The sequence below is a fragment of the Molossus molossus genome, unplaced genomic scaffold (assembly GCF_014108415.1).
Source record: "Molossus molossus isolate mMolMol1 unplaced genomic scaffold, mMolMol1.p scaffold_m16_p_10, whole genome shotgun sequence".
NCBI classification, from domain to species: Eukaryota; Metazoa; Chordata; class Mammalia; order Chiroptera; family Molossidae; genus Molossus; species Molossus molossus.
In genome coordinates, this window is record NW_023425345.1 from 82,275,180 (window position 1) to 82,347,268 (window position 72,089).

A 72,089-nucleotide genomic window follows, 5' to 3' on the forward strand; every position below is an offset into this window, starting at 1 on the left:
CTATATACACATTCTTTTCTTTTCTTTTTTTTAAATCCTCATCCGAGGACATTTTTCCATTTTTTGTACAGACAGAGTGGGAGGGAGAGAGAGGAAGAGAGAGAGAGGGAAACATCGATGTGAAAGGGACACATCGAGTGGCTGCCACCCGCACGACCAACCAGGGCCGGGGACAAACTGCAACTGAGGTACGTGCCCTTAGCAGGAACCGAACCCGGGTCTCTCCGGACCGCAGGCCGACGCTCTAACCGCTGAGCCAAACCGGCCAGGGCTATACACATTATTTTCAAATTTTATTTGCAACTCATCTCTCTCCCCTGAACTGCAAATATATGCATCAAATTTCTTATTCTGCATCTTCACTTGAATGTCTAATAGGCATCTCAGTCTTAACAGGTTCAAAACAGAGTTCCTGGTCTTTTTCTCCCTGTACCTTCTTCACATTCCTCCCCTTGAACATTCCTCTTCCACCCCACTTCTCCTACCCACATGCCCCACCCCCCCACTATCAACCTGCTCTACCCATTGTTGTCCCATTTCAGGATATGGAAACTCCCTCATTCCTTGTGTGATGGCTGTATCACACATCTTACAGAACATCTTGTCTTCCCCAAAGTGTGCTCATAAATACACTACTCTTCATGACCCTCCCACTTCCACCCTGATCTGCTGGGCTCTGCAATTTCCTAATTGAGTCCATATGTCTTTCCTAGTCTATTTTCCACACTGTAATTGGAGTTATTCTTTTAAGTCACAGTTAGATCTCTGCTGAAATTCTTCCATTGGCATTCTGACTCGTTAAAAGTGGAAGTTCCCATAAAATTTATGAACCCTATGTGACTTCTTTGACCTCTTCTCCTATGGCTTTCCACCTGGTTTCCTCTCCTCCTCCAACACTGTCCCTGGACCATGTCGTACATTCTCCCACCGCAGAGTCTATGCACCTGCTGTTTTCTCAGACGAAACAAATATGTATGCATGGCTCACTCACTTCTCTTCTTCAGGTCTTAATTCAACTGCTGTATTTTCAGTGACACTTTTCTAACAACCCAGTCAAACATTCTAATTCTTCTTCACCTCCAGACACTTACTGTATCCCTTTCCTACTTCAGTTTTCCCCTTGAGGCTTATCAACAGTGATCATATACATATTGTATAGATTTATCTTTTTAAAACTTATCACAAAAATATAGAAAATACATAAAGGGTAAAGTTTTAAGAAAATTAATAATTACACTTCAAATAAGAATATTTTTAAGTGACACTAGACACCCTATGGGCCTGGCATTGAAGAGTTCAATGACTGTGAGTACAGTTTTGGGCCACTGCCTTGACTCCTGTTAGGGTACCAGTCTACCACTACTTTTGTACTATCAATACAAGTGTCAATACAAAAAAAAAAAAGACAAGCAATATCTTAAGTGTTAGAAAAATAGCTTTGACTCCATGGATCCTCGGAAAAGTTCTCTGGAAACCATAGGATTCTGTGAACCACACTTTGATAACTGCTATTCTAAGTGCTCTGAAAATTCAGAATAAATATAAGGCCATATAAATGCAAGAAGCTTATAATTATAACTAGGGGGATACAACCAACAAATTGAACGATTACATATTCAAGACAAAATACAATTAAATAATAAACATTTTCAGACGCAAAACTTACCAAAACACAAAATTTCAGAGAATAGAGAACAGAAATTCAGAATATGAAAAACAAAACAAAACAAAACAAAAATCTCTCAACTCATGGAAAATAACAGTTTGGAGATAAAGTTTAGAAATAGTCTTCATGACTTATGCTCATTTAGTTATTGACAGAGCTAAACTTGACTTCTCCCAGTATGCTACACTATTTTGGAAATGACACGAGCCTGAACAGTTCTTGAATTTGTGTGTCTAACTCAGATATTTCCTTAACTCCAGAGTCATATATCTTTCTAACTGTTTCCTGGGCATCTCTGTCAGATTACTTGTCACTATTCATTTTCTGAACACTCTTCTGTCCTATAGATTTCCTGTGGGCAGACACTACATTCTTCCTCTATATAGTAAACATTTGCACAACCCAGCATGTAGGACAAAGGCTGGTGTACAGTAGCTAAGATTTCTGAAATTTTTTTCTTTGTCCTCACTTTAGTAGCAGCTTTTACTTTTCCAATTTCTTTGGATGTGTTCTCATTTATCCCTCACAACAATGCTTTAAGGTAAATATATGGTCTCGCTTTTACAAAATAAATATAAGATGCTCCAAGATAGTAAGAAATTTGGTCAACTTTCCAATACTAATAAGTAGTGGAGTTCAGTTGGGCCCACGCTTAGAGCCAGGATGAAATGTGTAGTAATACTCAACAACTGTTAATGGAATGAATAAATGTTACTATGGAGGGTCTTTGAAAAAATGTGTGAATAAATGTCATTTTGGTGAATATTTAAAGATATGAATAATTTATTTATTGAATTATGAGGAAGCAAATGTTCCTATAAATTATATCAATTATGGCCTTTAAAAAAGTATGATAAAATGTTACCAAGAGAAAAATTAATGTATATGGAATATTTACATTGCTATAAATGTTCTGAGAATATTTATACTCCATTCATTTTTCTTCTATATCTCACATGATATATTTATTGGACATTTGCAAGCAGTAGGGAGGCTTTTCCCTAAAAGTATGATGTTAAAAAATGTTTACAACCCAAATGCTGAGATATAGTAAAATGGAAAGCAAATGGCATTTTGCCCTAAAATAATCAGATTGTTTTTTCCTGGCAAAGAATGAATTATTTTCGCAAGTGTAGAAATGGTTTTCTATGGGTTTCACAATAACAGAAATAGACTTACTAAATTTGTCCTGACTGTGATTCAGGTGGTGTCCACACAAAATTAAATTGGACGCTTGTTTCTCAAATAATTATCATGTTAATAGCACTTCAGGGAGGATACTTTTGAAATTTTATTCGTGTAGAGTCAGGGATTATTTGATTTACTTTCTATCTAGTTATTAGTGTTTATTCTTTTTAGCTTCAGAAAAGATTTTTGACATCCCGTGCCACATGATTTCTTAATTTTGTATACATGCATAATCATTTGTCTCTATGTATGTAATTTTGCTATTTATCATCCTTTGCTGATGATCTTTTTTCTTTATTGATTTTAGAGAGAGCAAGAAAGGGAGAGAGAGAAAAACATCCATAAGAGAGAACATCGACTGGCTGCCTCCTGCATGCCCCCTACTGGGGATTTGGCCCACAACCTGAGCATGTGTCCTGACTGGTAATCGAACCAGTGACCTCTTGGTGCATGGGTCATCACTCAACCACTAAGCCATACCAGCTAGGTTGCTGATGATTTTTGTATGAAATCGAGTTTTGACTTTCACCACTGCATTTGATGAAAGAATCAAAGTGGTCAAACTTCCCTTTTTTCTCGAACGTGCTACCAAATAATAAGTACTTGTGTAGTGGGCTCTGGTTCAAGTCTTTGCTTTGCCTATTATAATTTAGATAATTTAATTTAACATACAGCTATATCTATCTATCATCTATCTATCTATCTATCTATCTATCTATCTATCTATCTATTATATATACAACTTATTACTGGTTATTATTATATTTTATGTAGTTAATATATCATTTGATACATACTATGCCATGTCAAATCATATATCATAGTACACTGTATATTAAAAACTGCCTATTGGCCTGGTTGGTGTGGCTCAGTGGATTGCGCATTGTCCCATGGACTGAGAGGTCCTGGTTCAATTCCCAGTCAGAGCACGTGCCAGGGTTTCTGCCTCCATCCCCAGTAGGGTGAGTGCAGGAGGCAACGAATAGATGATTCTCTCTCACATCAATGTTTCTATCTCTCTCTCTCTCCCTTCCTCTCTATCTAAAAAATTAATTAAAACATGTTTTTTAAAATATTAAAATAAAACATAAAAACTGCCCATTGAATGGTAGGTATGTAAAATATATAAATACTCAAAAAATAACTACCATTAGTTCCAAGGTATAAGATGGGATAGGCATAAGACATTTTTATAGTTTGAATGTGGGTTTGCTACTACAGATTAGCTAGCAACAAAACTAAAGACCTAAAGTCAAAAAAGGCAATTTTTTTAAATCAAATGTTCAATTGTTGACTATAGTTTAACCACAGTTGTGTAATAAACATTACCTGTAATGTGTGGATAATAGCAACACTGTGGCTTTTAATATCTTAGTTTATATAGTTTTTGCTTTGTTTTGTTTTATTTTTTTTAGTTGTGGGTTTTTTTTAATCCTTTAGTAGTTGACAAAGAACATGCCTTCTTTTAACGAGGTTTGGCACCAGTTAAAGCTACCATGATCCTAACATTTATACCAATATAGTCTTTGAGCCACATTTAATTACCTGTACAACATTTCAAAAATTATTTAATCATTTGGGCACTTTGGTTAAATCAATTTTTAAGATCAAGATCAAATCTCTCTGATCTTATAAGATGCCTGTTGCATTGTTAGATTTATATTATAGGGTTAATGTTTATAGCAATAGTTATAAAAGGCTTGTAACATTTTGTTCATAGTTAATAAAAAAGCAAATTTTGAACAGTAACGCTTTTAAAATATTAAATAATGTATGTACCTAGAGATAATTTTAATTTTTTTCTCTTTTTGAAAATAAAAATGATTCATCTTAATTAGTTTCAATTTTGTGAAAATGAATCACTACCCTAAATCGAATTCTCAGATCAAACCAAGAACACGTGTAGCATCTGGCATAGTAATTAGTAAGCAAATAATGAATTGCCAAATTTGCATCAAATGCATTAAAAGGTACACTGCATTCTATTTCACTGAAAGCTTTAGGGATTCTGAGATGACTGCTCAGATCACTTTAAATTTAGACTCTCCAGCAGATGGAGGTTTTGATGACCTGCCCACATCACTGTTCAATTCACAGGCACTGAGAGTCCCAACAGCAAAGTGTTCACTGCAGATGCTCAAAAGTTGAAATCGTTTTCAGTACCTATCCTCAATCAAAGGAGCTGGCTTGTCCAAGTGTATTCCCCCTCTTGGAGATAACCTGCATCCAATAACTTATTGATGCTGCAATGCAATGGCTTGGCTCCATGTCCTCAACTCAAATCAACACTGATGGGTCACCTCGGCTTCAGAGCTCCTCATGTGCAAAAGGAGGCTCTGATGTAATTGCACTGTGGCTCAGCTTGTTCCTCTGCTGAATCCTGCTCCCTCACTTTCCAGGGGGTTTCTGACAGAACTCACAAGCCTTCTGCACACAAGTATTCATCTTGGAATCTGAGTTCTTGGAAACCTGACATAAGGTAACTTGTATCAGGATTGCTCCTAAAGGGCAGGCACAGAAATGGAATTTGGGAGCTAGAGCAGCAGCTGGAAATGAGGACACCATCGCTGATGATAGATAGCTGACAGCTCCCAGCACGCTATTGTGGTGTAATTGCTAAATTTTTTACTGATAACAAACTGGGGTGAGAGACATGCAGAATGGATTGCCCTTGGCTGTTGCAACGCCTCCTGTGACTCTTCGAAAAAACGAAAAGTCGATTCGATGGCTCACATACAGTGAGGTCTACTTACCAGAACTGCTAGGGCAGACAGTGGAGGAGGAATGAGAAAGGTCACAAAAGTGAGCAAATAGGGAGCCAGAACACACGGGGGCCACCCATGTTCTGTGGGAGAACCGGTAGGAGATTAACTAAAGCAATGAGGAATGCCTGCATCGTTGAGAGGGGTTCTCCTGTTGAAGCTGGGACTGATGGTAGTATTAGGCTCCCTGATAGCCATGAAGATGATAAGAACCTAAAATAATAGAGTCAGGTGACAGCTTTTAACTGTCAGAAGCAAAGTGCATGCAGTTACATTATTGTTGGCAAGTAGTATATCAAAGAGGTCTGACCTACAGAGACTGCACAGGTAGTTAGTAGGACACAAAGATACCAAGAGCAAGATATATAGAAGTCCAACAAATGTGGAACTTCATGTATAAACCCAAAGAAATCATCCTGGGTGCTCAGAAGACAGAGGCTACTATCCCAATTAAAATGTAATAATCCGCCCTGGCCAGTTTTGCTCAGCAGTTAGAGCAGCGGCCTGCGGTCCAGAGAGACCCAGGTTCATTCCCGCTGAGGGCAGGTACCTCGGTTGCAGTTTGTCCCCGGCCCTGGTTGGGTCGTGCGGGTGGCAGCCACTCAATGTGTCCCTTTCACATTGATGTTTCTCTTTCTCTCTTCCTCTCTCTCTCTCCCTCTCTGTCTGAACAAAAAATAAACAAATAAATGGGAAAATGTCCTCGGGTGAGGATTAAAAAAAAAAAAAGAAAGTAATAATCACTGGCCTGGTTTCCAGAGTTGAGTTGGGTTCACATACAGAACCCATTATCAAAGGGGAGAGTGTGCAGCCTCTAATACTATTCCAAATGATCACTTATTAGTTCTAAGAGCATTTTATCGATTCTTTGAGATTTTCTATACAGGCAATCACATCATCTGAGAGAATGGATCCTTTTGTTTATTTCCTGTCACTTTCTTATGTCTTTATTTTCTTACTTCACTGGCTAGGATCTTGAGTATGATGTGGAACGAAATAGTATTTTGTTCCTGACCTTGTAGGAAAGCTTTCAGTCTTTAAACGTAAAGTAAGATACTGGCTTTATATATTCCGATAGATGCCATTTTTAAGACTGAGTTAGTTCCCTTCTATTCCTAACTTCCTGAGAGTTTTTTTAAAATTTACTATGGGCAAATTATACCTTAATGTAAAACTCTGAAGTCAAAAATAACAATTGATTGAAAGGTTTTCAAATTATTGAGAATAAGTGCACTACGCAAATGGAAAAGCTACGACACATTCAAATTCACTATTTAGAAGGGAAATCATTTTTGAATACTGTATTAGTGAGCTAGAGCTACAGACGGGGTGGCTTAAATGACAGAAATTTATTTATTTTTCACAACTCTGGAGGTTAGAAGTCTGAGATCAGGGTGTTTGCAGGATTGTTTTTATTCCAAGTACTCTCTCCTTGGCTTATAGATAGTTGCTTTCTCCCTGTATCTTTTTTTTTCTCTTTAATTTAATTAATTAATTTTTGTTACAGATGTTTCTCCTTTTCCCCCCACTGATTCCCCCTTCCCCCTCCCTCCCTGCCCTTTCCCCAGATTGTTGTCCATGTCCACTGTTCATGCATACATGCATATAAGTTCTGTGGTTTATCTCTCCCCCACCAGCCCCCTCTTTAGGGGATTGTCAGTCTGTACCCCACTTCTGCGTCTCTGGGACTACCCCATTCCTCAGACTGTTATGTTCATTATATTCCACAAATAAGCGAGATCATATGAAACTTGTCTTTCTCTGTTTGGCTTGTTTCACTTAGGATGACTCCCTGTATCTTTACATCATCATCTCTCTGTACATTTGTAAGTCCAAAGCTCTTCTCCTTATAAGGCCACTGGTCATATGGGTTACAGTCCCCCAACCCCACCCCATAATGTCCTCATTTTAACAAAATTACCTCTTGAAATACTCTACCTGCATATACACTCACAGACTAAGGTACTGGGAGTTGAGACTTCAACATATGAATTTTGAATGGGCAGAATTCAGCCCATAACGAACATCAGTTTTTCAATGATCTGTATGAAGAGTATTATGCTGTGAGGGAACTCACTTTACATTCAATATGGCTCCAGCAGCAAAGGCACTGGACACTGTTTAATTCTCTGTGACTGTTTAACTGTAGGTTCTGACTTGGCTGACTACTCAGAAAACCAGAATGCTGCCCAAAGATACACAGCCTGTCCCTGGGAATGAGGTTAATGATGTAGAGAGTGTGGATAGGTGCCTGACGTTATCTGTTAATTTAGGAATGCATTGCTCTTTCCGGTGGTCTATGTGACTACCCACCATAGGGTGTTAATATTCACTCCCTATTTGAAGGAGATCCTGTCCTTGAAGGGCATGGGTTTTGTCCCAGTTGGCCACCACTGAAAGCGGTTGCTTTGCCAGTGTATATTTTTCTTCTATTAAAAGTCTTATGAGCCCAGGCGATGTGGCTCAGTGGTTGAGCATCGACCCATGCACCAAAAGGTCACCAGTTCGATTCCTAGTCAGGGCATATGCCCAGATTGTGGGCCCAATCCCCAGTGGGGGGCGTGCAGGAGGAGGCCAATCTATGTTCTCTCTCATCAATGTTTCTGTCTCTCCCTCTCTAACATCGATAAAGAAAAAAAAAATTTTTTTTTAAGTCTTATGAATTTGAATAAGGTTTCATGTCGGTTCTTCAGAACCAATCCTGAATTTAGACTTTTGGGGCTTTCCCTCAACATATGCAAATAACACTAAATATAACTAAAGCTTAAATGAATAAAATATTAACTTATTAATATTTAAATATCCCAATTCAACTGTCAACTTAAATAACTTTATGTATCTGATAATGTATCTGATGATAGTTGCATAAATACATTCAAGCATCTTCCAGGTGACTTAACTTCTCTGCTTCTCTTAAGGATAAGTCACAGAGCAGCTGCTAATTGACATCACCACTGGAACTCCATCATCACAGCTTTCCTCTGTTCCTGAAAGAACACAGGAGTTCATATTTTATCACAAGTTTCTTAAAACTCATTGTTTCTAATATTTTTCCATTTGATTATTACCTCACCATATGCTGAGCTAGTGTGTTAAAGAAAAACATGCACCCTTCACCGTTATTAGGTAAAGCAAGCCACCACCACTGTCCCCTGCGGCTTTTGTTTCTCTGACCCACTGTTTTCCTGCTGCCCACAGCGCTGCTTCTGTGAGTGACACTGCCCACTCCTTCAGAATGAAGGCAACAGGGGACTTCTTTACATCGAATGTTTAGCAAGGAGACCATTGCTTTAAAGTCACGTCTTGTTCTTGCTAGGTGTTTTGAAAGAATACTTGCACATATCTCTCCGTGTTATTATGAGATCCTGCCTAAAACCAGGTAAATGGTGACTCTGATTCTTTGTGTAGATTGCACTCAAAGGTGTGTACATGTGCATTCGCCTTCCTTTTACATTGGATTATTTCCTCACAGTCAAATTATTAAGGTAATTATCAGGTAGAATAATTTTTATAGACTGTTTGGTAAGAACTCTGCCATTTAAATCTATTAAACTGCAAATTGTTGCTTTGTTGATCCCTTGGATGTAAAACCAATTTTCTTTTGAAGTCTGCACAGCTCTCTGGAAACATAAGTAGAACATAATACCAGAGACAAGATCATAAGGAAAGTGATTTATTTCTCTCACTGAATGCAAATGTATTCATGGAGAGAGCGAAATTCGCCGTAGGAAATCGTCGCTGAGACCAGAGCTTCTCCAGTGGGAACATTTTAATGACCATTTAGCTATTCAGAGAATAATCTTTTTCAAAGCCTGATAATATCTGTAGGTATAGAGGCCCTCTCCCTAAAAAAATTACTAAGAATTAAAATGATAAAAATGTGTTTCTTTTCTTTGGATACAATATTACTTAAATCATCTAAATCCGGCTTACTGGACCACAGCATTACTGCCGTCTTGGACTAAATAACTCTTTGTTGGTGGAGGGAGGAGGAATTCCTGTACATTGCAAGGTGTTTACCGGTATCTCTACCTACTAGGTCTTAGTAGCAAATACCCTTTCTCTAGTTGTGACAATCAAAAATATATTTTCTGACATTGCCAAATACCCTGAGGGACAAAACTGTCCCCAGCTGAGAACCACTGATTAAATTATACGTCTGCCGTATTCTGCACACATTATACCAAGGGTGTTTCTTTTCAAACCTTGGTACTACAGTCAAACATTCTCTGAAAGTTTGTAGCACTTTTGGATCCTGAAATGGTGAATGGACTTCAAATAAAGTAATGCAAGTTTTCATTGAAGAAAGTGGCCATTATTAGGCAAAGAGTCTATAGGGACAAAATCATACATTTCTCATTAATAGAAAGGAGAAACCTGAGCTAAGGTTTTGTCTTTTCTGTGCAGACTCGGAGGCTGATTTAGGAACATGAATAGAGTTTACAGTGAGAAAGATTGTAACTGAATAGAATAATTTAATTACTTAGACCTTACTAACATGCTATTTTATTTTTAGTACTTCAGTTATTACTGAAGCTACACATTTTTAACATCTATTGATCATATATTATATGAATTATCAGATTATGTTCTTCATGGTACTATTGTGGATTTTTTTATTTTCTTATTTTGTCAGAGCTTTTTGAACAAAAGGCCTTTAAATTTACCTGCTATATATGGTAGATACATTATTACTATATCTTTAAAATTTCAATTATTTTTGTTATTTTTGATATAGAGCTTTCCTTAAAAATGTATGTTCCTTAAAAATGTATGTTCATTTGTTGCTGTTGTTTCTCCATTTGCTTCTAGGTCTGGTAAGCTCTTTCCCATAATTAGAAATATATATATATATATATATATATATATATATATACACACACACACACACACATACATACATACATTTCTTGAATCTGTTTCTAACTTGTGCAGTAATGTTTATATTCTATCTTTAAATTGTGAAGGACTTCTAGGGCCAGGCTAATGAATCTTGGAACAAAAGGGAAAAGAATATAACTGAATTGTTGGATTGTCAGTTCAGTGAATGCCTTCAGCATGCCTGACATAGTGCTGGGTGTTTTACAGGTGATGTTATAAATGACCGTATTTAATATGCCATCACTATCAACACACTCTCATTATGCACAGTTCCTAGATGAGGAAATCGAAGCCCATGAAGTGTGATAGCTTGATCAATGACACACAGTTGGTAAGTAGTGGGACAAAAATTAGACCAGTTCTGTTTAACCTAAAGGTCATGTTCTTTCTATTACAGCAATATTCTATACGCAATAGGGAGTCTCTCAGACTTCCAAGTGGAAAATGACATGATCACAACTGTGATTTAAGAAAATCAATTTAGCAGTAGCTCACATGGAAAATTCTTTTGAAGGAAAGTCTGGACGCTATTGATGTAGACCAGGTCAAGGATAATGAAATCCGAGTATCTGAATGAAAATGGTAGCAGAAATCGAAGAGTAAAGGATAGAGAAGAGATATGATGGAGAGTTGACAGGACAGGGTAGCTGATTAAATGTTGGCTAAAGAAAATGGATGTGTTAAAAATGACTAGGATTTTTCTGACAATTCAACTTGAAAGAACATATGAATAATTTTTCAAAGATGTAGTTTTTTGAAGGAAGATTATCAGGCCAATATTAGATAACCTGAGGTGCTGCATGCAGACAGAGAGCCCTAGGTCATGGTTTAAAGCACAACTACATCTTGAGACATGAAAAATGGATTCGAAATGAGTTATAGATATGGGGATTCTCTGTATTGCTATAATAGAAACCATGAAATTGCCAAGGATAAGAGTTGAAATGACATGAATCATGGACAGATTCTTGGGAAATCTTTATGTTTAAATGGTGGGAATAGGAAAAGAATAAAAATAAAAATAGGAAAAAAAATAAAAAAGTGAGTAGAGAAGTAAAAAGGGCAACAAAGAGTTCCTATTAAAAAGTACAAATGCTGCAAATATTTTTAATTAGTGTATGACATACACTGTCAGTACCCATAATGCCACACACTCAGCAGACTGGTGCATGGCTGCCCAAATTTCCGTTCCTAGTACCTGCATTATTTTACCTGAGAGCCTTCTCTAGTCAGCAGAACTCCTTGCTCATACCACAGGCTAAGAATGTTGGAAAACACGCCCCAACCCCAGCAGCCCAAAACCAGTTGCTGTGACCTGAGTGGAAGGCCTCCAGCCCAGGGGCCTCGAGCAGGCCAGCTCCCAGGCACATCTTCTGTTCTGGCTCCGCCTGTTTCCCTGCGTTTACCTTTAAGTTATTCTCCGGGGAAACTCGCTTGACAACAAAGCTTTACTTATTGTCTTCTTTCTTATCATTGCCCAAGTAGTGTTTCCTGGAATCATTTACAAAAGATATAAACCTCACTGTGCTCTTAAAGTTACCACAGGATCTATTTCTGGAAAACAACAACAAAAAGAAACAAAAACAAATGAAAGCAGAACATGTCAAATGATAAAAGATACTGGCCAGAGGGACAAAGAAGTCATTGCTGACTTCAGGGACAGCCTTCACAGGGGGGTGTCAGAGTAGCTGGGTGTCAGAAAACTGAAACAGGAGAGTGCTTGGAGTTGGTGGGTAATTGGAGGTAACACAGAGGGAAGTTGAGAGAAGGATTTGATCTTTGTCTGAACATAGAGTGAATTTGGGTCGTTTTCCTGCCTAGAGTGAGGTTAAGTAGGAGGCTGAGGATTGAGAAGAATGGATGAATCTTGGACAACTGCTGAAGATAACATGATAAGCCATCAATCAAAATTTTAAAAATATTTTAAGATACTGTCAGGTAATGAATACATGTACATATGTTTTCAGTCAGAGAGACCTGCCTAGGAATTCTGGCCTTAAACCTCACTAACTGCATGATCGTGGACAGGATATTTAACCTCTCTGACCTCATTTGGTACATCTGTGAAATGGGGATAATAAGATCATCAATCAAGGATTGTGTATTAAATTCAACTTGACACATAATAAATTATAAATGTGAGCGGTTACCCATCTGAGGGACAAAAAGAATGCAGTTAAAATTTGATTGCATGAGTTCAGAGTGGTAATATTTACTTGGTGTCATGTGTCTTTAAAAACAACAGAATGTTTGTCTTTATTACAGGAATCTTGACATAAGAAATACCTATTTGTTCCAAGTTTTTTCTTTCCCAGGGGTTCTAACAAACTCACAGGTCCTATTTTGATAACCTACAACATTTGTCTGGGCATGCACTTAAAAAGGCAGCAAAAATACTAGTTACTTGAGGTTCAGTTTTGTTGATGTTTTACATGGGTATTATTTTTCAGATAATGAATGGTATCTGATTATTCTGGGAAAATCAGACTTGACTTGAAGTTTCCTTTTCAGCTTTTATTTATAGTTAAAAACAATGTGCTCAATAACAAATTGAAAAGAATTTTTCAATCACATTGCGATGGCCCCAAAAGAAGCTACAACCTCAAGTGAACTTCCTTGTTCTTAATACATATTCTCATTTTTTTAAAGTTTTTATCTCTTAAAATTAGATTGCCTTTGCATATTTTAATATTCTTTATATTAGCATTTATTAGACATGCTGTTATAGAAGAAAATGTTATTTTACTATTATTTCTATAGCTAGAAATCCTTTGAATTACCTGTGTGCTGTATTTCCTAAGGAGCAAAGAAGGGAAATACTCAGATGATCATTACACTTCAAAATTTATAGGGGTCAGTTACTCTTTTTTTTTAATTTTTTTTTCTTTATTGATTTTAGAGAGGAAGGGAGAGGGAGAGAGAGATAGATCGATGAGAGAGAGAACATCAATCGGCCACCTCCTGCATGCTCCCTACTGGGGATCGGGCCCACAACCTGGGCATGTGTCCTGACGGGAATCAAACTGGCAACCTCTTTGTTCATGTGTCGACGCTCAACCACTGAGCCACATTGGCTGGGCTAATCAGTTACTCTTGATAGACACTAGCAAGGAGAAAGCAAAATATTTGTGTGTCAGCTGGGATGCTTCTGGCCTTTGAATATGAATGTTCTGGTCTTCTATTTAGAGACTACAAATCTTATTTTTACAAATCCATATTAAAGTATATTTCAATGCAAAAAAATATTTAAAAGGTTATCAGAAATCATTTTGACTGCATTGAATTGCACAAAATTTATGTCAAGAAAACTTTTTGGGGGACATTCATAACAAAGTATGGATTTATACCCTTGTGTTCAGTTAAATTATTCAACATTGGTTGAAACTCACTATTTTCTATGTTTTATATTGGACACAAAAGTCACCAACACCAAACACTCACAGTGCCTTCTCTCAAGAATTGAAACATCCAGAAAGATTATTAACCAGACCCCTTGCCTTTATGAATAGACATTATAAAAATGAGTTTTCCTTAGTCAGGAACTCAGTCAGTGTTTAAAATATTTTTTTCTTCTTCTCTGATTCTATGACTTCCAGAAATTGGAACTAGTCTATTCTGATTTTAGCCACCATCACATGTAAGAAACCTCCTTAGATATCTCCGCTGGAATAATGTAGACATCTTAAACTTAATGTTCTCCACAAAACCTTACCCTGCCCTAGGCTCAAAACTCACGAATCATCCTTTATTCCTTTCTTAGCACTGAAGACATCACCAAGTAGGCTCATTCTCACATCTCATAATTTCTGCCATTTACCTAGTCCAAACACTCTCCTTTCTCCCCTTGTCTAGTACAACAGCTTCACTGCTGATTTATTTACTTTCACTCTTATCCCTATGCCCACTCACACTCCAGAGTAACTTTTAATCATGTAAGTTGGTCATATCCCACAGAATATGACGATCATATGTCATTTACTCAAATCTTCCAAACTTTCAGTTTTCTTTAAATACACACACATATAGATATATTTCTGTAATCAAAGTAAATTGGCTCCAGTGAAAGTGAGAACATAAATTAATTGAAAGAAAAACATTTTAATGTAATAAATAAGAAGATAAATTGTTTTAAGAAATAGAAAATGATAAATAATATTGACACAGTGCTGAGAGGCAAAATTAGACTTCATAATTGTCCAAGTACACATTGTTACATGAGTTTTTACCTGTTTGACTTTCTTTGGACATACCTGCGTTATCTTCATTCAGAGCCTTCTAAGTGAATGTGTGCAATAACTAAATCCAGGAGGCACAAGATAAAAAATTTGTAATAAGCACTGTTTCTGTTAAAATCTCTTCACGGTACAGCCCTGGTCGGTTTGGCTCAGCGGTTAGAGCGTCCGCCTGCGGTCCAGAGAGACCCAGGTTCAGTTCCCGCTAAGGGCATGTACCTCGGTTGCAGTTTGTCCCCGGCCCTGGTTGGTCGTGTGGGTGGCAGCCACTCGATGTGTCCCTTTCACATCGATGTTTCCCTCTCTCTCTCTTCCTCTCTCTCCCTCCCACTCTGTCTGTGCAAAAATGGAAAAATGTCCTCGGGTGAGGATAAAAAAAAAAAAAAAAAAATCTCTTCACGGTACAAATTATGGTACTTAAGAGCACAACCTTTAGAACGTTACAAATCTAAATTCTATTTCTGCCTCCTCTACTAAATAGTTCTGTGGCAATAAACAAGTTACTTACTACTTGGAAACTTCACTTTACTTCTGTGTAAAATGTAATGTTTATAAGAAATAAACTAAATAATGTATGTAAAGCTATTTTCTCACTTCCTAGCTTATAAAGAGCACTAAATAATTGACAGCTATTCTTAGATATTGTCCATATTAAATGTCTGTGCTTATAAATGAGCACCCCCAATTCAGCAATTTTTATAACATAATCTTAAAAATATTGCTCCACATATAAATGATAACATATACAACTTGATCAGTGGTTAATGTATTTAACACAATTAATAACTGAGCATTACGAAAATATATTTCTATCACTTCTCTTTGCATGTGTTATTGGAGAAACAATTGCAGGGTTGTTTAAAATAAAAAGTTAGATCAATATGTTTGTTATCTTGTTTTATTGTTCCTGTTTTATGTCCCCATGATGTCTTAATTGTTATCTAATATAGCATTATTTTTTTCTTCTTTTTATACCATACTCATTTTTGTTTGGTATTAGAGCAAGTATACTACTATGGCAAAGACTTGCCGTTATTCAGCTTGACTTCATCATTTGTTACTCCAATTCAAATATATAATTTATATGTACAACATGGTAATTGCTATGGCTATTTTCTTCTCAATTTCTATTTTATAAATCTTTAAAACACTACATTTTCTTTTCTACAGCAGCAACAATAATAATGATCACTACCATTCATTGAAGATTGGGCCAAGCACAGTCTCAGGAACAATAATAACAATAGCTATTGTTAATTAGAAAGGTCTTATATATAGCTGATTAATACTTACAAGAAATTTACTAAGAAATTTTTATTTTTATTTTTATTTGATAGATGGGAATACTGGTATTCAGAAACCAACATAAGTAAAAAATATATATATATTGAACTGCTTTAATTTAAACTGTTTTGTCTAGTTCTAAATATATGTACTTTCTACCTCACCATATAGCCACTCCGTATAAATATATCCAAAAAGATTTCCATTGCAGTCATGACTGTAACAAAGATATTCCCCACTGATGTTGAAGTGACACTATAGTTTGTTTAAATCTTTTTAAAAAATGGTTTCAAATTAAGTATATTTGCTAAGCATGTCCTATATTATTCAGAACTCTGTTCTCATTGAGTGATTCCTCTTCTCAAGCACACTTTCCCCTTCCAACCATTATCCTTTAGGGACATCATCTGAGGTTAAATATAAGCAATGTTTTATGGTCATTGATGTATAAAGTTTGCTATATTTTTATCTTTGTTTGTTTGTTTGTTTTACAAATTCTCAAATAATTTCCAACCCTATGTCAGGATAATCTCTCTCACACACGCGCGCACACACACACATAAATACATGAAATGCTAGTGAACAAACCACATAAACACTCATTGGATTAATAAGATTTTATTTTCTCACAGTCTGGGAGTGAACTGAAGGTAAGCAGATTTTGCTGGACTCAATGGAAGGCTTTGCTGATCTCCGTTTTTATCTCAGATCGCATCTATGTCTCTGGAGATAGGCTGATGTACTTGAGCTTGGCTGTGCTTGTCTTCCTCCTTCAGCAACAGTTGACTTGACCAGCATAATCTTCTCATAGAATATTCACGAGAGAGGAATATTCAATTTTGCAAACACGTTTAAATTCTGCTTACATAACTTCTACTAAAATTCTGTTGGACAAAACAAGTCACATAGCTGAGTCCATCAAAGCAGGGGGGAGGGAATAGAATAATTTTGCGCAAGATTTGATCTACCACCAACCAGAAATGCATTACACAGCTCTCAAAGTACGTGAAAGGGTCTGAGAGACAAAATGTTGATTCCTGTCATTGGCTTTACATCTCTCATATCTGGATAACATCTGACGTACAAAGCTGCTCTGGGGCCAGTTCATCCTGGATGTAGTTCAGGAGAGACATCACCACAAACTGTATCCTCAGTCTCATCTATCAAGAGAAAAATAATGTTTACATAATTCAGTATTCTTTCCTATAAATAACGATGAAGGAAGATATTCCTTCAAGTCAACAATGGGTAACTCCTTATCATAGCCTTCTTATCTGTTTACCACAGAAATAAATAGGCCAGCCCTCTCCACTTCACACTATTTTAGGTGGGTCTGATATAGAGAGTACTTGATTCATTAGAAACTCATACATGAGCTAAAGATAACTGAAGTCATCAGCATCAAATATTCAGGTTAGTGCAAAAGTTATTCTTCAACACTGTGGAAGGTGTTTCCTAGTTATATTATGTTTTCAATCCTCAAATAATTCTCACTTTGGTGTGCTCTGTCTCTAAGAAACTATAAAAAGATAGTAAAATAAAGAGCACAAAATGTTAAATTGTGACTAACAGAAAATTTGTCTAAGATAAAGTTTAAATAATTGTTTTATAACACAGATAAATCAGACCATTTTTCTTTTGAGATAGTTACATGATAATTTTTCAAATTTATTTGGTCTAGAATTAGACTGTGTTTAAAGGTAAACTATTATTTATGATATATTATACTCTTAAAATCACATAACACGAAAATTATTACATTACTTATATATTCCTAGGTATGTATTCATTCATCTTCAAAGCATATATGAATAAATTTTTTGACTCATTAATATTACATCTTTTCCATATGTTAAATGTCAATAACACTTATACCAAAACCATAACCATTAATAACATTATAAATGTATAATTTAAATTATCAGTCACTCTTTCATTTGCCAGTATCTCTTAAAAACATGTAATTGTCAGGTTGATGCTATAGTGACTGTCAGTGTTACAAATGACAACCAAGAAAAGCAATCTTGAGGTTCAGCAATAAAAAAGAAAGACTCGTAAGAAAAAATTGGGGGGGGGGCATCAGATTACTTCTAACAATATTATGAAAAACAGCAGAGAAAACATTTTGGAGATAAGCAAGTCTTGTTTAAATTTGTTACCATGGTTCCAAGACTAATTTTAATTTTCCCAAAACTGTTTGAGCCAGAATAAATGCTTTAATAGGTTTTAATTTTAATTAAGTTAAGTTGCTGATTCATTAATTTTACTATTACACCATTTTGAAACAAGATTGTACAACTTTTGATGGTTTATTTTATTTTGATTTTTTAAATTTTTTTTTTTCTTATTGATTGTTTTTTTTGTTTGTTTGTTTTTTAGAGAGGAAGGAAGAGAGAGATGCAATATTGAGGTGAGAGAGAAACATTGATTGGCTGCCTCCTGCAAAACCCCTACTGGAGATCAAGCCTGCAACCCAAGCATGTGTCTTGACTGGAAATTGAACTGGGACCTCTCAGTCCATGGGACAACACTCAATCCACAGAGCCACACCGGCCAGGCAGTTTATCTTATTTTGTCAAAGATGTATGATTCTCTTGCAGTAGAAATACACGTCATTTTGTATTAAAATAAGTTAATTAATACTGAATACAAATTCTCTTTGATTTAAACCATGTAGTTTATTTCTAAGAACATGTATGAAGTTGTTTCAATCAACAAAATATGCTTTTAAAGTGATTTTACTTTAATTAAATATAAGGGACCTATTTGCTTAATTTCTAAAGCCACTATTTTAAAATTTTAAGAAAGTTTGAAACTGCAATGAGAGTGCAATGACACTGACTTGTCCACAGGTTAAGAAGACAATGGCAATTGTCCCATTGTTGTCCTAGTCAGTGTGTGTGTGTGTGTGTACAGATGAAATGGAAGAGAACAGTACTGAAGACATATATTCATCCAGTTGTCCTCAGCTGAATTATTTGCAATAGTGGCAAAATGTAATTCAAATTATGTTTGAATCCCTGATATTTTATTTAAAAGATTTCACTATAGTGCATTGTGAAACAAAAACTATGTATTCCAATGATTCTCTGGTACAAACCCAGAAAGTCAGTTTAGGGCAGCGGCTCTCAACCTGTAGGTTGCAACCACTTTGGGGGTTGAATGATCCTTTCACAGGGGTTGCCTAAGACATAACAGTAGCAAAATTACAGTTATGAAGTAGCAACAAAAATAATTTTATGGTTGGGGGTCACCACAACATGAGGAACTGTATTAAACAGTCACGGCATTAGGAAGGTTGAGAACCACTGATTTAGGAAGTAGAAATAGCCAAGCCCCTTCAGACCATCAGTATTAAAGAAGTTATTTGTCAAAAGCTTCCAGATGATTTTTCAAGAGACACTGTTTAACTTCTAGCATTGAAAGGAAAAACAATGGGGGGATCAATAAAGAGAAAAGACACAGAAAATTCTGGAATTCTTTGATATTCTTTAAGATGACAATCAGTTCAAGATGCAAATAATTTCAGGATCATGAGCACGAATAATCAAAGCAGCTCTCACCTGATACTGTGTGTATTTGTACCAGTAAATCAGAAGATCATTTAGATTGAATAAGGAAAATATTGAAATTTTGTAATTACTAAATTACAGTGTGGCTCAGTGGTTGAGTGTCGACCCATGCACCAAAGGGTCACCGGTTCGATTCCTGGTCAGGGCACATGCCCAGGTTGTGGGCCAAATCCGCAGTAGGGGGCATGCAGGAGGCGACCAGTTGATGTTCTCTCACATAGATGTTTCTTTCTCTCTCTCCCTTCCTCTCTCTAAAATCAATAAAGAAAAAAATAAAACATAAAAAGATTAAAATGGTCTGTATTTTTATGGAAACAAATACTCTACTGTAGTTGTCTTTTTAAATGTTTATATTTTATGTAATGCTTTTTTTTTTACAATGAGCTTCCAGGAAATGGGTGATGTGTTGATATATTGAGGAAATATGGTCCTTATACTTCACAAAGCAAACTACCAACTCAAATTACATTTTATTTGTAAATTATCTTTCCAAAATGATCAATACGATCAATACCACATTTTCTGTCTTGATAAGGTAGAAATGTTTCTTATGATTCTGCTTGATCTATTCATTTGTACAACAAAACTTTTATCATGGACAAGGCATAGGTAAACTTTTATTGAACTTTATCTATTATGACTAATTCACCAATATATTTATTTTCCTGCTTCTTTCTAGTCATCCCTCAAGTTATACGTCCTATAGTACTCTCTCCTACATTATTTCATATTGCAATATCAGGCAAATATTACAACCAACCCAGGGCTTCTCAACTTTAGCACTAAGGACATTATGGGTCAGATAACTCTTTGTTGTGCAGGACTGTCCTATGCACTGTGGGATATTTAGCAACATCTCTGGCCTCGACTGGCCAGATGTCAGCAAACCCTGTCCCCACCTTCTCCCAGTTGTGACCACCAAAAGCATTTCCAAACATTGCCAAGTGTTCTCTGGAAAGCAGAATCACTCTGGCTGGGAACCACTGCTAAAATCAATATATAGAACTACAATACAAAACCCAAGTTATTCTATTACTTATAGTTTGTGTGATCTTGGGCCTCAGTTTTATAACGTCTAAAATGTAAACAATATATTTCTTATAGAATTATCATTAGACTTCAGTAGAATAACTGTTTTAGAATAACAATTTATACTTTTTACCATAAAGAAGATTTGAAAGTGGCATTTAGAGACAAAGGAAAGAGATGCCATATTAAAATGTATGTATGTATTTAACTTAACAGTTTTGAAAATTATTTGTTATAATTTATAAAATCATTATCAGCACAGTTTTTTCCTCTCACCTCTTGCTCTTTTCATGCATTTTCTTAGACCTAACATTTTGTGGATGTACAGTACCTTCGGTCACTCTTTTTGTTACAATTCCTCATGTAATTTCTTAGAATTCTTGAGTCACACCTCATAGTTACTCTAATTATACTCAATTATGCCTGTTATTTTATGCTTTTATTACCTATCCCTACTACTAATCCTGACTTTCAACCTGATATATTTCTCTTCATGCATTGGTCACTGAAATGTGTTCTTGTTTTAATAGGGAACTAGTTTAATTGGAGATATATAGATGTAAATATGACTGGATGTCAGTAATGAACAAGATAGTAGCATTCGAATTGAAGGTTGTAGAATGTCAATGACTTGTTACATTGGGGAGTTACAGAGGTAAAAAAAAAATAGCTAGTAATGATGAGGTGTATAGTTTTGAATCAGCTAAATTTGAGGATTAAGTAGAAAGTTCAAGCCCAAATATCTAGTAGATATGTAGATTAGACATACATACTATCTGGAATTTAGAGTTTTTAGCTAAAGCTAAACATTGGCGTGTGTGTGTGTGTGTGTGTGTGTACAATGTTATGTTTGTATATATGTATACATCTATATGCATATACACACGTGTATTAATGTATGAATAGTTAACGCTTCAAGATGGGTGATAAAAAAAAATCTAGTCTTCAGGCACTGCCATTATCAGTATCATGTACACCTTCTCAGGTAGCCCTATACATTTTTAGTCTTGAATAAATGAATGTTACTTGTATCTAACAGCCATCATATGATTGCTCATGGCAAGAAAATGACAGTGTTCTCTGAGCACATATAACTGAAGTTCACAGACCATGACTTTGTGACAGCTATATAATTTAAGTTAAAATATGAACTAGAACAAAGCATTGTAATGTTGCAAAATGCTTCAAAATTGATATTTGAACTCAAAGACATTGCATAATAACATAATTGCTAGTGACAAACACCTTTTTCTCAATTTGTTTTTACAGTGGGAGAAGTTGTCATGTATTTTCTCCTCACATTACTTTCTAACTTCATTTATACTAATGTAACTAATCAGATCTGACTGTATGACCAGAAGTTTTACTCTTCTTTTATACCTCTCAAAATTTACTTCTAATAGTTTCACTGACATTTTGACCATTCTACAAAACTTAAATTTAACCCAATACCTTTCAAATATTTTTACTTTTGTTGGTCTCTTTCATCAATATGATAAGAGCTAAAAAAAAAAAAAAAAAAAAGACAAAATATTTTAAATTAATACTAATATTAGGTGAACTAATTCAATGAAGCTTCAAACTGCAGTAGGATAATAAGTTATCTTTCAATAAACAATATAGCATTTTAAAAATTATTATAAATTAAAGGAGATTTTCTAATTTTGTGATACTTAGAACTTCCCTGTATATGATGTAATCATACAGTTTGTAAATTAATATTAAGGAAAACTTTAGTAATGTAAAATAAAATTAAGGTATGTAGTTGTAATGTAATGTATAGATAGACACACATGCATATATGATAAACTCATAGTACTCACTGGGTGAAATACATTTTAAAATCTCACCGTCCCTTTGAGTCTACCTATCAAGGAACTTTTTGTTCCCTTGCCCTAGATAAAAAGTAGGATATTTCCATGATTTTCAGTTTAATATTAAATAACAAAAAGTCATATTCTTATTTTAACTCATAACACAGCCTCAGTTCCGTAATTAAAGTGCTCAGTCCCATGTCACAATGCAAACCTGAGACTTGCTGTAATGTTAAAACTTCTCTCTCATCCAGAAGAAGCTTCTGCTAATGGGAACAGGGAAGGAAGATAAGATACTTTCCCCCCTCAATTTTAGCTTTCATCCTTCCTCTTCTACCTGGTTCAGTTTAATGTCCAATGTTCCTGGAGAAAAAGCAAGAAAAGAAAAGCTGAAAGGCACAAGGATAAAAATTCTTATTGTACGTACATTGTTTGTCAGGTGCCTTCATGTTCTTAGGGTCTGGTAAGTGTTCTAAAGTGATTCATTTCATGGAACATTTTATTTTTCCTCTTACTCCTTCTTTATTTTATTTAAAAATAAATTAATGCAATTGTACTATTACTTAATAGATAGTCCACATATAACTCTTTGTTTTTCCAAAAGTATTTTTTTGGAAAAGCGCATTCATCTAACATAGAAGTGCTTGAAATTATTCCTATTTTTTCATCCTTTTCCCCATGCCTAGAAAAATATACCTGTATATTATACAACCGGAAAGTTTTAACTATTACTTCTTTGGCCCTAAATACTCTGTGTAAGTGATTCAGCAATAGTTGTAGACTATGATGCATTTTTTTTTTCCTTTGTTGTTCTGTAACAGAAAACATTTTTGTGCATTTTCCGTGGGGTGGTGATGAATTTTCTTTCTGATGGATGCTCCATATCATCACACAGATATCTTGCTGCCAGGCTCCCATTGCCCTCCAATGGTCATCTTGGGCAGAATTTTAAATGACTGGGACACAGCTCTCTCACACAGCTGGTAGTTGGTCAAGGAACAACACTCATGCATTCTTTCCGCCACTCTGTGAGTAAGCCCGACCAAAATACTAGTCTATTTCTGCTCCCTGGATTTTTCCAGGCATGAGCTAGACAGAAGCTCACTCTGTCTTCCTAATTACAAGAAAAATGTATCAAACACTCTAATAATTCAAACTCTGCTCCTTTGACTTGGTTAAAAGAGGTTAGCACTTCCACTAACAGTCCCTCAGTGGAGGTGACAGCTGTCACAGCACAGATATCCCCAAAGAATTCCTCCTCACAGGTCTTATCTCAGTTCTCATTTATAGGCTTTTTTTTTTTTTTTTTTTTTATGTGGATAAAAGATGAAGAGTAGAGAAGGAATTCCCTGACTTTCCCTTTGGAAATGTGCTTCTTGCGCCGACTTGAAATCTGACGTCTGGGATCTCATAACTTGGTGCATCACTCAGTGTTTCTAATTCCCCTTCTGTTGTACACGTTACACACTGAGGCAATAGCTAGTTTGATACCAAGGCAAGACTGGTAGCTTATAAATTAGGAAACTATCGATGCAGGCTCTGAGAGAAATGTTCCTCAAAATACCACATCTGAACTTCTCATACTAATTAAGCATCCTTTTAGTTTAAGTCAGTAAAAACATCTGCTAAAATATGAACACAAAATTATCTGCAAATAATTGTATATAAAGTGTTACCCACAATATCTTGCATTAGATTTATTTTGCATATTATTTAACAATGAAAAGAAAAATGGTTAAAAATGGTATAGTAAACACATAGTATTACTTCTGTAATAATAAATATTGACTCTATTGTTTGCAAACACAGTAAATTAATAATTAGCTAACAGTTAATAAAATTATATATATTAATAAATTTTATTAAATTTTAATAAAGAAGAAAAGTAAAGTACTTTTAAACTGATTTTGAACAAATCAAGAGATTTTAACTATTCTGCTGATGTTGAAAATTCAACATAGTACATCTGTGAAAATAGAAATTAGAAATACTTTTCTATTTTCCTGAATTCTATATTTTCTGTTATGTGATTGTGTTACTTTTCTAATAAAAAGTAATTTTATTTTAAAAATTCACCACAAGAGAAAGTACAATATGGTCATTCTACTGAAAAAAAAAAAATTGGCAATCTCTTCAAAGGTTACCACTGACTCCTAAATCATAATTCCAGAATTGTTGTTTTTGTAGTTAAATCTGTAATAGTAATATTTGAAACTGCCCTCACAGTCTCTGAAATATGTTTTCCTCTCGACTACGTTAGTATTATTTTATTCTGATTTTTCAGTCATTCTTGAATGTCCTTACCATAGCTAGCACATTTCTGTCCCTGAACCTCTTGGTATTGGTACTGATCAAGACTGTGTCTTGACCATCTACCCTCTTCCCTATTTATCTGCAGTGATCATATTCTCTCCTTCTGTTTCAACCATCATTTCAATATAAATGATTCTTTAACTATTGTCTCCAATAACTGTACCCACCTGAACTTTCAGACGTTCTTTATTGCTGTGTGAATGTGAATTTTTTTAAGCTCAATGTCATCACTATACATTTGTACCAACTCATCTTGCCATCATGTTAAACCACAAAATGAAACAAAAGTCAGCATTTCTATCCAACTAGCTCTTACTACTAAGTCACTTATTTTATTAATATTATCATCATTCTCTTGTACATCTAATACTTGTCACATGTTGATATGTCTTATTTTATTTAATTATATTATGCCTGGAGCCCAGCTATTATGGAGCATACAAAAAACAGATGAACTTTGAACATTGTCTTAATGGTAGAATTTAAATATTAACCAGACATGTAACGCTAAATAATAAATCATTTGGCTATGGTGTGAAAAGCATGCTTAAAACTGCATATATAGCCCTGGCCAGTTTGGCTCCAGTTAGAGCATCGGTCTGCGGTCCAGAGAGACCCAGGTTTGGTTCCCGCTAAGGGCATGTACTTTGGTTGCAGTTTGTCCCCGGCCCTGGTTGGGTTGTGCGGGTGGCAGCCACTCAATGTGTCCCTTTCACGTCGATGTTTCTCTCTCTCTCTCTCCCTCCCACTCTATCTGAATAAAAAAATGGAAAAAATGTCCTCGGGTGAAGATAAAAAAAAAAACAAAAAACTGCATATATATCTAACAGGAAACTAATCTAAAGGGTCAGAAGGTGCCTCTAAACTCAATCTGGACAATCCTAGATGAGCGCAGCACTGAATTTGAAGTTTGTTGGTTTGTCAGCAAGAAAGGTGTTTGGAAGGAAAGAGCTTCCATGTCAGAAGGAAAAGTGTTTACGAAGTCACCTGAGCATGAAACATTCTCGACAACACCAACTCTACCCTTCCCCTTTCCTCTCATGATCAGCTTGTCACCGAGTCCTTTGCTCTGGTTTCAGAACATTTCTCTCGCCTTTTCCATTTCCTTTGCCGCCGCTTGGGTTCACTTTCCTTAACTCCTATCTGGATTTATCTCTGGGATTTCCAACCGATCTTCCTGCCGTTCCTCTTTTCTGATTCTAATTCATCCCACACACCAAAGTCAAATAACTGTAATTATTTTAGAAATATGAACTGAACTCAAAGTTTGAATTAGAGCTTGTCATTATTCCAGTTGAAGAATCATTGGATATTTGAGTCATTCTCTACAATAAAAGAGACAAGAAAAATAAAACTTGGTACCTTGCAAATGAAAAATAACTTGAGAGATAGCTAGTTTAGACACAGATAGACAGATAGGAGATAGAGAGATAAACAGATATAGTACAGAGGACTGTGTCATGCAGCAAAATAAGAAGGCAAAGTGTTCTGCAGAGAATTTGGCAAAAGTCACACAAAGGAACTTCCATTTGAGGGGGTTTGATGACTTGGGTAAAAAAAAAAAAAAAGGAAATAAAAATAAAAAATCCAGACAGAAGTAATAACTTGTAAAACCCCACAGATTATAACTATCTTTTATAAAAAATGTTATATATAAGTACTGCTAGCAGAATTTCTTCTTGCTCACTGGGAGACAGTCTTTTGTTCCACTCAGGTCTTCAACTGATAGGATAAGGCCCACCCACATAGTGGAAGAACTCTGCTTTTTTAAAAAGTCTGCTGATTCCAATGGCTTCATCTAAAAACACCTTCACAGAAATGTTCAGAATAATTCTTGACTAAATGTCTGGCACTGTGTCCAAGTCAAGCGGACACATTGAATTAACCTCACACCTATGTTTCCTCCCAAACTGTTCTCTTTTTTTCCTTGACGTGTTTCAAAACATCCTTCTAAATGTTTACTCATGGGAAATATATTCTTTTTCTACCCTTATTTAGAAAAATGCCACCAATTTGGTAAGATAGAGATCAAATGCCATCGCTCTCATGAGGATTGCCTTGACTGCTACCAGCAGTGGTTACTGTATCGTTGTTTCAAAGTGTTCAGCAGTTTGTCATCCATGTAAGTCTTACCATCACCAGACTTACATTATTTGTGTGCATGTGTGAGTTTTACTACTAGATTTTTACTAAATTTATCACTAGAATGTCCCAAAAACAAACAAAAAATATATTTCACTATGTGATATCTTACTTGAATTTCTTTCTTTCTTTTTTTCTGTTTCCCCATATTGCTAACAACAGGGACCCCGGGGTTTAACTGGGTTTCAGCTTTGCTATAATTCCACTGGGTGGAATAGCTAGAGGGAAATGAGAAAAAGAGTTGAATAATCAAATGTATGGTAGGTCTGTACTATAATGTTTGAAACCTTTAAAATTACACGATTATATATGCTCACATTAGAACATAAGTTAATGCATGATTGGATCACTGCATAATATTAGAAATAGGTTTTAGCAATGTTTAGAGCTTTTGTTTTACAGAAAGCTATTTTGACATTCTGGAAGCAAGGAAAGGAAATCTCTACAACATCACACCTTTTGTAATGCAAACATTTTAAAGTTAATCTAAACATGATGTATTAGTTTCCGAGGGCTCCGTTAACAAAATATCACCAAAGAAGTGGCTTTAAATAAGTGAAATTTATCTTCTCACTGTTATGGAGCCCAGAAGTCTAAAATCAAGGTGTCCTGTTCTTTCATGTATCTATTCCAAGCCTTCTCTTCGCTTCTGATGTCACCAGTAATGATTGACATTCCATGATTTACATTCAATTCAATGCAATTCAATCTCTGCCTCAGTGATCAAATGGTGTTATTCTCTTTTATCTCCTCATCTTCTTATATTGATACCAGTATTATTTGATTAAGTTCTCAGCCCACTCCTGTAGGGCCTCATTTTAACTAATTACATTTTCAAACACCTTATTTCCAAATAAGTTCTTAATATGAGGTACTGGGTAAAAACTTGAACATACGTTTTCAGGAGACACAATTCAACCCATAAAAATAATCAAAAAGGATGCCTCCTTCTACATTAAAAAATATCCTAAAACATTAATATGCCATTAATATGATTGTCTCTATGGACCTGAAAATTACTAGATCAAAGTTAAGATCTATCCCTGATTGTAAAACCAAAAGCAAAGAACAAAAAGCAAGTGTTAAAAAGGAATTAAAAGATACCAATATTGGGGAGAGGAAAATAGCGGCAGAGTGAAGGGAAGCTACACAGACCATCTCCCAGGGCAAACTGGAATTACAACGAAAATAAAGACAAATCATCAGGAAAAGGCAACCGAAAAGTAGCTTGGGGGACCACATAACCAAGGACACTGGCTCAATCCTGGTAGACTTGCGAAGACACGAGAGGGGGCCAGGAGCCCACTGTCGGCAGCAACCCTAGCTGGTACCTGCCTAGGCCTCAGCTGGGAGCTGCGGCCTCTGCTGGGACTTATGCCCTCGGCTAGGAGCTACACCCTGGGCTGGGAGTTGCCTCAGCCTCTGCCGGCCAGGAGCTACAGCCTTACTTGGGAGCGGCGCCCTCCAGTTAAAGTCCCAAGTGGATCCACAGTGCATAGCCGGGACAGAGGCTAAATTAGCAGCAGCCACTCACCTTGGGCTCCGGCAGAGGGAAGGCAGACTGGACTGAAACTGTGCGGGTACACTTGGGATTTGGAGGGCGCTCAGAGCTTTTGCTGAGTTGCACCCACGCAGGACTGTGGTCATCTTACTCCTTCCGAGGATCCTGGGGAGAGGCGGTGGCCCCTCCCTCGGAGATTCAAACCTACCTGGTGGCCATTGAAATGCTAATTGGGGCCCATTAACAACCAGCATCTGCCCCACCCTCAGGAAATTCTCTTACACTGAGCACCTGAGGGAGTTTTTCATTCAACTCAGAAACCAAGGTTCTTCAGGTAACCACTACTAATAGCCTCCAGGCAAAAAAGCTAGAGGATTACTACCATTCCCTAGGCTAGCAACTCTACTCAGGAAAGTAAGACTTGACAGTGGTGTTTAATGTGGGTCCTCCCTGCCTCATTCAAACCCAGGAGAGGGAGCCACAAACAGCAGAACACCAACACCCACAGGGAACATTTGGCAGGCTCCAAAGCCCACTGTGATAGCCAAAATGGTAAAACACAGAAACAAAAGCCAAATGAAAGAAAAAGAGACCTCTACCGAAGATGAGATAAATGAGGTGCAGTTAAGCAAGTTAACAGAACTAGAAATCAGAGCCATGATCTTGAGGAAGCTCAACAGCATGTGTAAGGACATGAGCACCATGAGTAAAGACATAGAAATGTTGAAAATCAACCAGTTGGAAATTAAAAACCACCAGGAAGAAATGAAGAATGACATATTAGAAATGAAAAACACATTGAAAGATCTGAATAGCAGAGTAGAGGAAGCTGAGGACTGGATCAGTGAATTAGAAGACAAGGTAGAAAACATCAACCAATAAGAAAACCAAAAGGAAAAAATAACTAAAAAACGGGAAGACAGCTTAAGAGAACTGTGGGACAACTGGAAACGTAATAACATTCGTGTCATAGGAGTTCCCGAAGAAGAAGAAGAAAATGAGCAAGGGTTAGAGAATACATTTGAAGAAATAGTGACAGAAAACTTCCCTAATTTGGTGAAGGAAGAAGGCATACAAGATCAAGAAGCACAGAGAGCCCCAAGTAAGAAGAACCCAAACAGGCCTACACCAAGACACATAGTAATCAAAGTGCCAAAAATTAAAGACAAAGAGAGAATCCTAAAAGCACCAAGGGAGAAGCAACAGGTTACCTACAAAGGAAACCCCATAAGGCTCTCCGCTACTTCTCAACAGAAACACTACAGGCCAGAAGGGAATGGCATGAGGTAATCAAGGTCATGAAAAACAAGGATCTGAATCCAAGACTACTCTACCCAGCAAGGCAGCAAGGCTATCATTCAAAATAGAAGGTCAAATAAAGAGCTTCCCAGACAAAAAAAAAAGGCTAAGGGAATACATTAGCACCAAACCAGCATTGCAAGAAATAAGTTAAAAAGACTGCTGTAATTAGCAGAAGGAATAGGAAGAAAAATATAACCACACTAAACAAAAATGGCAATAAATAAGTACATATCATAATCACCTTAGTGTAAATGGATTGAATGCTCCTATAAAAAGACACAGAGTAGCTGATCGGATAACAAAGCATGACTCATCTATATGTTGTTTACAAGAGACCCAGCTCACAACAAAAGTCTCACATAGGTTGAAAGTGAAGGGATGGAAAAAAATCTTCCAAGCAAATGGAAAGCAAAAAAAAAAAAAAGCTGGGGTAGCAATACTCATATCTGATAAAATAGATTTCAAAATGAAGGCCATAACTAAAGACAAAGAAGGCCACTACATAATATTGAAAGGATCTATCGAACAGGAAGATATAACCTGGATAAACATATATGCACCCAATATAGGAGCACCAAAATATATTAAAAATCTTCTGGAGGACTTCAAAGGAGAAATTGATAGTAATACAATCATAGCGGGGGACTTCAACACCCTGCTGACATCACTGGATAGATCCTCTAGACAAAAAATTAGCAAGGAAACAGAGACTCTAAATGAAGCACTAGACCAAGTGGATTTAATAGATATCTACAGAAAATTATACCCCAAAACTATAGAATTCACATTCTTCTCAAGTGCACATGGGGCATTCTCAAAGATAGACCACATGTTAGGACACAAACTATGTCTCTACAAGTTCAAGAAGACTGAAATCATATCAAGCATCTTCTCAGATCACAATGGCATGAAACTAGAAATCAATTACAAGAAGAACATACAAAGACATTTGAACACATGGAAGCTAAATAGCATGTTATTAAACAATGAATAGGTTACCAAGGAGATCAAAGAAGAAATTAAAAACTTCCTGGAAACCAATGAATATGAACACACAACAACACAAAATCTATGGGATGCAGCGAAAGCAGTTCTGAGAGGGAAGTTCATAGCAATACAGGCCTACTTCAAAAAACAATAAAAATCTCTAATAGACTATTAAACCTCACAACTTACAGAATTAGAGAGCAAACGAAAAGAAAAACCCAGAGCAAGTAGAGGGAAAGAAATAGTAAAGATCAGAGCAGAAATAAATGACACAGAGTCCAAAAAAAAAAAAACAATTCAAAGGATCAAGGAAACAAAGAGCTGGTTTTTCGAAAATATAAACAAGATTGATGGACCCTTAGCTAGACTCACCAAGAAACAAAGAGAGAGAACCCAAATACACAAAATCAGAAATGAAAGAGGAGAAGTAACAACTGACACCACAAATTTACAAAAGATTGTTAACAACTACTATGAACAAATATATGGCAACAAATTCGACAATCTAAGCGAAATGGACAAATTTCTAGAAACGCATAGTCTCCCAAAATTGGACCAGGAAGAGATAGAAAACTTGAACAGACCAATAACAATAGAAGAAATTGAAGATGTAAGCAAGACTCTCCCAGCAAACAAAAGCCCAGGCCCGGATGGCTTCACGGGGGACTTTTACCAAATATTCAAAGAAGAACTAATACCCAATCTCCTCAAACTATTTCAAAAAATTCAAGAAGAAGGGAGACTTCCAAACTCGTTTTATGAAGCCAACATAATTCTAATTCCAAACCCAGAAAAAGACACTACAAAGAAAGAAAACTACAGGCCAATATCCCTGATAAACATAGATGCCAAAATCCTGAACAAAATACTAGCAAATTGGATCCAGCAATACACCAAAAAAATTATCCACCATGACCAAGTAGGATTCATCCCTGGGATGCAAGGCTGGTACAACATTTGCAAATCAATAAACGTGATACACCACATAAATAAAATGAAGAATAAAAACCACATATCAATAGATGCCAAAAAAGCCTTCGACAAAATCCAGCATCCATTTCTGATAAAAACGCTAGGCAATTGGGAATAGAGGGATCATATCTAGACATAATAAAGGCCATATATGAAAGACCTGCAGTCAACATCATACTCAATGGGCAAAAACTAAAAGCATTTTTCTTAAGAACAGGAACAAGGCAAGAATGCCCACTTTCACCACTCTTCTTTAACATAGTACTGGAAGTCTCAGCCACAGCAATCAGACAGGAAGAAAAAAATAAAAGGGATCCAAATTGGAAAGGAGGAATTGAAACTGTCATCATTTGCATATGACATGATACTATGCATAGAAAACCCTAAAGACCCATCAAAAATTTACTAGACTTAATAAATGAATTTGGCAAAGTAGCAGGATACAAAATTAACGTCAAGAAATCTATGGCATTCTTATACACCAATGATGTACTCACAGAAAGAGAAACTAAGAAAACAATCCTATTTACCATCATGGCAAAAAAATTAAGATACCTCGGAATAAACTTAACAAAGAAATAAAAGACCTATTTGCAGAAAACTACAGGTTATTAAAAAAAGAAATAGAGGAAGATATAAAAAAGTTGAAGCACATACACTGTTCATGGATTGCAAGAATTAACATCATTAAAATGTCCATACTACCCAAAGCAATCTATAGATTCAATGCAATCCCCATCAAAATACCAACGGCATACTTCACAGAATTAGAACAAATACTTCAAAAGTTCATATGAAACCAAAATGACCCCGAATGGCCACAGCAATCTTGAAAAAGAAGGATAAAATTGGAAGGATCACATTATCAGATTTCAGGTTATACTACAAAACCACTGTAATCAAAACAGCCACTGTAATCAAAACTGTGACAAGAACAGGCATATAGACCAGTGGAACAGAACAGAGAACCCAGAAATGGACCCAAGGCAATATGCTCAATTAATATTTGACAAAGGTGGCAAGAGCACACAGTGGAGTAAAGACAGCCTCTTTAATAAATGGTGCTGGGAAAATTGGACAGCTACTTGCAGAAAAGTGAAACTAGGCCATCAACTTACACCCTACACAAGAATAAACTCAAAATGGATAAAAGACTTAAATGTGACCCATGAATCCATAAAAATTCTAGAAGAAACTGTAGGCAACAAAATTTCAGACATCATACACAGCAGAATTTTCACTGATACATCACCTAAGGCAATAGAAACAGAAGAGAAAATGAACACATGGGACTACATCAAACTCAAATCTTCTGCACAGTGAAAGATACAATCATCAAAACGAATAGGCTACCCACTGTATGGGAGAGTATAATTGCCAATGATATATATGATAAGGGGTTTATTTCCAATATATATAGAGTGCTCATACAATTCAACAAAAGGAAGACAAAGAACCCAATTAAAAAATGGGCAGAGGAATTAAACAGACACCTCTCCAAACAGGACATACAAATGGCCAAGAGACATATGAAGAAATGCTCAACATCACTAATCATCAGAGAGATGCAAATTAAAACAATAATGAGGTATCACCTCATACCTGTCAGAATGGCCACCATCAACAAATCATCAAACAAGTGTTGGCGAGGGTGTGGAGAAAAGGGGACTCTAGTGCACTGCTGGTGGAAATGCAGACCGGTGCAGCCACTATGGAAAACAATATGGTGTTACCTCAAAAAATTAAAAATTAAACTTCCATTTGACCCAGTGATCCCGCTTCTAGGAATATACCCTAAGAAGCCTGAAACACCAATCAGAAAGAATATATGTACCCCCATGTTTGTAGCAGCACTATTTACAATAGCTAAGATCTGGAAACAGCCCAAGTGTCCATCAGTAGATGAATGGATAAAAAAGCTGTGGTACATATACACAATGGCGTACTGTGCAGCTGTAAAGAAGAAAGATCTCTTATCCTTTGAGACTACATGAAGGGACCTGGAAAGTATCATCCTAAGTGAAACAAGCCAAACAGAGAAAGACAAGTATCATATGATCTCACTTATTTGTGGAATATAATGAACATAACAGTCTGAGGAATGGGGTAGTCCCAGAGACGTAGAAGTGGGGTACAGACTTACAATCCCCAGAAGAGGGGGTGGTGGGGAAGAGATAAACCACAGAACTTAATGCATGTATGTATGAACAATGGACATGGACAACAAAGCTGTGGACAGGGCAGGGGGGAGGGGGAGGGGGGAATCAGTAGGGGAAAAAGGAGAAACATCTGTAACAAAAATAAAGTAATTAATTTAAAAAAAAGAAGAAGAAATAAAAGCATCCAAATTGGAAAGGAAAACAAAACAAAACAAACAAACAAACAAAAAGGTTCCACGTGGCACTAATGACAGGACACCCTGGTGCAGAGAAACCATGTCATGTTGCAGCCCAGTTTCATAGCTCCCAGCTGTTCCCTAAAGGAGGTGAGGCAGAAACCCTCAAACCTCATCAGAACCAGGAGGCCGAGGGAAGCTGTCTCTGACGCTCAGTCCACTGAGCTACACTGGCCAGGCTCAGTCATTTTTTTAAACCAAAGTACCTCTTGAATAAATTATTCGATGTCAAAATGAAAAAAATAAAAATAAAAGATCAATATTTGCAAAAAATATTTTGTTAAGTTAGTTAAAACAATTAACTAAAAACTATTTGAATACATAATGATTTTTAGTTGATGTTGAACTTAAGATAAATATATAGAAATTGAACAATTTCATGTATAGTCCAGAAAACATTTGGGAGAGGTTAAAAATAAATTTCACAACTAAAGAATAGGCAATTTCATATTTTAGTAATTTTTAAGCAATAAAGCTTTAACAAAGTTATAGATTCTGTTTCATGATATAAAGATATTATTTAAAAGTTGATCTCTCCCTGGCCGGTTTGGCTCAGCGGTTGGAGCGTCGGCCTGCAGACCAGAGAGTCCTGGGTTTGGTTCCCGCTCAGGGCACTTACCAAAAAAATAAATAAAATAAATAAATGAAAGCTGAAATCAACTCTACATAAATCACACTTTAAGCTTAATACTTTGCTTTGTAATGGCAAAATCATTCTGCAATAGACTGAATGTTTATGAATAAAACAAACAAACCAAAAAATATATTCATCCTCCCCAAACAATTTCCAACCTTTTTCTGAGGGTTTCTCAGGATAAGAAAGGCTTATAACAGCTCCCCCCTTTCTCCCAAGCCTCCCTGGTGTTCTCATGCTGACACTGTTGCAAATGGTGCTTAGAAAGTCATCTCTCTCCTAGACAAAACTCAACTCAATGTCACTGCTACCATCACTCTGGCCTGTATACTCAGCCTTCTCCTGTTCTGTTCCAAGGCAAAGGACCTTGCTTCAAACTGAATGACTTACAACTGCTTCTCATCTTGATGTCACCAACAGAAATAGCCACATTTCAATACTTTCGAGTTCAAAATAACCTTTCATTGCCCTAAAAGAAAGAAAGATAATGGATTATATTTTATTAATTTCAAATGAATAGTAATCACCTACTAACCAATAAATGCTATTTTAACTGAATGTACTCAGCTAATATTCTGCAAGACACTTAAAGAAATATAAAAGAAATAAGTTAGGATACTGTCTTTAAACAAATGAAAGGATAAGACTCTTGTATAATTATACCTAGAGAAAAATGCAAGGGATATATAATTAGTTGCTAAATTGCATGGTATAAAATATAGCTGTAATTTAAAAAAGAGCTTAGGCAGGATGATTTCTAAGAACCTCAAAAACCCTTAAATGTTGAATTCTTGATGTTGTGTATAGATATTTCAAGAAATAGAAAAGACTTAAGTCTAATGGAATAGAACCGATTTTTGGATTCTATATTTTTGTTAAAGTGATATCTGTAGAAATCCAGCTGATTGTTTCCATTTTTTGCTCTACAGTTTACAGAATCCATGGTGATGTTTATACCACATGTTCATGTCATTATCTCATATTATACTACCTACAATCTTATAATGTGGGAATTACTATCCTTATTTTACAAATGTTGAAAATGAACCAGGTAGTTATAGTTCTTTGCCTGATCACACCATTAGAGGTGCTGGTTCCTGAAGTAATGTCAGAGAATGAACGCTGAGGTAGGCAGGGGAGGGGTGGTGAAACTTTGTTTCAAATATAAAGCTTTTTGCAGAGTTGTATGAGGACTCTATTTTGGAAATTAACCCCTTATCTGATGTATCATTGGCAATGATATTCTCCCATACAATGGGTTGCCTTTCCATTTTGATGGTTGTTTCTTTTGCTGTGCAGAAGCTTTTTAGTTTGATGTAGTCCCATGTGTTCATTTTTTCCTTTGTTTCTATTGTCTTAGGTGATGTATCAGTGAAAGTTCTGCTGCATATGATGTCCGAAATTTTGTTGCCTACATTTTCTTCTAGAATTGTTATGGATTCACAGGTCACATTTAAGTCTTTTATCCATTTTGAGTTTATTTTTGTGTATGGTGTAAGTTGATGGTCTAGTTTCATTTTTTTTTGCATGTAGCTGTCCAATTTTCCCAACACCATTTATTAAAGAGGCTGTCTTTACTCCACTGTATGCTCTTGCCACCTTTGTCAAATATTAATTGAGCATATTGCCTTGGGTCCATTTCTGGGTTCTCTGTTCTCTTTCACTGGTCTATATGCCTGTTCTTGTGCCAGTACCAGGCTGTTTGGATTACAGTCGCTTTGTAGTATAACCTGATATCTGGTATTGTGATCTCACCTACTTTGTCCTTCTTTTTCAAGATTGCTGTGGTTATTTGGTTGTTTTTTTTTTTGTTCCATATGAACTTTTGAAGTATTTGTTCTAGTTCTGTGAAGTATGCCGTTGTTATTTTGATGGGGATTGCATTGAATCTATAGATTGCTTTGGGTAGTATGGACATTTTAATTATGTTAATTCTTCCAATCCATGAACAAGGTATGTACTTCCACTTTTTTATATCTTCCTATATTAAAATGGACAGGGAAGCTGAATAGACACCTCTCCAAATAGGACATACAAATGGCCAAGAGACATATGAAGAAATGCTCAACATCACTAATCATCAGAGAGATGCAAATTAAACAACAATGAGGTATCATCTCACACCTGTCAGAATGTCCACCATCAATAAATCATCAAACAAGTGTTGTTGAGGGTGTGGAGAAAAGAGGACTCTAGTGCACTGCTGGTGGAAATGCAGACCGGTGCAGCCACTATGAAAAACAATATGGTGTTACCTCAGAAAATTAAAAATTGAACTGCCATTTGACCCAGTGATCCCACTTCTAGGAATACCCTAAGAAGCCTGAAACACCAATCAGAAAGAATATATGTACCCCCATGTTTGTAGCAGCACTATTTACAATAGCTAAGATCTGGAAACAACCCAAGTGTCCATCAGTAGATGAATGGATAAAAAAGCTGTGGTACATATACACAATGGAGTATTATGCAGCTGTAAGCAAGAAAGATCTCTTATCCTTTGGGACTACATGGAGGGACCTGGAAAGTATTATCCTAAGTGAAACAAGCCAAACAGAGAAAGACAAGTATCATATGATCTCACTTATCTGTGAAATATAATGAACATAACAGTCTGAGGAATGGGGTAGTCCCAGAGACGTAGAAGTGGGGTATAGACTTACAATCCCCAGAAAAGGGTGTGGTGGGGGAGAGATAAACCACAGAACTTATATGCATGTATGCATGAACAATGGACATGGACAACAAAGCCAGGGACGGGGCGGGAGAAATGGGGAGAAGGAAGTCAATGGGGTAAAAAAGGAGAAACATTTGTAACAAAAATAAAATAAAATAAATAAATAAATAAATAAAACTTTTTTTATTTTGGAGAGTAGGATAACTATACCAGGAAGAAATTTTAGTTTGGAGAAAAAGAAAAATGTTTCTTTTAAGCTTTAAGAAAGGAAAAACAGCCCAGATGTCGTGGCTCAGTGGTTGACATCGACTCATGCACCAATAGGTCACTGGTTCGAGTCCTGGTCAGGGCACATGCCCAGGTTGTGGACCCGATCCCCAATGGGGCATGCAGGAGGCAGCCAATCAGTGTTCTGTCTCATTGATGTTTCTGTCTCTCTCTCCCTCTTCTTTCCTCTCTTTAATACCAATAGAAAAAAGAAAGAAAGAAAAAAAAGAATGGAGAAGCATAAGATGAGGAGAAATTTGTTTGTTAAAGAAACAAGACAATAGAAAGTCCCCTGAGAAACCTTTGAAGATAGCAGCATATGAGGGAAGAACTCTTTCAATATCTGATTATGTCTTATCTCTACACACTCATTTCTTACCTCTTCACTTCCTAGATTCTCTCATCAAATAAGCATTTTTACATGTCCTGCAAATTACAAATTCTCCTGTTGCTGAGTCTTTGTTCCCGTTTCTCTCTCTCTCTCTCTCTCTCTCTCTCTCTCTCTCTCTCTCTCTCGTCCAATTGCCATCTTAGTCAAAATTGTAGTAGTGTATTTCTATCATAAAAGAATTAAACCATGAAAGGGGGAAATCAAGTTAAAAGATATAATTATTGTAAATTAGAAATATACTCATAGATACTGTTAAACAATAACAGAACAGACTAATGTTATTGCTTATACATATAACCACTACTACATGCTGCCTCAAAGAAACAGAGAAACATTGTCCACAAAAACCTGAATTTCCAGGTTAAAAGGAATTAATGGAACTACTCAGTAGACTCTGAAATTCTATCCTGGAGAAAAGAAGAAGATTCTGAAAGCTCCAGAGAGAGAAAGAGATTAAAAAGTGTGACATACAAGTGTGTGAATGGGAAAGATATAAGGTTTCTGACCTGCTAGAAATCACTGAAATGTCGTCTTCAAAATGCTGCAAGAAACTGATGTCAACCTATAATGTTCTACCCAGTCTACCTATTAATTTAGTAGGAGACTAAAACAAAGACATTTTCAAATATGTGTTGAATTTCTAAAAATAAATAAAAATCTGACTTTTATAAATATATAAAATATGTCAAAATTTTATTTCAACCAATTAAAACAAGTTCAAAGGGGAATTTGAATATATATTTCATAAGAAAGCAAAAATTAATTTGCAATTATGAAAATTGTTAATTCCTATAGAAATATGAGGTAAGCTATGAGATCATTTATTCTGCAAGGCTAAATCGACTGTATTTCTTCTACTTGCTAGATAAAGCTTATCTGCATTACTATGAAGTTCACTTGAATGACTGTCAGTTTTCTGCACCTTGAGTCATACCCCTACCCTAGTATAAAATAGTTTGGCCAATGACAAGATTATCAAAAATCTCACTCCTATAGACAGGCCATCCCTGAGGGTTTTTTAGGTAATGGCCACAACTCCATTGAAAGGACACTCAGTAATCCTTATTTTTAAAGTTTTTTTCTGTATTGATTTTAGAGAGAGGAAGGGAGAGGGAGAGAGAAATAGAAATATCAATGAGAGAGAATATCAATCAACCGCCTTCTGCATGACCCCCACTGGGGATTGGGCCCACAACCTGGGCATATGTCCTGACTGGGAATCGAACTGGTGACCTCTTGGTTCATGGGTTGATGCTCAACCACTGAGCCACACCGGCTAGGAAGACATTCAGTAATCTTTTTGTCCATTTCGAAGTCTGTGATTTTTTTTTCTTAACATGATAGAGGTCTCTCATTTTTAAATTCTTAAGGAGTTAAGAAGTGATTGTGACCTTCAACACAATAGGAAGTAACCCAACAAAAAATAATATGACATTTCTGGAGGATAGAACCATTGCTCCATTGCTGCAGGAGAGAACAGCATAAAAAAAATTAAAAGTGCAATTATATTATCTATATATGGGATCAATTGAGGTCATTATTCCCATGTTTTGACTGATACACTGGTATAAATAGAAAACTAAAAAGTAGTAGATACACAGAAAACTAAACAGCTCTGGCTGGTTTGGCTCAGCGGTTGGAACGTCGAGCCAAGGACCTAAGAGTCTCGGTTTCGATTATAGTCAAGGGCAGGTACTTAAGTTGCAGTTCTATCTCCAGCCCTGGTTGGGGTCATGCACAAGACAACCAATCGGTGTGTATCTCACATGGACATTTTTTTCTCTCTCTCCCTCCCTACCACTTAATCTGAAAATCAAGGAAAAAATATCCTCAGGTGAGGATTAAAAAAAAGAAAAAAGAAAACTAAACAAATGTAAAATGTAATTATAATGCCAGAAAAACAACAACAACACTATTTTATATGAAGATAAAAATAAATGCAATAAAATTCTTAGATTAATAACAAATCATATTTATATATCAAAATAAAATAAGCACTGTATATTAATTTAAGGTATACTTATGACATGACTAAATTAGGTGAATGAATAGATGGTGGGGGAAAGTGCTTGATATAAGAGGGCTAAACCGTCACCTACAATAACAGGAAATAAATAAGTGATGTCTAGATTTGATAGGCTGGAAAATAAAACTTTAAGACTATATATATATATATATATATATATATATATATATATATATATATTTTATCCTCACCCGAGGACATTTTTCCATTTTTTGTTCAGATAGAGTGGGAGGGAGAGAGAGGAAGAGAGAGAGAGAGAGAGACATTGATGTGAAAGGGACACACTGAGTGGCTGCCTCCCGCATGACCCAGCCAGGCCGGGGACAAACTGCAACTTAGGTACATGCCCTTAGCAGAAACCGAACCCGGGTCTCTCTGGACTGCAGGTTGAAGCTCTAACCTTTGAGACAAACTGGCCAGGGCAAGACTATATTTTTTAAATATTATTTTTAAGTACCTTGAAAAACTGAATAAAATATTTGAAAATGGTTGTCTCTGAAAGAAGGTCCACATTGTTTGAAAATAGAAGAGTTTGCTCTTAGTTTTCATTAAAGTTCGTTAAGTTTTATTTGATTTTTCAAATATGTGCTGTAGTACTATTGACAGAAATAAAAATTAATTTCAAATAAAATGTAGAAAAATGTAACTACATAATGTGTGGGAACAGTAGAAACAAGATTAATTAATATAGGTGGGAAATTAATATAGAAAATTATTCTTAATTAAGGTAATATTTGATTTGGCTTCTGTAGTGATATTCAGCATTTACTTGATAGCATAAGAGAAATAAAGGCAATTCAGCAGAGAAAATATTATGTGAGCTGGTCTCTATCATTCAAATAAGTAAGTTTGAGTTACAGAGATACCTGAGTTGTGAACATAATTTTGTATTCAATTATCTCTGATATTTCCAGACTACTTACATAAAATGTTAATCTATATACAATGATATGAATAAAGATGACATAAATTTAACTCTTTGTATCCTTGTCTCATGTGTGTTACATAGATTTGTCAACACCTTTGCTTTTCTAATGTTCTAATATTTTAACTTACATTGTTCAGGAGGGAACAAAAGGAATTTAAAAATGAATGACATGCGGATTGCCATAAAGAACTTTCACACTCTTGTATAGACAGCAAGTCTTTAATATATGCAAGCATATATTTTCTTATAAGCAGATGTTGACATTACAGTCTAACAAGTAATTGAACACAGATGGTGTGTTTGGCTTACTAAAAATGCTTAAACGAGAATTAGCACTTAGCAGAAAGAGCAGATTTTTTTTCATGTAAGATTCTTTTGGCTTTAATATTCCAGATTTCTTTCTCACTTAATGCCTTCTTGCAAAGGGCATATTCTGAGCCAGTATGAAAATAATAAAGTATACTAAATAGTAATGATAGATAACAAGTGATTTTTAAAGGAACAATGTAACCTAAGTGAAAATGATAGCCAATATTTGTTTTATGTATGAATTACATTTATCTATTCTATCTTTTGTTACCAATTTTTATTTTAGTGATCTCATTATTACATTCATTTCCGTTGGTCATTGAATAGATTAAGCTTAAACTTGCTGCAGTGATAACATAGTGTTTCTGATCATTGCAGTGAATGAAACCTGTAGCAGAATATAATAGTGTCTATATGCTCCTATTAATGCTTCCTGTTGAAAGTGTGTCTACCCTGGCCAGGGTGGCTCAATGGATTGAGTGTCATCCCATGGATTGAGAGGTCCTGGTTCAATTCCTGGTCAGAACGCATGCCCAGGTTCCGTGCTTGATTCCCAATGGGGGCGTGCAGGAGGCAGCTGATCAATGCGTCTCTCTCACATCGATGTTTTAATCTCTATCCTCCTTCCTCTCTCTGTAAAAATCAATAAAACATACTTTTTTAAAAAAGAAAGTGTGTCTAACTACTTAACCAAATAATACATAATGATATATGAGGAAGGGAATGGAGAAAAATGCTCTTAGTTTTTAGCTAGGAACTAGATAATGGTTTCAAATTAACATTTTATATAACAGAATTATGTTGACTTTCATTTTTTAAATATAACACTAAGATATCTACACCATGTTTGCAGCATTGAGTAAAAATGTTAAATATATTTGAATTCTTCTTTTCTCTCTTTATAAAAGAGGATAAAGGTCAAACAATACCTGAAATTTCTGGATTGTGCTCAGTTTTTTTATGTTCAATTAAGAAAAGACTTGATTATTTCATCCCCCAAAGTCATCTCTTCTACAAAAAAAAAAAAGTTTCCCATTGATTTCAAAGTTGGAAGCACAGGATTGCATATTAACATTGAAATGGGTGAAAAACAGATTCAAATTTTTGAGTGACTAGAGCATATTGAAAGACAGCCAGTAGAAATAATCAGTAGATCCGTCAGGCTGACAGACCATTTGACTTTCTACTGTATTAAAGTAAAATGTAAAAGGTGAACATAATTTTTGCTGTGGATGTGGAAAATGTCAGACGATGGAAATACATATTCACGAGAGGGGAGAGAAGAAAGCATTTAACTTCTGACAATGAAATATTACTATAACTTAATGAAACAGGAAGAATACTTTACTCTTGGAATTTCATGCTAAATCTCTGGATACACAGGGATTTGGGTGACTTAACAGTTCTTAGTAAGTCCCACCAAGAATTTTTTAAAACTTAAAGGCCTTAGAAGAGTTAGATAACTCTGGTGTTCTCTTTTGGAGTACATGCCACTTTTTGGGAAAGGGTATGATTAATAAATCTCTTGAGAGGCAAGAGGATAGCAATGAAGATTTATTTTGGGAACCTTTGATTTTTATTCTTTTAATACATTTCTAATTTTTTTTTAACTCTCAGGTAGAGAAATATTGATTAGCTTGATTAATTAAATATTTATTGCACATGTTAAAAAGTTTCAGGGAGGAATAAATTGTACACTATCCTTTTAGATTTTTTTGGCTGGTCTAATAAATTAAATCAGCAAGAGACAGATTAATGAGAGACAATAAGCAGATTTAATTATACACATATATGAGAACCCCACAAACATGAGAGGTTCTGAGAAAGGAAGTCAAAATGAGGTATTTATGACATCCTGAACATAGAAATGAGGTAAGGCACCTGATGTTTCCAAGGGGAGGAGGGGAATTTATTTGCAAGATGATAAAAAGAGCAGATGTTTAAAATTAGCTGCTTTGCCTTGCCATATAGACAGGTCATAAAAAGTTATTTCTGGTAATAACTCTTATTATTGGCAAGACCTCCGCCCCAATTAAAAATTTGTTAAAGAGAGGTAAAAGTTTCTGTTGAGCAGAATTTTATTGCATTGAGATCAAAATAATCTACATGCCAAAGCGATGAGATAGGGTATGTGGCAAAATGACTGTAACTAATAAGGACTATAAGCACTGTCACAGAGATAATAAGATGAACCCCGAATGGATTTATGGCTTAGAACTGGTAGAAGATGAGCTCAGTCCAATATGGCAGCTATTTTCACCTTTTGCTAACCCCTAGCCTCATTATTTGCTCATTGTAATACATAAGCATGCTAAACAACACACCCTGAGCTTCCATGATCAGAATAAGAAAGTCCACGTAAAGACAAAGCATGACCCACAGAGTTCTTCCAGGAAGTCTCCACCTCTGTCCCAGAAAAATCCTGAATATTCCCCTTCTTTATTTAAATGCCCTGCCCCTCAATTAAATGAGACTCAATAAAAGAAGTAAATAGTACTAGGGATGGCTGGGTTGCTGTGTCTACGGAGTAACTACTCTCTGTTTCACTTCTTCACTAATAAACTCTCATTTTAAACTCTATACTGGCTCATCTTTGAAATTTTTTCTGCACTAAGCCACAGGCCCACATGGTCTCAGATCTTCCAGGCTCCAGACTCCTGGAATGCCTGCACCAATGGCACATAATGGAGAGGCCTACCCTTCCAATAGTAAAATAGCTGCAGCAGAATAATCCATTCAACAAAGTTTGTGGCCAATACATTACTGGAGAACAGAAAAGTTTCCATCAACAGAACCAACATTTTTTCTAAGTCTAAAAAATATCTTTAATAGGATTGGATAAATTCTTAAATTAGTACAGAAAAACTGCAGCTGAAGACATCAGGGTTAACTGAGGGATTTCACCCAAGGGAGTTCCAGAAGGGTCCTAGTATCAACAAATACAAATTGATGAAATGCAATTATTAAAATGTTCATTAAATAATTCTATTCAGAGCAGTTATTGTCCTCCTCCTCTTTATACCATGAAAACAGAAAGTCTATTTATGAGGTATAGATGGTAAAGCAATGTGGCTTAATCTCCTTCTAACAAAAGTTTTTAACCATAGAGGCAAATTGGAATAAGATTCAGAAAGCCTTTACAAAGTACTAATTCTCAGGCTGCACTCTCTAGGTATTCTAATTAAACTGGTTTTCACAAGACCCAGAAGTCAGTATTTTTAATAAAAATTTCCCAGACAGAAGAATTAACAGCAAAGCAGCACCAGATATTAAACCTCGGTCCTTGAGTTCTGGGTCAGAAAGAATTCAGAGTCAAGCCTAACTACAAATTAAAGTTTGTTTAGAAAGTCACAGAAGTAGAAGAAGTGAGCCATAGACTAAGAGAGACAGCTGGGCTGTATGGACTCAGAAAACAAACTACAGAGGCGAAAGAAGGGCCTGTAGATCTTAGGAGAAAAAAAAAAAAGGTCAAGAGAAAGCACCTGGTAGAAAATGAGGGGAAAAGGTGTAGAAATTCGAGAAATAGAGACCGAGAGAAACACCCTGAGTCCTTCTTCTTAAGAGCTTTTATCTGGAGGTCCCAGAGGAGGATCTCAATAGAATAATTATCAGCTTTCTAGACGTGTCTCCTCAGAGTTGTGGTCTTCACTGATTGGTAGGCACAAGGGCAAAAGATAATTAGTCATCCCACCTGATCCTGATGTTAGCCATGACATCACCCTGCCTGGACTTGCTGCTTTTCTGAGCCTGGAGCTGAAACACACCTGAGGCCTAGATGCTGTCTCTGACTTGCCCAAAACTCTCTCTTTCTGGTCAACAGGTTCAAGGCTTTGTTCCTAAGATTATTTGATCGTGGTCAGAAACTCTTCGTCTTGAGTGCTTACTGCTTAATTAGTGGTCAAGCAAGGGCTTTTTTGGGAGTCCCACAGGCTATTTTCCAGATGCCTAGTTCCTCCTCTAAGTGGTCTACCACATGAGTAGCAAAATTGCCAAATAAAATATAATTGCTAAGAACTGTGATATAATAAAAGATGAATTTGGTTTTTGTCCCTAGTTCTTGGCAGAGAGCTCCTAAAACCCTTGAAATCTGAGTGATGGGAGTGTGTCTTTTGTTATTCATCAGAAGACCATTTGATCACCCTTGAGTTTGTGCTAATGAAGTGACTTGGGGTAGGGTCCTGGGATAACCTCAGGATGACTCTGGTCACTAGAAATACCAAGTGATCAGAGGGCTAGTTCTTTCAACTCCACTCACCAACCTCCAGGAAGAGAGAAGAGAGGGGCTAAAGGTTAAGCTTTATAAAATACTTTTAAAATTCAATTTATTGAGATGACATTTAGTTGGTTGCCTTGTTTTTTGTTGGTGTTTTGTTGTTGTTTGTTTGTTTTTGTGGTTTTTTTCTATGCAGAAGCTTTTTAGTTTTATATAGTTCCATTCATTTATTTTTGCCTCTACCTTTCTTGCCTTTGGGGTCAAATTCATAAAATCTTCTCTAAGACCAAGGTCCATAAGCTTAGTACCTATATTTTCCTCTATGTAATTTATTGTTTCAGGTCTTATATGAACAGTAAGCCTGGCCGAGCTTCCAAACTGACAAACACATTCACATGATGGCAGGGTGGTGCACCCCAGCTCCACAGGAAAAGAAGCTGCTGAGCTCAGGACGCTTCTAGACCTGGTCCCACAACCCTCCTTATCTGGCTGCTCATTTGTGCCTTTTATAACAAGTTAGTAAATGTAATAAGATGTCTTTCTGAACTCTGTGAACCATTCTATGAAATTATGAGGTCTTAGGAGGGAATTGTGGGAACCCCAATTTATAGTAGATTTATAATGGTACTTCAGTTAGAAGTGTGGGGGCCAGCACCTGTGAGTGATAACCTGAAGTGGAAAGCAGTATGTGGGACTGAGCTCTTAAATTTCGGGTCTGCACTAACTCCAGGTAATTAATTAGTGTCAGAATTGAATTGAATTGTTGAAAAACCAATTGACATCAGAAGAGAATTGGTGGCTATTTTTGGAACAATAACCTTAAAAATTTTGTTGTAAAGAAAATTTTAATACTAAAAGGAGAGTGGGATATTATAAAAGATAAACATAATAATAGCATCAAATTTTATATGAGAATTAATATATACTAAGTAAAATTGATTTATCATAGAATATGGGTGTAAGTACAATATTTAAAATAATAAGAAAATTGTTATAAGGAAACAAAATATAAAAATAACCATAACCTGAATTTGTGGTAAAGTAGTCAAAGACAGCGTATCTATTATTCAGCTTCCATGGGGGCACCAATAGATATAAAAGTTAAAAGAATAAATAAACATATAATATTTAAAATTATATAGGCAACTATCAAAATAACAAAAGTGGAAGCTGATGGGTTTTTTTTGTTGTTGTTAGAAGTAATTACATCTATGAAGTTGGGTGATCGGACAGTATATTTTGTTCAACATTCTTATGTTCTATTACAGTGTTTTTACACGTATCACTTCTATAATATAAATGTTTAATTAAAATATCCCCTGAATTGCAAGAAAAGTACTATTATTTATAATAATGAACAATCCAGAGAAAGATCTAATTCTTAATATTTTATGATCATGCTTTATAAAATCCACATATTTGAAAATAAAAGATATAGCCCTTTGCATGTTTTTAAAATTTCATCACACTATAAATGCAGCACATTTTACACCTATTATATATTATAAAAATTTTTGTTTACTTATTGTTAGAGTAATACCTACCTACTTCAAGTTTATAGAAAGGTATTTTGACCTACTTTTTTTTTTTTTTTGACCTACTTATTTTTCAAATAAGTACAGATAAATTTTATTAAAACCTTTCATTCAGCTTGTGTTCTAATTCATCCACATAAATGCTTTCTTTGGACTATACAATTAACTATTAATAGAACACTATGTACTAAATCCTATCAGTTATTGCACTATTTCTTTTTATACTTTATTTCAATGCATTTAAAAAGGTTTTTGGTGGGGTTTTTTTTTTGCAGTTTTAAGGAAGTTATACAGTGTTTAATTAAATTAATCAAGGGCCATCAATGTGGTACAGTGAATTTCTGAATAAGAAAGCTTTAAAACCTACTTGAGCCTTTGTTAATTTTGATTTATAATGTATCTCTATCAAACAGAGTGGCTAAAAGCACTCACTGTCATGAATAAAATATGAAAAATTTAGGGGAATAATGTTGGAAATACTCTGAAAAACACAATGTGTTCCCAATTATATTTGCATGTGTGTCCATGCTAGAACTTGTTTCTGGGAAGTTTTTTCTCTAGGTAGCTTCCTGCATGAAGTTTCTCTTTCATGAGCTCTAATGGGCAGTGGAGTACAAGAAAACTCACCCCAGTGCAGATTTAGGATAATGGTCTCACTTGGATTCAGAAGTTGCTATCTACAAAAGAATCTATGTTTCCAAAATAGACTCTTTATTAATATGAGAACAAAGTGTCTGCAGAAAAAAACAAACAAAAAAAGAACAAAATTTATAAATAAATAAACCTATTATACACATTAATGATAGAAGTTTACTTAGGTTGTTTGATTATACCTCAGATTAAGTCAATGGTTATAGTTCATTAATCTGAGGAGTTTGGCCCAGCCAGTGTGGCTCAGTGGTTGAGCATCAACCCATGCACCAACAGGTCAGGGCACATGCCCAGGTTGTGGGGCAAATCCCCATTGGAGGGCATGAAAAAAAGGTGGCCAGTTGATGTTCTTTCTTGTCGATGTTTCTATTTCTCTCTCCCTCTCCCTTCCTCTCTCTCTAAAAATCAATAAAGAAAAAAAAATCTTAATCTGAGAAATCTGTGTTTTCCAAGCAATTTCTTAAATCTTTACTTTTCTTAGGTAAATTTCAGAAGTCTTGTAGAAGCCCCTTGCAATTTAGTCAATATCCATTTATCTTATAATTCGAATTTGCTATGCAATTCTTCTGTTCTGCTATTTTAATGTGTCATTTTACTTTGTTCTTTTCCTCTTTTGCAAGACTTCATGCTGACTGAGCCTTCCATGGTCTACTTTTTAAAATGTTTAATTACTGTAGCTCTTTTTCTGCCTGGACTTATTTGTGCTATCATTGTTTCCTAAGGTTAAATGATCACTGCAAATCTGTGTTTTAAATTGTGTTTCTGGTCCTGGCTGGGTGGCTCAGTTGATTGGGGCATCCTCCCATATACCAAAACGCTGGGGGTTCAATTCCTGGTCAAGGCACATACCTAGGTTGTGGGTGTACATATGGCTGATGGATGTTTTCTCTCTCTCATTAATGTTTCTCTCTTTCTTTCTTCCTCTCTCTGTCTAAAAATCAATCTTAAAAAATATATCCTCGGGTGAGTATTCTTTTTTTAAATGTTAAATTATATTTCTGGCTCCCAACTATATTTTTGGGAGCTTTTATTTACTTTCCATAGATAACCCTGTATGTAAAAGGCTGCCCGATCAGCAGATGGTCACAAGAGCTCACTGACATCCCAGACATAACATAAACATTCTCTTAATGGTGCTCCCTGGCTTCCTCCCGTCAAAGTGTTCACTAACAAAACTAAAAAGTAGTAAAATTAGGGCAATGAAATCTGGTTTAGAAGATATGACGAGTTACATTTTCTCTCTCAGTACTTCAGTTTACTCATCTTCAAAAACAGGAATAACGGTGCTTATTTTCATAGTTTATTTTAAGGATCAAGTAAAACCAACACATGTTAAAAACTCTTAGGACAAGGTCCAATATACGAAAGGTACCTTTGGGTATCTTGAAAACCATTGCCACCTGGCCAGTGTGGCTCAGTGGGATGAGCATCATCACATGGACTGAGGTCTCGGTTTGATTCCTGGTCAGGGCACATGCCTGGGTTGCAGGCTGGATCCCCGGTAGGGGGCGTGCAGGATGCAGATGATCAATGTAGCTCTCTCACATAGATGTTTCTGTCTCTCCCTTCCTCTCTCTCTACAAAATCAATAAAAACATATTTTTTAAATTGCCTAATAAGTATTTATCAAAGGCTCTCCTTCCCCCCCATTATTCAATCCTGAAAAGGGAATTTAAGAGTAGCTGAAAAATATGTGGCTGCTTTCTCAGTTCACTTTAATTGAAGCTATAATATAGCGCTAGTTGTATCTGCCATATTATACCTTACATTTTAGAAAAATAAACATAAACAGTAAAATTATCAACAGTTTCAAATTTCTTATCAATGACCTTGGTTGATCAAGTATGGCCAAAATGGTGTGACCTAAACGCAGGTTTGGCAGGAAGGCCTACCACATCACAGGCACACATGCAGAGTTCTCCTTTTGAGGTAGAATATGATAAAATCAATAAAATACTTTTTAACTCAGCTGCTTGGTGTTCACTACAGTATAGTGTGGGTTTTATACAGCATGTCAATCAGGAGACAAAGCCTAGGAGGTGGAGAAATAGAATTATAGTCTTTTAAGGGTTTTATGCTACGTAAAGTGGAAACTCTTAAAAATTTTAAGCATACACCCTGGCCAGTTTGGCTCAGCGGTAAGAGCGTCGGCCTGCAGACCAGAGTCCTGGGTTCAGTTCCGCCCAAGGGCACATACCTCGGTTGAGGTGTCTCTCTCATATCGATGTTTTTTTTTCTCTCTCTCTCCCTCCCACTCTGTCTGAAGATAAATTTAAAAATATCCTCGGGTGAGGATTAAAAAAGAAAAAAAAAATAGGCATCTAACCTCACATAGAGGAAAACATGTTTGCACAAAACTTAAAAACAAAAGCTCATAGCAGCTTTATCTGTAATAGTCAAATCTGAAAACCACCAAATGTTCTTCAGCAGGTGAAGCAATAAAAACATTGTACTATATTCATACAATGGATACTATTCAGCAAAAAAATAAATGATTAATACACCAAAATATGATCAAATCTCAAAATATTTATATTGATTGAAAGCAATCAGCCCCAAAAGAGAGCATGTCATCTGAGTTTATTTTTATTTCATTTATACAAAATTGTAGACAATGTAAGTTAATTAGTAGCAAAAAAAAGCAGATCATTGGTTGCCTGACGATGCAGTGGGCAGATGTTCTGGGCAAGAGCAGGAGGGAGGGATCATGATGGAGCACAAATAAACTTCTGCACGGATATGAACAGAAGCATTATGTTGACTGTGTTAATGGTTTCAGGGGTGTCCAGTGGTTCCTCTCCCCTCATTCTCAGTTTCACTTTCTGAGGTTTCAATCAACTAGTTCAAAACTTTTCAATAACAAAGTTCCAGAAATAAATAATTCATACATTTTTAATTGCACACACTTCTGAGTAGCTTAATGAAGTCTCAGGCTACCTTGCTTCATCCCCCCAAGGACCTGAATCATCCCTTTGTCCAATGTGCAGCTGTATACATCACCTGCTCATTAGTCACTGAGTAACCATCTTGGTCATCAGATCAACTGCTGAGGTATTGCAGTGCTTGTATTCAAGCAAGCTTTATTTTACTCAATATTGGTCTCAAAGCACAGGACTAGTGATGCTGGCGATTTGGATATGCCAAAAAAAGCTGTAAAGGTCTTCCTTTAAGTGACATGTTTCTAGATGAATAATGGTCTAATAAAAATAATCACTGTAAATATGAAAAGTATAATGGAAAAAATATTTGTTTCATTTAAATAAAAATAAATTTCATTGGATTGAAAAACAAGTTATTGGTTTTTAATATTTCACTTTGTGTTTATATAGCATTTTTATATTCCTGGATATTAAGAAGTCTGTCAGAAAGATATATGCTCCATTTTCATTTTCCTGAAAATAAATGCAGAAGATGGTAGTAACACATTTATTTACTAGATTTATTTCTTAAGCATCTAAAAAATGCTAATTTGGAAAATATAATTGTATTATGAATTATTTTATGACAGTTTTTTAAATTTATCAAGTTGGCATAGTACATTTATCTTGTAAATAAAATTAATTTTATACTAATGTTTATTTTCAAGAGATCCTAAAATTGTAAATTGTTAAATTACATTAATTACTTTCTTAATAAAATGAATCACTTTCTCATTACCAATCTGATGAAATAACTATTTTTAAAAAATTCTTGTTTTCTTTATTGATTTGAGAGAGGAAGGGAGAAGGAGAGAGAGAAACATTGATGAGAAAGAACATCTATTGGCCGCCTCCTGCATGCCCACCCTGGGGATCTGGCCCACAACCTGGGCATGTGCCCTGACCAGGAATCGAACTGACACCCTCTTCATCCTCTTCATTCATGTGTTGATGCTCAACCACTGAGCCACACTGGCTGGGCTGAAAGAACTATTTTTTATCATTGCTACATGTATTATGATAATGGTTCTTTCTGAAATTCTTGACTGACTTAAAGTAGTACTTTAATTCTTTGCAAAAATAAAATAAAATGATTTAACCACCTTCTCAATAAGTTATAGCTCTTTACAAGTTATGCACCTTTACTAGGTTAGAACACCTTTTTTAGTTTGATCACTTAATTAAGTATATCATAAGTCTTTCAAAAGGTAATTATGACCAAGAGTGATTTAGTAAAAGCATCTTAATTACTGATCAGAAAATTAAATTTTAAAAAAATTCACATTAGCTCTTGGAAATATTTTTTAAATGAACGAAATCATTATTGATATTTTTACTTTTATTTTATTGTATGAAAATAATCAGTAAGATGCCTGTTGCCAATAGTTTATATTCCCATTTATCGTGATGGCAGTAAAATATCTTCTTTCTTATGAAGTAATGTCCAATTCTTTCTTCATTACTCACACTGAAGTATAAAATGGATAGTATTTCTTGTTCAAGACAGAAAAATGATGCAATTCAAATCAAATTGGTGGAAACATGTTAATCAAAGGATAAGGGAAAACAAGAGAGGAGGAATCTTGGAAATTATTTTAACTTATTCATTTATTCACTTCACAATCTACTTGTATATATTTAATTTTAGATGGATGCTATGCTAGATGTTGATGCTACAAAGGTGAGATAAGACACGGGCCTTGACCTTGTAGAACTTTTCCAACACGCATGCAGGGTATGTGTGCAATATATTTTCCAGCTATAATATGTGTGAGATGCACTGTCTGGGACTGGACGACTGCCCTGTTTTGGCTAAGCAAGCAAAGAAACAGTAGACGGTCATCTTTCTTCTGTGCCTAGAGAGGGGAATTTTGATTCATTGCAGACTTAGAGTACACTAGAGATTTAAAAAAAAAAAAAACTTAGCAACAATCAAGAGGTATCAAATTCTTTGATTAAGATCACACATTTATTTGCAGGGACAAAATTTTACTTCTCATGATCCAAAACTAGTAATTTCCTATGTCATGGAATAAAAGAATGGACTTAGCTGATTACATTAATAGGTATTCATTTATTTTCTTATATATTTTATTTATTTTTCTTTATTGATTTTAGAGAGAGCAGAAGGGAGAGGGAGAGAAAGATAGAAAAATCAATGAGAGAGAACATCCGTTGGCCACTTCCTGCATGCCCCCACTGGGGATCGGGCCCGAAACCTAGGCATGTGCCCTGACCAGGAATACAACTGGCAACCTCTTGATGCATGGGTCGACGCTACACCGGCTGAGCTATTTTCTCATATATTTTCAAGAAAGAGAGGACCACCCCCTCTTTTATTATGTTTATGGAATCAAAAGTTGACAGATAATTAATTTGTTATGGCTTCATAAATATTCTCATCTCTCATCTGCTATCCATTTGTTGCTTGACCTTAAAAACAAAACAAAACTAAACAAAAAACCATCTCAGACTATTTGATATTCTAACAATAAAGGACAACTTGGATACATCTCACCTCTATAATTTAAACTTTAAATAGCAATATTAAAGAATTTTCAACATTTTTTGTCACATTTAATATATAGTGTACATAAATCATTAACAATAAAAATCTTATCAATTTCATTAAGCTCTAATGTTAACTGCTCTTTATAAATCACTTTCATTTCTATCTGCTCCTTTATTTATAGTTTTCTTAAGTTTAAATTTTAAAAATTTCTTAAGATGCTTCCCAGTTTCTTTTTCTTTTCCTTTTTTCTTTTTGTGTTGCTATCTAATTTTGTTGCAATTGATATCTATTTCAGACAAAAAGAAGCAACACGCTGTGGCCTCTATTTAATTTATACTATTGTTAAAATAAAAATGATATCCTAATACCACTTAATGCCTCTCACAGTTATTCAAAGATTCGAAGTATGTCTTATTCTTTATTACTTCACTCTGCCTTACATTTCTTCTGCCATTAGCATTCGGTGCTGATTTTACTCTTTCTGTTTCAACACGCAGCTAACTACGTACTTTACAGTTGCCTTTGTGTTCTCTGCCTCATTTATTCAATTCCAAGAATATTATTCATTTTTCTTACTAACCACTTTATTTACTTTTCAAACTTATAAATGGTTATTTCTGAAGCTTCCTAACTTTATTCAAAGGTTTATTGTATTAACTTATCTCTTGCTGCTCTGTACTCTTTACCACTTAGCATTCTTAAACTACTTTATATTATTTCTCATACTGTTTCTCAAACTGGGTGAAATAATTTGATGTCATCTGATATTTCTTTTTTAGATACATCTAGGTTCAATGTTGATACTTGTTGGTTGAGATCTGCCTATCATACTTCAATAATAATAATATAATTAGCACCAAAAGAAAAGTATTTTCATTTGATTTTATATTTGATAAGATCCTGGGCCAAGAAAATGAAATTAGGGACAAAAGCAGAATAGTGGGTCAAGAATGACGATGGACTATAGCTTTGGTAACTAAGTCTCTGAGGCTTAGACATTGGAAAGGGACGAGTAGATGAGCTGGGAGGAGCAGAGCCAGGAGGAACACAAGCATGCCACATTTTATGGCGCTTCACTTCACTGCACTTTGTACAAAGGAAGGCAAGACCCTCCAGCAGCAAAATGATTATGACTTGCTGAGGCTTAGAGGATGGTTAGCACTTTTTAGCAATACAGTTGTTGTTTTTAATTAAGGTATGTACAATTTTTAAACATATATCATTGCACATTTAATAGACTACAAATATAGTATAAACATAACTATATGCACTGGGAGACGAAAAAATTGTGTAACTTCCTTTATTCTGATATTTACTTTATAGCAGTGATCTGGAATTGAACCCACAATATCTCCAAGGTGTCCTTATAGTAGGTTTACAGGTAAATTATAATGGGAGTGGGTTTGGATTGTTAAGCTCCCAGGGCCTGCATTACTATCAGGTGGTAATGACTAATGAGTAGTAGCAAATATAGATGTAGCAAGGAGAAGAAATGTATTGAAATAGATATGGTAAGGCCTAGTACTTGAAGTTATTAGATTGAACTAAATCTATTGGAAGAATCTTAAAAAAGAAAGAGAGAGAGAAAGAAAGTGAGGAAGAAAAGGAAGAAACAAAAGAAAAACAAAATGGTTCAGGAGTCTGACCATAAGATTAGAAGACAGTTAGTTTAAGGTTATATTAGTAAACATAAGTCTAAGAGCTGGCACAGTATAAGAAGTTGAATCCATAAATAAAACAAAAGACCGTGTAAACACGATTTAAAATTTGTGAACAGAGTCTGAGACTCAAGGTGTCTAGCCAAGAATGTAGAAGAAGCAGTTCACAGAATTCACAGAAGTTCTGAAGGATCACTGGAACAATCAAGCTTAATTTACAACCCTTACTGGTAGCTGAGCTCCGAGAAATTTTAAATTCAGGACTCAAGTATTTCAACTATTGAATGGTCTCGGGAAGAAGACAGGGAACTCAGTCATAAAAGGAGGGATAGCTGTAATATTTTACACAATAAAGATAAATTTTTAAAATTGAGTTTAGAAAATAAGGAGCATAAAGATAGTTATCAGAAAAATAAAGTTTCACTTAAGGGATTTAGTTAATTTAAAAAAATACAAAAAAACAAAATAACTCTCAGGCAAATGCAAAGTAAGAACCCAGCAGGAGTCCCTATAAAGTCCCTCTATGGTTCTCAATATTTTCCATGTGTCTACAGTGAGGTTCTTTTTTAATTTTTTTTTTTTTATTGATTTTAGAGAGAGAGGAAGAGAGAGGCAGAGAGAGATAGAAACATCGATGAGAGAGAACATTAATTGGCCACCTCCTGCATGCCCCCCACTGGGGATTGGGCCCACTACCTGGGAATGTGCATGACCAGGAATCGAACCAGCGACCTCTTGGTGCATGGGTTGATGCTCAACCACTGAGCCACACCAGCTGGTCTACAGTGAGTTTCTTCAAGTCAGAGATGAACATAGTAAAGTTGTTTCAACTGATAGTTCCACGGAAGTGGAAAACACGGCTTACCCACTCAGTCACAGGCAGCTGGGGAACACAAGCCTCTTCAAAGGGGGAAAAAAAAAAAACTAGACCCAAAGTTAAGGTGTAGGGCTCAGGCTCAGGTCCTTTCAGGATCTCCACTCAGATTTGTACTCTTCTTCCACGGGTACAATTGAAAGTCAAAAAGCACAATCCCAAGAAAGTCCCTCCACATAAAAATAAGGGACTTAAATACAAATCATTCTCCCCCAACAGAATACTTGAGGCTCACAGACTCTCTGCTCTTCTTTCAAAGGGACTGCTAAACATAATGACAAAATACTATCATTTCCCCATACCCTCTTTTAAAAGTTCCCCCTCCACTACTAAAAGCAACTGCATTTGATTGAACAATAACTGCTCCCTTTTTGGTGCTGTTCCACCCAAAACAGCAAGAGTGGGTGCATGCCGTCTTCCACACTAGAGCTAAAGAATGGACCAAAGCAATTAGGATTTTGATGAAAGGCTGAATCATGCTACCCTGCAAGTCACAAGCGATGCCAAAGAAGAGGTTAGTATTAACAAAAGACTGATTCATTGTGTAGTTGTTTCATTCTTATAGTAGATCAGGATTTTTCTCTTCTTCATCACCACCTTCTAGACACAAAATCAGAAGACACTGATAAACTTCCTCAATGAAGGGAGACGTTGGAAATCTGAGAACCTGCCTCAGAGTAGAAGTGGGCTGGAGACTTCCTGTTTTTCCAAACTTCCCGGGTATAGTTAAGGTGCTTATATTTATGTCTATAAAATATCCTCTTACCAGAAAAATTTTAAGTCCACTTCCTATTTTATAATGTTTTTTTGATTCTGAGGATATTTTTGTTGTTGTTGTTGTTAATCCTCATCTGAGGATATTTTTCAATTGATTTTTAGAATGGAAGGTAGGGAGGGAGAGAGAGAGTGAGAAACATCGATGATATATTGATTACCTCCCACTCAGCCCCAACTGGGGCTGGGATGGAACCTACAACCCAGGTAGTACATGCTCATAACCAGAAATCAAACCCACAACACTTCAGTCCAAAGGTGGATGCTCTTACCAGTGGGCCAAACCAGCCAGGGTGATGATTCTGTTTTTTATTAAGACACCACTGAAGCTTTTTCGCTGGCACAGGTCTCTCTCAAAGCAGAGCTTTGGATGGTTTCAATCCACTGAGTTGAAGGTATTTATCATATCTATTTCTTGGAGTTCCTTCAGCATCCTTTCAGAAACCGTGATTATTTTACAGATAAAAGAACATTGTGAAGAGATTTTAAAAGTTAAATTTATTGGATTTCAATCCAATATGCTACACTAATTTTTTTTCCTTTTTAGTTTCTATATGTAGCATTACATTCAAAAGTCTCTGGTAAGTTAAATTACATAGCCTGTTAGGTATTATATCAAAACATGAGACATTTTCTTCTGCCACATTCTGCTACTATTAGTCCTTTAACAGCTTCATAATTTATGACTATTATTCTTTCATGCAGTCTTTGAATTTTTCTCTTTAGAAAGTTGGTTACCTTCTCTGTAAAAGATTTTTCTTTCCATTTTTAAAAATACAATTTACCTTTTGTGTTTTGGAATGACTTCATACCAACCAAGAATATCCCATTTATACAAGAAAATAAAAATTGCACACATTTTATGGTAAGTTATTGAAAAGATTCAGTTACATGTGAAAGATAAGTTAGAGGTATATAATTTTTGCAGCCTGGTATTTAAATTCCACAAAAGAGATAATGGAACTGAAATAAACAGCAATAGGCTGATTTCTAAAGAATTAAGTGAATAAAAGAAATATATGTAAAATTGGAAAATCTAGATACTTTTAGTCCACCTTCATATTCTGATATCAAATGATCTTCATTTATTTTTCACCAAAGTCGGGCCCTTGCTGTGATTGCCTCTATTGTTTTAGTATTACGTTAGTCTCTGTATCAACTGGGATGTTTTGTTTGGGCTAAAGCAAATAGGATTTCTTTCCCAAGTCGTAAAAGTCAAGAAGTAGGTACTTGAGGTCAGTGCGGTTGATTAAGGAAATCATCGAGGACCAGGACTCACGCTGGCTTCCTATTTGCCATCTTTAGCATGTGATTGTGGACACTTCCAGAGGTCTTCACCTCACTTCAGGAAGAAAGAAGGGCGACCGGGAGGGCGGTTCAGTCTGTCCTACCCAGGGACCTCCACTGATAACTTTGGCTAGAACACAGCAACCCCCACCAGCAATTATTTTTAAATGTGTACTTTAACCAAACAAAAGCAGGGCTTTCTTAGTAAGGGAATTATATATCTGTCATTGTATTGCTTTTTTACAGGAGTCAGTTACGATACTTTATAGTGATTTCAAAGGTTTTCAAAGTTCAAAATGGCTAAGATTCATGTAGAAAGGTTATCAAAGATGTGGAGTTCAAGTCTTCAAAAGGAGAGATTTTTACTCAGTAGGGCAGAGTGTGGCCCAGAATTTTACATTTTAAACTATCATCACAGTTAATTCTGATACAGATGGTTCATGGACCATTCTTTGAAAAATACTAGCAAACTTTAGTAAAGTTCATTGAAGATTTTCAAAGATTATTGAGGTTCCAAGATAATTACTTGGTGTTTCAATTTATTTGAATGCTGTGCTTCAACTTCTGGCAATTTTATATGCTTACTTCCTCTAAATATCTAACATTTCTTTCTTTCTTTCTCTAATTTTATATGTGAGGCTATCTGACTCTTGTCATTTGCAAACGTTGCCATTTCTAAAAATAACAATGATGATTACATGAACATAATAATTATTTTTCTATCTTCATTGATTCTTAAGTCAGAGTCAGTCTGAAACTTGTTATATACTTTTGGACATACACTCTAGATCCATGACTTCAGGTAAGTTGTCAGACAAATTTGAAAATGGCAACTCCTTGAGAATTTTTTAAGTTTGAGAGTATGCCAACCTCAACTCCTCAGAATTGCTGGTGAAAGAAGACTCTTTTTCTATTATCTTCCTTTGGATTTTGGTACTTATTTTAGAAAGTATCTTTCTTGGCATTCTAATAAACAGAATAAGGTCCACCTTAATAATTTACAAAGCAAGCCCACCCCTCCTTGCTTACTTTCAGGGATGTGCTAGAGCTCCTGCCAACTAGTCAGAGGAAATTGTTAACATTTATTCCCAATTCCATGTTCAGTGACATCAGGTTGGTAGTAATAAAATTGGCCTGGGAGAATATATTTTACACCACAGAAATTAGAGAATTCTACATATTAAGCTTTTGATTTGCTTTGTTTTTACCAGAACATCACTGCCTATGAAATTACCTGTCTTCTCTCACCTTCAAACTTTGAGAAAGTTGAGTCTCATTTATATAGCTAAGAGCCAGGTGGAAAGGAGAGAGAGAGAGGGAGAGAAAGGGAGAGAGGAAGAGAAGAAGGGAGGAAGGGAGAAAGGGAAGAAGGGCGGGAGAGAGGAAAGGAAGAAAGAAAAAAAGACAGTGAAATCAATTAAAATTTGGACCTGTCTTGTTTTCAATTTTATTCAACATTTAAAAACAAAATGAAGCCCTGGCTGTTTTTGCTCAGCGGTTAGGGCATCGGCCTGCAGTCCAGAGAGACCCGGGTTTGGTTCCCGCTAAGGGTGTGTACCTCGGTTGCAGTTTGTCCCCGGCCCTGGTTGGTCATGCAGGTGGCAGCCACTCGATGTGTCCCTTTCACGTTGAGGTTTCTCTCTCTCTCTTCCTCTCTCTCCCTTCCATTCTATCTGAACAAAAAATGGAGAAATGTCCTTGGGTGAGGATAAAAAATAAATAAATAAATAGGAAAAAAAAAAACATGAATTAGAGCATGAAAATTTAAAATAGAAATTTTCTTAATAAAATAAAAATAAAATTATTTTTAATACAGTAACTAGTTTCTACTTAAAGTTTTTGGTTACATTAAAATTGTTTTATTTTTCCTTTTCCAAATAAAGAATCCAGGCATTTTTGAAGAATGGGGTGGGCCCCAGGGAAGAAAGGTATGGAGTAGCTCTAGAACAACGAGTTATATAAATAAATGGATTGCTGAGACCATCACAATGGAAAACAATGATTTGCTTATAACAAAGCAGAAGATCAGAATGAGTCAACCCCCAAAGAATACTACAGAGTGATACCCAATAAAATCCTACAAAGACAAACTGCATTGTCTGTCTTCCACACAGCATTGTTTTGCAAGATACTCTCGACTGATGCATAGTCAGCTCTCCTTAAATCAACACAGTACATTAATAGTGAAGGAATGATTTTGTAACTGCTTTTGTTAGCGGCAATTCTATGACATCTCCAAGGCAAATTGTATACTGCAAAATGGGATGAACTACTAAATCAGCACTTCAAGATAGGTGATTGATAAATGACCTGTGATACATGAACTCTGGTTAAAAGTTTGTATCTTACAAGTCAATATAAATAAGTACAGCACAGTGAACATGGAGGATAAAGGACTCAGCTAAGGATGTGAGCTTTAGAAAGGCAGACATACCAAAGAGACATTGAAAAAATACAGTTATCATTTCTTCCAACATAATCAAATGCTATTGATTATTATAGGAGTATCCAAATGGATACATTGCAATATTAATCAATAATTTAAAAATGACTGAAATAGATATTTTAGGAACACATGGAGCCATCATAAGGATCTAGTAGCAATGTATTTATACACATTAACTGATCTTATTTTGATTCTAGTTTCATGCAAATCTTTCTCAGTATATGGATTCACCCACTTTCATCTACACACACCATAAAAGACATTTTTCTTACTGGTATTAATATTAATTTTATCAAATGTCCTTCTAAAGAATTATATCACTGAACTATTGAACTAATAGTAAAAAATGAAGTCCACGCAATCTCATGGTATTAAATAATCACTTGACAGAAACCTAATTCAAAGTAGAGAAATAAAAAAAGAAAAGACGATTGAACAATGACGAGAAGAACAGGTATGGAGGTGCCAGAGGCAGAAGAGTGATCCAAGGGCTCACATGTCTCTAGATCTTCTACCTGCGCACCTGGCTTTTCTCTGACCTGGCCGAGTGGTTTGTGAATACAGACCCGCTTCCTCTGTGTGTGGAGAAGATGGGCAATAATAGTCTTAGTTCACTTTCTTCTTTCACTGAGCATCCAGAAGCAAGGAAGCAACTCTTAACCTTCCAAACAAAAAAAGAATGTTCCAGCCGGGTTTAAATTGTGCGCCCGTCTTAGAAACCTGTCACTGTGGACAGGATAATGAGTCAGTCTAAAGGTTTAAATGAGGGCCTAAATCTGGGAGTAGTTAGGATGATATGATTGATAGCCTGACTCTTACCACAAGAAATGGAAATCTAAATATTCCCCACAGAAGAAAGTTTAAGGGACAGATCAAATAAAAAAAAAAAAAAAATGTTCACTATACCACATAGCAAAGTAGACAGATTTAATGGCTGGTCTTCTTTAGCTTTCCCACAAAAATAAGCAGAGTTTGAAAAATGTTCTCCAATTATCACAGAAAATGATGAATATATATAACAAGTTCCAGATTACAAAGTTTTTACAGACATTATCATGTTTGCTTCAGGTAGTTTGATAAGTTTTTGTCACTGTTGCAGAGATGCTTAACCAAAGTAAGTAAAAAATCCAAGTGTTGTGTTCATTTCCACAAACATATAAATTACTTTCAGGTGAATTAGAATCAATGACTCCAGTTGCACTACCAGACTTCCTTGTCCTTGATTAACTTCTAATTTGTGTCAATAGAAATAGGAAGTCCTCCTGGTCTTTACAATACTGAGAGCATACTGCTTGATTTCCTGTTCATTTTATGGAAGAACAATCAAATGCAATTAGCCCAAGATTTTATTAAAAAGTACAGGGGACAAGAATGTTCACTAGGAACATTTTGTCCTGGAGAAGGACGGAGTTCTACAAGCTTCAGCATGAAGAGTTGTACAAAACTGAGCTAAATTGGAGAATAAGTGATCAAATTTAGTTCTGGGAAGGGGGAGAAATTGTTTTGTAAATTAGCATTTATTTGTTGGTTAATTCAAATTTATGAAGAAGTGTGGGGAGGAAGATTCAGGGGCTAAGGTAATGTGTAAGTTGGGTGGGAAGAAACAGCTGTAAGAAGCAGGGCATGCAAAGTCCAAAGTGGAAGAGCATGTCTTTCTAAATCTCTTGCAATTTGATTTTACATTATGGGGTATGGACTCATCTTTCATCACATATATTTGGGTAACATTGTTTAGACTGCATATCAATAAAACATCTCCTTATTTTTTTTTATTTCTTCCTTTGTAAAATAAGTTATTTGTATTTATCCTGATCAAAACACAAAATTTAACCAAAACAAACAAACAAAAAAAACATTAAAAACCTTCTACTTTTTGTTATAAATAAATAAATCCTTGATTGCTTTACTTTGTGTTCTAATGTAACCCATAATAATAATTTGATAATAAAAGCGTGTGTAGAATAATAAAAGTGTATTGGATAATAAAACTGTATGTAAGGCTTGCTTAATGTATAATATGTAATGCAATACAATAGTTAAAAGAATGAATTCATTTACTAAGTTAATGTTAATTCATTTTAAATCTATGTTACCTTTAAAATATATTGCATGGAAAATAGTATCAGTATCAGTAATTCTATTCATTAGAAAGCACACAAACCACTGAAAATGTATGAGAGCTGAAAAACACTCATTTTTAAAATTTATTTATTTATTTTTATCCTCACTCAAGGACATTTTTTTTTGTTTAGATAGAATGGGAGGGAGAGAGAGAGAGAGAAACATCGATGTGAAAGGGGCACATCAAGTGGTTACCACCCACACGACCCCAACCAGGGCCGGGGACAAACTACAACCGAGGTACGTGCCCTTAGCTGGAACCGAACCTGGGTCTCTCTGGACTGCAGGCCGAAGCTCTAACCGCCGAGCCAAACCAGCCAGGGCATGGAAATTTATTTTTAATAATGCATTAAGGTAGTGCTGTTCTTCATAAAATAGGCTCAAATGATGTATGGTGGGCTTTCCCGCATAATAGTTATTGGATAATACATAGATAATTAAATATATCAACTGTCAACGGATGGTCATTGGTGCCAATTCAAAGCCAACAGGAATCCTCAATTCCTAGGTGCAGTGAAGAAGGAAACTTTATTTGGTGCAAAAGAGCTCAGCTGATACAACATGGCTGGGCCGTGAAAACAGCAGGACTATGAGCTAGCCCTGGAGCCAGGTGGCCCTGGGGCCGGGGCCCTCTCCCGCTGCATAGCTCTGCTTGCTGCTCACTGGTCTGCTCTGCTGAGCTACCATGAGACATCTTTGGTGTTTCAGCTCAGCCAGGAAGTGTGCTCCCTGAGCCAGAGGGAAGCCGGCTTATATAGGAGAAGACTCTAACCCTGGTCCCTGATTGCTCTGTCTTCAAGCAAATGAGGACTCCAAATCTTCAAAATTTGATTGATCTAAAAAGCACTGATTGGTCAGATGGAACTGCTCTGATTGGTTGGTGCAGATGTTGATGGGAGCTATAACTGTACAGTTTATTTTCACACAGAGGGGGAGGGGGAGAGAGAGAGAGAAACATCAGTGTGAGAAAGACACATCAATTGACTGCCTCCCTCAAGACCCTGACCAGGGCCAGGGACCAAACTCCAACTGAGGTACATGCCCTTGACCAGAATCAAACGCACAACTCTTTGGTCCATAGGCCCACACTCTAACCACTGAGCCAAACTGGCAAGGGCCCAAGAGCTCCTTTCATAAGGGCTGGCTCCAATGGCAGGGACACAGTGCCGGCAGGCAGCTCAGTGCAGGCGTCTCCCTGCAGCACAGTGCGTGAGAGACCCCTGTATGGAAATGGCTGCTAGGCTCTGTCTTTTTAAAATCTGAGCCCAGTGAGCCACCAGGAGCCCTTCTTAGTAGGTATCTTCTTTCTCAGTGTCCACACAACCTGATTTGAAACTACTGATTGCTTTATTTCGGAATGTAGTTAAAATAAGTCCAATCTGTTCGGTATTTAAATGTATCAAGATGATGACAAAACAAGTTTAACCAACACTGAAATGTTCCCAGTCATCATCACAAAACAACCGAAAAGCAAAAAAGCAGAATTTTCTCTGTACACACAACATGCTGATTGGACCCACTTATCTTTGTGTCAAACTGGCTTTGAAAACAGTGTTTGTATAAATAATAAACACAGTTGCCACAACATAGAATTTCTTTGTTATAAAAATAACAAAAAAGTTAAAATATACCAGTTACCTCATTTCTCCCACAACATGATCTGGGGACCATAAATGTTTCACCTTGTTTGTATTTCATTGACAATGTACGTTTTAAATGAACATTAATAGCATACAGTGCCATTGTGCCTATAATGCATAGAAAACTATTTCTGTAATTTCAGTAATTAAGGTTGACTCAAACACAACTGCCTGCCAGTGGTTTACATTGAAAATGTGTGGTAAAAATTATCTGAAGTAGGAGGCTTGTGAGCCAATGGTTAATTTCTTGTAAGAGTAAATTTAAATGTTTTCTTCTCTTCTAGCTGAGAACCTCTCAGAAATAAAGGCAGCTGGCTGAGTAACATTAATTGCCTTACCCCAAAATAAACATTTTAAATGTAGCAAAGCTGCAGAACACCCTGGTGTACAGTCTTCTTCATCTGCAGAAACTCAACAGCATTACATTTCTGAGGTCATGAGGAAGAATTCCATAATGTTTAAACAAATAGGTTCAGGGACAGCTACCTGGATCCAAACCTCAACCTCACTACTCACCACCTTTAGAACTTTTGATGAATCACTCAAAATATCTACCTTTTTGTATTTACCTTTCAAAAGAGCAGAAATAAGAAATAAAATCTTACCTCGTGGTATCGCTTAATGGTGAAATTGTTGGATATGTGCAAAACACTTTATTTTTTGTTACAATATTATATTACTTTCAGGTGTGCAACATAGTAATTAAACATTGATATCACTTATGAAATCATCACCAGAAGGAGTTAAATACTCACCTGGCACCATAAATAGTTATTACAATGTTATTGACTATATTCCCAATGTTGTGCTTAACTCTATGACTGTTTTTATAAGTGTAAATTTGTACATCTTAACCCCTTCCCTTTTCTACCCATCCCTTAACCCCCCTCCTATCTGGCAACCATCAAAATGTTCTCTGTATCTGTGAGTTTATTTCTGTTTTGTTTGTTCATTTGTTTTTGTTTTTTTTTAGATTCCACATATAAGTGAGATCATATGATATTTATCTTTCTCTGACTTATTTCACTCAGCATAATGCTCTCTAGGTCCATGCATATTGTTGCAAATTGCAAGATTTTATCCATTTTTTAATTTTTATTGCTGAGGAATATTCCATTGTATATATCTACCACATCTTTTTTATCCAATTGATGGACTCTTAAGTTTTCCTTATCTTGGCTATTATAAATAATGCTGCAACAAACACAGGGGTGCATATGTCATTTTGAAATAGTGTTTGGGATTTCTTTGGATAAATATCCAGAAGTGGAATTGCTGAGTCACATGGTAGTTCTATTTTAAATTGTTTGAGGAAACTCCATACTGTTTTCCATATTGACTGCACCAGTTTACAATCCCACGAACAGGGCACAAGCTTTCCCATTTTTTCTACACCCCTGCCAACACTTGTTTTTTGTTGATTTATTGATGATAGTCATTCAGTAAAGTAGCAGGACACAAAATTAATATTCAGAAATCAGTTGCATTTTTTAAATCTAATAATAAGCTATCAGAAAGAGAACTTTTTTAAATCCCATAAAAAATAATAAATACCTAAGAATAAATTTTACCAAGGAAGTAAAAGACCTATATTTGGCCTTGCCGATGTGGCTCAGTGGATTGAGTGTTGTCCCATGGACTGAGAGGTCTTGGTTTGACTCCCGGTCAGGGCTCCATCCCCAGTAAGGGCGTGCAGGAGGCAGCCTATGTCTCTCACATCAATGTTTCTATTTCTCTCTCCCTTCCTCTCTCTCTAAAAAAGAAAAAAAATCAATAAAAATATGATTAAAAAATAAAAGACCTATATTTGGAAAACTATACCACACTGAAGAAAAATACTGAAGAAGATACAATAAATGGAAGGATGTACTGTGCTCATGGATAGGAAGAACATTGTTAAAATGTCCACACTACCCAAAGCAATGTACAGATTCAATGCAATGCCTATCAGACTATCAATGGGATTTTTCACAGAACTACAACAAATAATCTAAAATGTATATGGAACCACATAAGATTCCAAATAGCCAAAGCAACCTTGAGAAAGAAGAACAAAGTTGGAAGTATCACGCTACCTGATATCAAACTATACTACAAGGTGATACTAAAAGCAACAACAACAAAACACGGTATGGCTTAAAAACAGACACATCAATCAATGGAATAGAATAGAAAGCCCAGAAATAAACTCACACCTATATGATCCATTCATCTATGACAAAGGAGATTAGAATACACAATGAGGTTAAGGCAATCTATTCTAAAAATGGCACTGTGAAAACTAATGTACGCATGCAAAAGAAAAAATTGTTAGTTACAAAATAGCCATGGGATATAAAGTATAAAAAGGGGATATAGTCAATAATATTCTAATAACTATGTATGGTGTCAGATGGGTACCAGATATCGAGATGGTCACTTAGAAGTTATGTAATATCTGTTCACTGGGTTGTACACCTGAAACTAATACAATATTGTATGTTAACTGTAATTGAAAAATGAAAAACTATTTTAAAAAGTAAGAAACTGGATCATCTTCTTACACCATGTACAAGAATAAACTCAAAGTAGATTAGAGACTTAAGTGTAGGGCTCAAAACCATAAACTTCCTGGAAGAAAACATAGGAAGTAAAATCTTAGACATTGCTCTTAGTAATATTTTTTTGGATATGTCTCTTCAGGCAAGGAAAACAAAAGAAAAATAAACAGCTGTGACTACATCAAACTAAAGAGTTTTATCATAGTGAAGAAAGTTAACAATAAAACCAAAAGTCAACCTACTGGATGAAAGCCAAATGATACATCCGATAAGGGGTTAATATCCAAAATGTATAAAGAACGCATAAAATTTGACACCAAAAAAGCAAACTATTCAATTACAAAATAGGCAGAGGTCCTGAATAGACACTTCTTCAAAGAGGACATACAGATGGCCAATAGGCATATGAAAAGATGCTCAATATTGTACTGGCCTGGTCATATCACCTCGTCCTGATTAAATGATACAAAAGGCCAATTATGGAGCTTTCAGAGGCAAACTGAGGAAGTCAGCTGGCCTGGTACTCCTCTAAATGTACTTGTCCTCTAAGCAAATTTGTTATTTTTTTGAACTTACAAAATAGAATGAATAGCAGGATAGATGTGTGCTGACCCAGCTCCCTTCCGCCTCAGCTCCCTCCCGCCTCAGCTTCCTCCCACCTCCGTTCCCTCCTTATCACTAACTGCCTCCACTTCTGAACTTGCTTGATTGCTCTCCCCCAAGGACAAGAAATGCCAGTTGCAGAAGTTTGTAACAAACCCCCTATAAAATAAAAAAAGTAGCTGAAAGTTGGGACTGATCTCCGAGAACTCCGGATCAGTCACTGGCCAGCTTTGCTCTCTATTTGGCTTTAATTCAACTCTGATGGTCTCTCGGTTCTCTCGTACCATAAATATCACTAATCATCAGGAAAAGACAAATTAAAACCACAATGAAATATTATTTCACACCTGTCAGAATGGCAAAACACTTTAAAACAGTGCCTGATTCATAGTAGAAATGTGTGTGCGTTCACATTATTGTTTATCCCTGTTCCAGGCGCCCGGAGTATCTTCCTATGGAAGAATGGCTTTAAGTAAAGTTTAAGGCATAGCAAAGAACTTGGGTGACAGATGACCAATTTGAGGATCTCAGGAAGCAGACTCGGCTGTTGTGGTGATTGCCACAAAGTCCAGCCTCCAGGAGCATGAAAGACAGCAACTGAGGATCAGACTTTTATTTCTTGTTTCTTTTTTCCCATTCCCCAGACTGTTCTTAGTGTATCCTCTGGGCCCACGGTCAATGTTGTTTTGGCTTCCAGTATCAGTTCTAGTCTGTTTCAAGCAAATACTGAGAAAATGCTTGCACTTGGAAGGTAATTTTAATCATCATTTTACAGGTAAAATAACTCAATTCAAAAATAATTAATTGATATTTCTCAGGTCCCACAACTAATCATAACAGTTAATTCCATATTAAAATTAATTAGTAAGGCTTCTGATATTAATTTTATACCATTTCCCCTGTTGTAAGACTTATAATAAAAGTCTGAGATTGAAACCCTTCCATTTGAAATCCCACTGTTATAAAACCAATCGAGCATAAATTCAATTAAAAAATAATGAAATGAGTGAAATACAGAAAAATGAAATGTATAGGTACTAGAATGTACCATGCTGCCCAAGTTGAAATCACAAGGCAAAACTTGTCATTCATAATACCTAATACAATTTCATATTCTGAAGTCAGCAAAAAGTATGTTTTTCTAAGTCAGTTATATTTGCCCCTCTGATAATCCATCTCTGTGTCACTGGTACCATTCTCTGAGAATGGCAATCTGGGGATTCATCCTACCCCTCACCATCTCTCTTGCCCCTACTTCTTTGTAAATAAGCCCAGTTGTTATATTTCAGATTCCCTCTTTAGTTCCTTTCCTTTCACAATTTCTACCTCACTTCAGACTCTCACCAGCTTTGCCTTGATTGTCTGCTGGTCTCCTTCCTCAATTGTCTTCCATCATGGGTAGGCAATTCCGAACCTTCGCGTGGAGTGTACAGGCCCTATATCCCATGACCCAACTCACATCTCCAATCTTATTTCTTACTACTTCTCACCAGCACCCCATGTTCTTCACTGTAGCATTACACAATTGTTTGCTCTACTTCAGAACTGCTAACATCTTCTCACCCCTTTAATAACCTTTCCTCTTCCTCCTCTTCACCCCCTGAATTTGCGTAGTCTGGGTTAGCCACGGGGGTAGTTATTGTTTTATTGTTAATTGCTCAGATCCCTTTCCTCACCTCTCACAGAAGTAGAAGGACAGACGGCCCCAGCTTGGCCCGTCACAGTGTCCTGACTCCACTGACAATAGTGATTGGTCTAGGACTGAGTTAGCCTGCTTAATCAGAGTCTCTCCCAAATATTTCTCTTACTACAAGGAAACTCTCTGTTCTTCCTGGCACCTCAAATAGGAAACGTGTGAAGCTAGGTCAGCCGTGGTCCTATTCTCCACCCCTTGAAAACCTGTCTGTAGGATAAGGGGTGTTGCCAAGTAGAGAGCAAAGAAAGACAGGTAGTTTTGGCAAAGTTGAATTCCTCTTCTAAACCCTGACGTTCCCAGAGGTGCCAGGGTTTCTATAGACCGTCTTTGAATTGTGAGAATAGGTTTTGATCTTTTCAACATATTTTCTTTTTTTGTATAACAAATTAGGTTTCTGTCAGTCACAACCACAGAATCCTAACTGATAAAACTATCCACCCTAGACCACATATATCAGAGACTCTTATTTTCTACTATATTTTATTTGTTTATTTTATTCCCAATTTTATATTAGACTGAAAATTGAGGGAGGTGGGACAGGTGGTACTTCATGTCTGATTCAGTAAACTAGTAACAAAATAAATAATACATAAATGTTGAATAAATATGTTAACATACGACTAACTTAGCAAAGATTTCAAAATAAAGCAATTTTTTTCCTTTATTGATTTTTAGAGAGAGGAAGGGAGAAGGAGAGAGAGATGGAAACATCGATGAGAGAGGACATTGATTGGCCACATCCTGCATGTACCCCACTGGGGATTGGGCCCACAACCTGGGTATGTGCCCTGACCGGGAATCGAACCAGTGACCTCTTGGTTGACGCTCAACCACTGAGCCCCACCAGCCAAGCCAAATTTAAACATTATATAATTATTAACTTTGAAATAACAAATATGTATAATTATTTTCCTCACAATAAAAGTATGAATTATAATCTTTGACTGCAGTGGTCATACAGCCCAATGACACCATTTTACATATGAAAGATATATGATGATGATGAAACTTTACAAAATGAAGAAACTGTTTAAAAATACCATTTACAATTGCATCAAAAATAATAAAATACCTAGGAATAAATTTAACTGAGGAAGTAAAACACCTATATTTGCCCTTGCCAATATGTCCCAGTGGATTGAGCATTGGCGACCCATGCACCAAGAGGTCCCTAGGGCATGAACCATCCCTTTGTCCAGGGTATCCATGCTGCATATACTCTCTGCTTGTGGTTACTTAGAGGCTTTCTTAGTTATCAGATCAGCTGTTGTGTTATCACAGTACTTGTATTCAAAGGGAAACCTAAAAAGTCAGTGTTTGTGCTGCCTGTCACGACCAGAACCGATGAAGATTGAATTTTTTTTAATGTTGTTATTGATTTTTTTTTAGAGAAAGATGAAGGGAGAGAGAGACAAACATCGATGTGAGAGAGAAGCATAAATCGGTTGCCTCCTGCACACTCTCTACCAGGGATTGAGCCTGCAACCCGGGCATGTGCCCTGACCAGGAATCGAACGAGAACCTCTCAGTCCATGGGGCAACTCTCAATCCACTGAACCATCTTACATCTCATCTCAAGCTGGTAAGGGGATTGGAATTCAGGGGAAAAGGTTAATCAGATAGAAGCTGCAGTCTGGTGACCTGTGATTCTTTTTTTTAATTCTTTGAATATAAAAATTTATATTTAATTTAATTTTTCCATCACCTTTTATCCCCTCAATGCCCTCTTCTACCTTCACCCCTGCACCACCCCTAAAGTCACCACACTGATGTCCATGAGTCCATGAGTTCTCCCTCTCTTTATTCCCCTCAATGCCTCCATTCCCACCCCGACCCCCACCCCAGAGCTGTCTGCCTGCTCTCTATCTATGAGTCTGTCTCTATTTTGCTTGGTAGTTCAGTTTGTTCATTAAATTACACATATGAGTAAAATCATATGGTACTTGTCTTTCTCCAACTGGCTCATTCAGTAGATGAGTGGATAAAACAGCTATGGTACATTTACACAATGGAATACTACTCTGCTATAAAAAAGAAGAAAAGTTTACCCTTCACAACAGCATGCATGGACCTGGAGAACATTATGCTAAGTGACCTGTAATTCTTCATCTGCATCCGGGGCGGTGGACATTCTCTCCTTGGAACACAGTGGCTCAGACACCGTCTTGGTTGCTTGAAGTCCTCCGGCACGAGGGTTGAATTGCTTGTGGTTCTCCTGAAGTTAGGGAAGGTCCAGTCATACATCCAGTCCCTGGAACAATAGCTTTCTACATGCATCAATTACCAAGCCTATTAACTGTATAACTAAAACTAAAATTTATAACTTCTTTTTTTCATCCTCACCCGAGGACATTTTTCCATTTTTTTTTTTTTTGTTGTTGTTGTTGTTCATATAGAGCGGGAAGGAGAGAGAGGAAGAGAGAGAGAGAGAAACATTGATGTGAAAGGGACACATCGAGTGGCTGCCACCGCACGACCAACCAGGGCCGGGGACAAACTGCAACCGAGGTACGTGCCCTTAGTGGGAACCGAACCCGGGTCTCTCTGGACCGCAGGCAGACGCTCTAATCGCTGAGCCAAACCGACCAGGGCTAAAATTTGTAACTTCTTTTTTTTTTTTTTTTTTTTTAATCCTCACCCGAGGATATTTTTCCATTTTTTTTTTGTACAGATAGAGTGGGAGGGAGAGAGAGGAAGGGAGAGAGAGAGAGAAACATCGACGTGAAGGGACACATCGAGTGGCTGCCACCCGCACGACCAACCAGGGCCGGGGACAAACTGCAACCGAAATACGTGCCCCTAGCGGGAACCGAACCCGGGTCTCTCCAGACCGCAGGCCGACGCTCTAACCACTGAGCCAAACTGGCCAGGGCAAAATTTGTAACTTCTTGAGTTCCCCATCAAAATCACCCTTATTTTCCTTAATAATGCTGTGTTCACATAACTTATATTACAGTATGTTTTTGTAACTGTACTCTTTTATTAGTAGTTATCACTGTTCATCTTTTACTGTGTCTAACAAACTTTTCATATAGAAAACACAGAGTTGTATACTATCTGTGGTTTCAGGCAACAACTTGGGGTCTTGGAACATATCTCCAGTGATTGAGGGGGAAATACTGCATGGTATAAATTTGTATTTCTTCCAGGTCAGTGAGTTTGAGAGTGTATCCTTCCCAATGGGAGCCTTCAGATGAGACCACCTTGATTAAAACCTTGTGATGCCCTACCTGTTTTGGCTCAGTTGTTAGAGCATCGGCCCTTGATACCCGGGTTTGATTCTGGTAAAGGGCACGTACATCCGTTGCAATTTGTCCCCGGCCCTGGTCATGGTCGTGCCGGACGTAAC